At 35.1% G+C, this 67,867-nt stretch overlaps 7 protein-coding genes across 12 annotated transcripts; 4 read left to right on the plus strand and 3 right to left on the minus strand.

Annotated features, from left to right (window-relative positions):
- Positions 1-4,251: 4,251 nt before the first annotated feature.
- On the plus strand, positions 4,252-20,845 carry LOC142610486 (uncharacterized). 4 transcript variants are annotated; one of them, XM_075782296.1, is made up of 28 exons: positions 4,252-4,665; positions 4,776-4,870; positions 6,743-6,836; positions 7,166-7,270; positions 7,360-7,530; positions 8,524-8,639; positions 8,845-8,907; positions 9,022-9,102; positions 9,238-9,332; positions 9,426-9,576; positions 10,201-10,287; positions 11,475-11,594; positions 11,669-11,797; positions 11,885-11,982; positions 12,074-12,197; positions 13,139-13,246; positions 13,768-13,909; positions 14,581-14,691; positions 14,792-14,855; positions 14,989-15,064; positions 15,656-15,841; positions 15,962-16,072; positions 16,386-16,550; positions 16,656-16,814; positions 18,500-18,733; positions 19,200-19,373; positions 19,830-19,930; positions 20,065-20,845. In XM_075782296.1, the coding sequence occupies exons 1-28, from the start codon at positions 4,506-4,508 to the stop codon at positions 20,609-20,611; spliced, it is 3,867 nt and encodes a 1,288-aa protein (XP_075638411.1). In that variant the 5' UTR covers positions 4,252-4,505; the 3' UTR covers positions 20,612-20,845. The 4 variants fall into 4 exon arrangements, with proteins under 4 accessions (XP_075638411.1, XP_075638413.1, XP_075638412.1 ...); XM_075782298.1 differs by having other exon boundaries at positions 14,581-14,679; XM_075782297.1 differs by having other exon boundaries at positions 7,360-7,522; positions 8,519-8,639.
- Positions 20,846-23,544: 2,699 nt separating this feature from the next.
- LOC142610701 (syntaxin-121-like) lies at positions 23,545-27,646 on the plus strand. 2 transcript variants are annotated; one of them, XM_075782606.1, is made up of 3 exons: positions 23,623-24,325; positions 25,842-26,097; positions 27,071-27,504. In XM_075782606.1, the coding sequence occupies exons 1-3, from the start codon at positions 23,770-23,772 to the stop codon at positions 27,255-27,257; spliced, it is 999 nt and encodes a 332-aa protein (XP_075638721.1). In that variant the 5' UTR covers positions 23,623-23,769; the 3' UTR covers positions 27,258-27,504. The 2 variants fall into 2 exon arrangements, with proteins under 2 accessions (XP_075638719.1, XP_075638721.1); XM_075782604.1 differs by lacking the exon at positions 25,842-26,097 and having other exon boundaries at positions 23,545-24,325; positions 26,815-27,646.
- Positions 27,647-28,610: 964 nt separating this feature from the next.
- On the minus strand, positions 28,611-29,554 carry LOC142608772 (uncharacterized). The gene is made up of 2 exons (XM_075780453.1): positions 29,307-29,554; positions 28,611-29,157 (listed from the first exon to the last, which is right to left on the minus strand). The coding sequence occupies exons 1-2, from the start codon at positions 29,552-29,554 to the stop codon at positions 28,611-28,613; spliced, it is 795 nt and encodes a 264-aa protein (XP_075636568.1).
- Positions 29,555-34,974: 5,420 nt separating this feature from the next.
- On the plus strand, positions 34,975-35,884 carry LOC142609987 (heme-binding-like protein At3g10130, chloroplastic). Its single transcript, XM_075781708.1, has one exon. It carries the CDS (start codon positions 35,113-35,115, stop codon positions 35,725-35,727), a length of 615 nt encoding a protein of 204 aa, XP_075637823.1. The 5' UTR covers positions 34,975-35,112; the 3' UTR covers positions 35,728-35,884.
- A 6,453-nt stretch (positions 35,885-42,337) lies between these two features.
- Positions 42,338-44,852, minus strand: LOC142610659 (uncharacterized). 2 transcript variants are annotated; one of them, XM_075782537.1, is made up of 2 exons: positions 44,713-44,852; positions 42,338-42,731 (listed from the first exon to the last, which is right to left on the minus strand). In XM_075782537.1, exon 2 carries the CDS (start codon positions 42,726-42,728, stop codon positions 42,495-42,497), a length of 234 nt encoding a protein of 77 aa, XP_075638652.1. In that variant the 5' UTR covers positions 42,729-42,731; positions 44,713-44,852; the 3' UTR covers positions 42,338-42,494. The 2 variants fall into 2 exon arrangements, with proteins under 2 accessions (XP_075638652.1, XP_075638651.1); XM_075782536.1 differs by lacking the exon at positions 44,713-44,852 and adding an exon at positions 44,527-44,680.
- On the plus strand, positions 44,803-47,945 carry LOC142610658 (fructokinase-like 1, chloroplastic). Its single transcript, XM_075782535.1, has 2 exons — positions 44,803-45,651; positions 46,965-47,945. The coding sequence occupies exons 1-2, from the start codon at positions 44,824-44,826 to the stop codon at positions 47,655-47,657; spliced, it is 1,521 nt and encodes a 506-aa protein (XP_075638650.1). The 5' UTR covers positions 44,803-44,823; the 3' UTR covers positions 47,658-47,945.
- Positions 47,946-48,491: 546 nt separating this feature from the next.
- Positions 48,492-53,170, minus strand: LOC142608610 (O-fucosyltransferase 19-like). Its single transcript, XM_075780304.1, has 8 exons — positions 52,205-53,170; positions 50,847-50,919; positions 50,667-50,737; positions 50,487-50,575; positions 50,256-50,388; positions 49,936-50,168; positions 49,314-49,790; positions 48,492-49,203 (listed from the first exon to the last, which is right to left on the minus strand). The coding sequence occupies exons 1-8, from the start codon at positions 52,817-52,819 to the stop codon at positions 48,948-48,950; spliced, it is 1,947 nt and encodes a 648-aa protein (XP_075636419.1). The 5' UTR covers positions 52,820-53,170; the 3' UTR covers positions 48,492-48,947.
- Positions 53,171-67,867: the final 14,697 nt, after the last annotated feature.

A 67,867-nucleotide genomic window follows, 5' to 3' on the forward strand; every position in this document is an offset into this window, starting at 1 on the left:
GTCCCTCACATGCACGACATTGACATCTGGTCTAAATTTTTGCCCTCTGCATTGCCATAAGTAGAAATTAGAACAAATAATAACAACAATTACAAATAAAACACAGAAATATGTTTACAAAATATAAATGTGGTGTGAGGGGTACCGACCAACATCTCGGGGTGATGTCGGGCATGTGAGCTCATTGGCATGCAAATTACCGCTCACCCAGACAAACTCTCTGGCCGAATTCCTGTTAGAATTGGGGAGACATGATATTAGCCTCATCCAAGTATCTCTGACTTTGAGATAATACCTCGACGTCTGTTTGCCACACAGACTATACATGTAATTGATATCATGTTGGTCTAAATGTAATCCGTACAATTGGTTTAATCGACTGACACAGCTCACAACACGGTAGAAATTAGGTGGAAGCTAGTCGGGACACAGTCCGTAAAACCTAAGTGTTCTAAGTATTAAGGGGTTGGGTACCTTACCCTACCTTCTAAAATGAACATTAAGGGAAAAAAATACCACTTGAGGATGCCGTTCAAGGTCAATATTGTCTTCATGACAATAGGCAACGTCAACGTCGAGGGGAATGGCAAACCTAGCCCTAAAATCGGCTAAATTTGCCTCAGTTCTAAGGAGAAGGGGGAAACCCATCCTTTAAGCTAGATTGAATAAGGAAAATAAACAAAGGTAAGGAGTAAGCGAGAGAGGAACTTATTGTGGGTTCTAGGGAGTGACCTTTCGAAGGGAAGATATATGCTCGGTAGGAAGAGATTATATGCTCAAGAAGGAGGAACTTAGAAAGATAAAGAAATGAAAAGATAATATGAAGGGAAGGAAGTTCTTATTTATAGGGGAAGAGTATTTAATGAAAGAGAGTAGGAAAACCTTTTCGAATTACCCTTTGAAACTCCCACACGTGTGGGCTCGGTTCATGAACCGTCAGGTCATGATTGCCGTTGGATTTGAAAAGTTGTTCAGACAGCTTTTCCAAAGAATTTATTAACAGTGGTCTTGTCATCCATTAATGACTAAAGATTCGCTTCCCTGAGGAACGAAGCATAAACATGAAGTCAGTCCTTGATTCGTCTTTGGCTGCCGAACATGAATCAAGGGGGGCTATTGTACGACATACACCTAGAAGCCACCTTCCTTGGGCCCCAACTAAGGAAGGCCCATGAACAACATCACTCTTGGGCTCAACCCATCACGTTCGGCCCATAAACTGTAGCACACTGGTCGTGGTCTTGGTGTCTAGGGGCATCTCGGGGACCCTGTGATTGGCCGGTTCACCGATGATGTTCGGCTACACCCTGGCAGACTGGGAGCGTCCTGGGAGATTGTGTTGCAACCCAAGTTTCGGTGGCTAGCACCAGTTCCAATGTAGCCACTCCCATTCCCAAAGAAATTTATTCCTTGCCAGGAATAATCAGTCTAAATCCCACCCGCACGAGTGGAGTTAGAACATAATTATAGTTCCACCACTAGCTTCAAGCTATAAATAGGAGAACTAATATAAAAATAGGGGTTAGACAGCTGGGAATAAAAACAAGGAAAGAGAATAACCGAGCAAGCTGCAGAATGGATACAGGGAAGAAAAGAAGTGAGTGTCTGAGGGTACCTCGGTCTTTAGCTTATCCCAAAACTACCCATAGTAGGATACTCAATACTCACTGTACAAATAGATTGTGAGCCCAATACTTAAGGCCCAACTAGGGGAGGGATTTTTGGGTTGCACGTCAACTATGTGCCATCACTAGAACTCGAGTTTTAAAGGCTCAAATGTTGTCACAGAACTCAAGTCTTAGAATCTCAAGACGTTAGTTTACAAAATAATTTCAAAAACTTGACAATTAACAAAATTGTTAGAAATTTGATGGTAAAGGCCAAAAAAGTCTGGAAACAAATGAATAGTCATAATAATATACCTTAACACAACATTTGTAGAACTAGAATTTTTGTTATTATATTTGCAAACACTCATCTTCCCTTCATATTGCAATAGTTACAATACATTTGAAACCTTTGTATTGGTTTATTTCAGGAACTTCTTGTCTACACAAATTAACCTTTGACACTCCAAATAACCTCTAGAAGATTTGTTGCAGTGAACACATTAAAAAACATTATTGTAGTTTTAAGATATATAAGGTTTAAGATGTATATAATGTTTTTTTTTTAACAAAACAAAAGGATTTTTTTGTATATGGTTGGGAAGAAAGGAGCAAAATCATATAAGATTAGTAGCCACATTTATTGTTTTTTTAGAGGAAATATGGATTGTAAATTGCCACAAATCTGTTTAAGAAAAATTGCGATTCACTTTAGTCAGATTATTGGTGTTAACACAATCATGCCAACTTCAAACAACTACATCTTACCCAAGATCGGCAAAACAACTCTATCTTACCCTTTCTAATCCATATTAGGTTAACTTTGTGTCTATTTTGAAGTATTGAATGCTTACTTTCTAATGAATATAGTTCCACTTAGAATTCATTGCAACACAAAAGATATTGGCAAAAGACCATCAACTTCTCATATTTGAACAAATAGAAACTTAGGGGCTGTTTGGTTTTTTAAAAACAATCACTCATCACTCCTTACTCAATTTTCGTCACTCATCACTCATCACTTCTCACTTAAAATACCCCAACTCCCTAAAGGTAGCATTTTGACACACTGTTTCCAATTTCTCATAACTCAATTTTTTGTACTTTCTGTGGGACCCATACTTGAGCACCATGTCAAGCAATTTTGTTAGTCTACCGCCTCACACTCATTTCATTTCATTTTTTTCACTGCTTATTTCATTTTGCCACCACCACAATCACAGTGAAGTGCAACCAAAGAAGTACAAACAACAAAAACTCTCATCAATAAAAATTCCCCCAAACTCAAAAGCCATTTTTCGATCCTCAAAATATGCAGCAGCAAATCAAAACTCTATTCATACTTATTTATGATACACCACCAAATCAAAAAAAAAAAAAGTGTAGAAAAATAGCAAGACCCATCTCTCACACAATCATTTTAATCAAAACACAAACCCAACAAAGCCTAATCGACGACAAACACAAACACAAACACAAACACAATCATTTCATAGATCCCTTTTTTTTTTTCCTTTTGGATCGACGACAAAGCCGGATCGAGTCAAATTTGAAATCTTTGATCGACGACCAACGGACCTTCGACGAAGCATCGGTCTAAGACTGAGACCCATTTGTGAGTTGTTTGTCAGATGGGTCACGTTTCTTCAAAGGTCTTATCTCGTCGTCGTATTTACTGGTCTGAACTGTGGCCGTTGTGGGTTGGATGAGGTGGGGACTCGGTCAGCGTGGCTGGGCAAAGGGGATGAAGTGTAAAGAGGTATGCTTAGATTTGGGAATGGAGAAGAGTTTTTGTGGGTTGGGTTTTTGGTGTGAAGGAAAAAGCTGTTGGTGGAGATCGTGAAAAGGAGAGCCGGACTTGACAAGGCACTAACCGTGGGTCCCTCAATGTGTATGTATTTACAAAAATGCCATCATAATTCTGTTTCCATAACTTGAAAACACCTAAAATGTGTTATTTCATAACTCATCACTTAAAAATCAGAGAATTGAGTGATGAAAATAAAACTTGAAAACAAATCCAAACAAGTTTTCTCTCTATGGGTCCCACCATTTTTGAGTTATCTGTAATGGAAACACGAAAACCAAGCAGCCCCTTAGTTTTTTTTGAACAACTTCACACCAAGACCCAATCCTAACACAATTTTATTGATATAAGATATAACTAAATTTTGTAAAAAATTGACACTAGAATTTGTATATGCATGAATATGAACACTATCCATTTGTTTTGAATTAATAGATTAATTTCACCACACTACTAATATTTAAAAATCTATTAACAATTATTTTTGGTATTTATTTAAATGATTGAATATATTTTTCTATTTTTGAGATATACTATTGAATATCTAATAAAATCAAGTAAGCTCTATTCAAAAATATTGTAAGAACTTAATTATAATGCATCCATCTTGTAACCATCGTTTAAAATCGGACCAAAATAGGTCAGTTTAATTGAGAACCAGATTCTAAATTTGTCTGATAAAAAAAAGAAAAAAAAAGGTCAAACTCAATTTCAAATTTTGACTGTTCAAAATTTTAAAACAACATGCTTCATGCTTGTAAGTTGTAATCACATTAAATTATTAAAAATAAATAATAAAGAATAAAAATGCACGTTGAAAAAAACCCAAACGGGCATTCGATTTCGCTCTCAACCGACGCCACACGGGATTCTCAAAAAAAAAAAAAAAAAAAAAAAATTGACGCCACATAGAATTATAAGAAAAAAAAAAAAAATTGACGCCACAGAGAGATCTGAGAGTAGAGAGGAGAGAAATCTGAAATCGAGACCCAAAAACCAAAGAGGCAGAGAGAAAAAAAAGAAAAGAAAGTCATAAAACCCAGCGAGTGACCACAGTGCGACCATAGCAGAAAGCTCAACCGGAGAAGACAATGGATCCGGCGAACACGCCACTTGGCAAAATGCTATTGGACGAGATCACTCCGGTCGTCATGGTCCTCTCTACTCCTCTCGTCGAAGAAGCTTCCCTCAAGAACCACCTCTCTTTCGTTCAGATGCTCAGCCCTTTCTGCTCCTTCAACAACATCGACGGTAACCTCTCTCTCTCTCTCTCTCTCTCTCTCTCAGAGAAATGTGCGTGTTAGGTTTTGATAGATGTGTGCGTGGTTTGATTGGATCGTGTTTTTTGCAATTTGTTGCAGTACCTGTACGGACAGCGAGTGATCAGCCTTATCGGCTTCAAAAGTTCAAGTTGCGGTTGTTTTCAGCTGCGGATATTCGGCAGCCGAATTTGGAGGTAATTGCTTAGAAATGTACCGTTTGTTTGCTAAGAAAATGTAGGAAAATTTGTAAGAAAGTTTGATATCTTAAACCTCATCAGAATTGAGCTTAATAGAAGATCACTATATATTAATTGTTGTTGCTCTAAAGAATCATCAACAGCAATTGATTGCTTGCAAAAAGTTGATTTGAAAGTTTATGAGTGTTATTGCCATTAGAGGAAGCAGGGTATGGTTATGAAGTAGGCTCTAGTTGGGATAGTTAGTGATATGATGAGGTTAGGGGGCCATATACCTTTTGGTTGCTAAGAAAATGTAGGAAAATTTGTACGAAAAGTTCGAAATCTTGAACATCATTAGAACTGAGCTTAATAGAGCTGTTTGTCTTTATTTTGACAAAAATAAAAGATAGCTGTAGATTAGTTGTTGCTTTAAAGAATCATCCGCGGTAATTGATTGCTAGCAAAAAGTTGATTTGAAAGTTTATGAGCAGTAGTGGGCAGTAGGCATTAATTGGGAGAGTTGGTGATCTGATGAGGTTAGGGGGCCATATGGCATGGGTTTGTGGATGAATTTTAGAAGATGATGGGACGTTTTTGTGCGTTTTGTCAGATATGCTGTTGTTCGCTGTTCTAAAACTTGGTTTTGGTGCGATATGTGGGATGACAAGGCTACTCTTAAGGAGTGAGGCCTAATTGCTAGGGATAATGATACTAAGGTGGTGGATTGTCAAGAGTACTGAAATGGTTGCTTTTATTGGAATCCATTAATCATTTGCACGGTGCATGACTGGGTATTAGAACTTATGGCTCAATTATTGGATGATGTTGACATTTACGCTATGGAGATTAATTGTGGTGAGGTAGTTACTTGGAATGGATCCCTTTGCAAAATCAAGGCTTCCAAGTGGAGCTACTGTAAGGCATTGAGAGAAGGACTTGGCAGAGCATTTAGAAAGTTTGTGCTCCGCCAAGGGTGGGCTTTCTTCTTGTGGTTTGTGCCATTAGGAAAGTCTTTGACTACGGATAATCTAAGGAAGAAAGGGATAACTATGATGGATTGGTGATTTATGTGTAAAAGCAACGTAGAGAGTGTGGCTCATGTTTTTCTATGTTGTGTAGTGGCTTGGGAATTATGGTCTATGGTTTTTTGCTTGTTTGGTGTATTGTAGGTAATGCCTTATTCGGTGTGAGTTGTTATCATGCTGGAAGGGATATTTGGGCAAGAGAAGCAATGGGAGTTTTGGAAAGCTGTTCCTTTGTGTTTAATTTGGTGACTTTGGATAAAAGGAAATTCTTATTGCTTTGAGGGAAAGAGTTGCACACAATGAAGTGGAAATTATTATTTTTGAAGACCTTATATGAGTGGGCTTCAAGTCTTCAACCTCTCATACCTCTTCTATTGCAAACTTTATAGAGTCCCTAGGTACTAACAGTTTTAATTTTTATTTTATTATATTATTTTTTTACTTTTTGCTTAGGCTTGTACTTTGTATACTTCCGGTGTACTAGGGTTGTGCCCATTTTTTTTTTTTTTGCTTTGGTTTGTCCTTTGTATACTTTTTGTGTACCAGGGTTGCACCCTTCTGTGCTTTTTCTTTAATGGTTTTTTATTACTTCAAAAAAAAAGAAAAAAAGAATTCCACTTGAAAAAAAATCCTGGATCAAAACTTGTTGTATGCTAGTTGGCAGTAATGGGTTTGAACTTTTTTCATGTGCAACTATGAAATGGACTCAGGGAGATCATGGAAGTAGCATGTTCTAGTTTAGGTGGATGTTGGTCTTGCAAATATTAGTTGCCTTTGTGTGCCTTTAATTTTGCAAATGCAATATCTTTCTTGTTGGTGTTTCGCATTGTCTCTGTCTGAAATTGTGTATTCATACAATTAGGTAGCGAAAGAGCAACTGAAACATTTTATTAGCCAAGCTGGGGACAAAGATGACATGTTTTCAGACCCGCCCCAAATTAGTAATCTACTCGCCAGTAAGTAATATTTACTTTTCAGAATCCGAGGTTAGCTTCTGATTAGAAGAATTATGAGAATGAACATAATCATTTTTTAAGCTCCTGCACTGCAGTTTTACTGTGGCTGATTTCTTTTTGGCATTTGGGTCTTAGCAGCCATCTTATGCCTTGTTTATTTTTGTCGTTGTTGAAAAGTATCCGTTGCAGATTATTGTCTCTTTAATCAATAATTCAATTAGATTATTTTACTCTTACAATTAGTATTTAGAGGAACAGTCTTAATTTTCATGATTGCAGTTTTTTTGTCTTATTGTGTTAAATTTATAAACGACAACTTCCTTGTGCAGGCTCTGAATCTGAAATTCAACCCTCATGGTTTCAGTTTTTCAATAAAGAGCTTGTACGTACAGTGTCTTTTTCAGAACATGAAGCTTTTGACCATCCTGTGGCATGTAAGTATCTTAAACTTGTCAGAACTATTTGTTCCTTTTTCTCCAATCTACTTATTAGGCTCAGTGGTTTTGTTCAAATTTATCTGCAGGTCTTTTGGTTGTTTCCTCGAAGGATGAACAGCCTATTAACAGATTTGTTGACCTATTTAACACCGACAAATTGCCTTCTCTTCTTAATGATGGTGCAATGGACCCAAAAATTTTGAAGCATTATCTATTGGTGCATGATAATCAAGATGGCAGTCCAGAGAAGTATACTGGTTCTCTCCTTTCTTGTTATATTAGAAACTATTATATGTCAACGCTTGGCATTATACTGGTGTTATATACAGGCTATGATATGGAAAGCACATTATATCATATATGTCTTATGAAGAACTTAATAATTCAGTTGACAGAAATCCCAAATAAACTAGTATTTTATGTTCTGGATCATGTGATCTAAACTGAGTTGAACTTCCAAATCAAAAACATTAATTTACTTTTGCTAGTAATTTATGTTTTGATCACATATACATTATAGAGCTGATTTAGGGAATTGAATAATTCACTCTAACTAAGAAATTTATCTTAGCCTACTTTATGTGGATGGTTGCTCTAGACCTGAGACATTTATTCATCTATTTTGTTGTGGATTTGAGTAGGAATTTAAATTTCTGTGTCTTAGTCAAATTAAAACTACATAATGACTTATTTAACTCATTATTGTTGAGAGAATACCAAATTTTAGGTGGATTTGTATTATAGATTTTTATACTAGTGTAACTTGTGTCACTTGTGCTTTTCAAACTGTTGATCAAGCTACTTTTTTGTGTGTGTGTGTGTGTGTGTGTGATAAGTTTGGCCCCAAGAGGAGGGGGAAGGGAGTTTGAACTAGTGACCTCCACTTCATAAGATGTGGTCCCCAGCCAATTGTGCTATTCCTTGGGGTTTCAAACTTTTAATCATGCTGTTGTGTCAACTGCATGCCATTGGTTTTGATATTAATAATAATTACAGCTCATTTTTGGTAGGGAGTTTGAACTAGTGACCTCTGCTTCGTAAGGTCCCCAGCCAATTGTGCTACTCCTTGGGGTTTCAAACTGTTAATCATGCTATTGTGTCTGCTGCATGCCATAATGCTGTTGGTTTTGATATTAATAATAATTACAGCTCAATTTTGGTAGCATGACTTCTCTCTTTGAAGTAAGTTCTGCCACTTATCAAAAAAAAGATTCTTCTACTTATTTGCTTGAATTCTTTCTGCAGAGCAGCTAAGATTTTGACGGAAATGAAGAGTACATTTGGCTCAAATGAGTGCCAATTACTTTGCATTAATTCTTCTCATGATGGGCCGGTTGAACGTCAAGATAATCCTTGGGCTCCTTATGTAAGTTACTTCAAAGATGTAACTTTTTTTGTCTTCACCTCTTTTTTTAACAGGTGTTCATCTGTTGTTTTTCATTCTCTCTTTCTCTCTCTCTCTCTCTCTCTCTCTCTAAGTACAGACACATATTCTTTTGTTAGGTATTGTTTTTCATGATATTGTTAATTTGGTAATGTTAAGGCCATTGTCCCATTTACTTTGGTGACAGGAATCTGATGTTTCACCTAGCCAGTGTGTTGGTTGCTTTCTTAATATTGACGACTCTAATGAGGTAAATCTCTTTTCATTAAAATAATTAGTTGTTTGAAAAAGTTGTTAAAATTAGTTATTTTTGCATACATCTGAAAGATTGACTTTGGCATCTGTTTATACAAACTGGGAACAGATAAAAGATCTCATGCAAGATTTATCATCTAAACACATCATTCCTTACATGGAGCAAAAAATACGTTTTCTGAATCAACAGGTATTTTATTTCCAGCACTTCTTGAGTTCATATGTGATGGGGAATCTTGTATTGTCAAATGTTGTCAAATGTATAATTGCTCAAAAGCTTGTTCCTCATCTTATTCTACATTGTGTAAAATTCTATGCTAATTAGGTTTCTGCCACACGGAAAGGTTTTAGAAACCAAATAAAAAATTTATGGTGGAGAAAAGGGAAAGAAGATGCAGTGGATTCCCCGGATGGTCCTATGTATGCTGTACACATATTCTAATTACCTTTCTCTGCTTGCTTCTCATTTCTCTTGTTGTGTTGTTCTAATTTATTTTAAATTTACTGTTGAAGGTATACCTTTAGCTCCATTGAATCTCAGATTAGAGTTTTGGGTGACTATGCCTTCATGTTACGGGATTATGAACTTGCATTATCAAATTATCGTCTAATTTCCACAGATTACAAGCTTGATAAAGCCTGGAAACGCTATGCTGGAGTACAGGTAGTTTCAAATCTCTGATTCATTAGTGATGTATCTGTAGTTCATTTCAATGGTCATTCTGTACGTTACTCTGAATGACTCTTCGGGTGATCTCTTTCTTGTGGGGTAATATGGGTGCAGGTTTGGGCGTTCCTTTGGAAACATTGATGTTATAAACTTAAAATTATTCTGCTTGTGTATTATGACTGTATCCATGCTGCATATATGGGCTTGCATGTGAGTGATTATCTTAGTTGATAAATGTTGCACACACAAAAGATGCAAGGGTTGTCTCATTGGATTGTATTTTTCTTAATTTCTCTTTTCCTGGAAAGTGTAGTTATGATTGCTTCAGTAGCAAGATTTTTATTTTTATTTTCAAAATCTTTCGTCCCTTGTCATGTTGGGTTGTGATTATCTTAAATCTTCTAACAAAAGCCTTGTAATGTCTCCAAAGCATCATTTATAGTTTCATTACTTTCTCATTAAAATAAGGGACTTAAGTTCATTAATTGGTCCAGATTAGGGTGTCTACAGCCTGTTTGCCCGAGTTCTGTTTGTTTTCTCTTTTGATTGTGACTGTTACATTATCTTCTTTAAAAGACCCCACAATGCAACAGTCTAATTTATCTCTTGTTCTTGCAGGAGATGATGGGTCTTACATTCTTCATGTTGGATCAATCAAGAAAGGAGGCAGAGTATTGCATGGAAAATGCTTTTAATACTTATATGGTGTGTTTAGAATGTTCTTACTTTATCCTACTTGGAACTGGGGGATAACAATATCTAATTGGTTTTCTCTTATAACTGAAAGTGGTAAATTATAGAGTTAATTAAGCTTATATGGAATCACAAGAATCACTCCATAATTTTGCTATTTATTCCAAAACATCCTTTTTGTACGCTTCTTATTCCTTTTGCACCTCAAAGAATTTATTTATTTATTTTATCCAACAATGCTTTAAAGGAGATGGTTCAGAGGATGCTTTTGACCTTCTTTGTGTATTTAAATTGAAGGCGATACAAATCAACTAGGTTATAGTGACATCATTGTCATAAAGCATGGATGACTTTGGATGGAGATATATAATGCAAGTGGCCGATGAGCTTTAGCTCAAATGGCACTTTCTTCTCCCATAAAATGGGTGGAAGGAGAGTTTGTGGGTTCAAACCCCACTGTATGCGTGTGTAACTTATCAATTTTGACACACACACACACACACAATGCAAGGGTGTTTTTGGAAAGTAAGAAGAGATTGATGATCATTACAATATATTGTGAAATATTTTTATTCGTAAGCGTTTCAATGGTGAGAGCCAAAGGTAATCTGGTCAAGCAAATCTTGAAGAAATATTGAACACTCCAAAAATCTAGACGTGAGAAGAAGTCGAGACAATGGAAGTAGAGTTAAATGTATACCAGATGAGAAAATGTTTGTTACTAGAATCCACTCTACACCATTCAAAAGTGTTTTGTTTGTATTCTTTTGCTGTGGGATGTTATGTGTCATACTGTTCAACATGCTTCTTATTTCCTATGTTCCCTCCCAAGTTAGACGAGACCGTATTTAAGGGAAATGATAATTTTGTGTTCAATTAGACTCTCCCCAAAGTAGCTAATCAGTCAAGTTTGTATGTTTTGGTAACCGCCTGGTATGTACGGTAATTTAGATTGATTCTTTGTTAAGCCTGATTTTTTTGGTGGATTGGATGTTATGTTGCAATCATGGCATCACCCCTGGAGACAGTTTTTGTTTGACTACTGTATGAGAGTGATTTTGTATATACATATATTTGTGAAATTTTCTAAAAATGAGTGGCTTAATTAGCAAATCCACTGAGTAATATGCTCTTGCAATTTGTTGTCATTGTTTGGGCCTTGATGAATGTCCAATGGCATTAACTTGAAATTCATGCAGAAAATTGGGTCATTAAGTCAGCAAAATGCGACACGGTGTGGCCTCTGGTGGGTAGAGATGTTAAAGACAAGAGATCAGTATAAAGAGGCTGCTGTTGTTTACTTTCGCCTTTGTAGTGAGGTAATGCATAACTTTTTTGAAATAAAATTGAATGAGAGATTTATTTTCTCTTCCTGACAACATTCTTTTCTTAGGAACCTCTACATTCAGCTGTATTTCTTGAGCAAGCATCTTATTGCTATTTGTTGTCCAAACCTCCTATGTTACGCAAGTTTGGATTTCATCTTGTTCTGTCTGGTGATCGGTACAAAAAATGTGATCAGGTACCTATCCTTCAAAGTTATAGAAAATGTTAGTTAGCTTGCCAGATGTGGGATCCTTAAAAATGCTTTTACCTTTGTGTCCTCCAGATTAAACATGCAATTCGCACATACAGAAGTTCTGTGTCTGTTTTCAAAGGAATTATGTGGGGCCATATCAAAGACAATGTTAATTTCCGAATTGGACAGTGAGTTATATGGGCTAGGTGCATTCATAGTTTTCACGATTTGTGGTATCTGTAATGTGCAAAAGTTCATTATGAAACTTATTTGGTTTAGGTGGTATGCTATTCTTGGGATGGATGACCTGGCTGTCAAACATATGTTGGAGGTCCTGGCGTGTAGCCATCAACCCAAGACAACACAGGAGTTATTTCTGAGAGACTTTCTTCAAATTGTTCAGGTGATTTATATTCTATTAATTATCCTTTTATTTTTTTTCCCCACTCTCTTTGATTTTTAAGTTACGCACCCCATTTATGGAGGGTAAACTGGGTTTCAGCATCACTCTCAAAGGTGTGAGAAGCTTGAGATATAGCAAACAGGAAAATCTTGATAGGAAATGCCTCTATGTAGGAACTTAAAACTAGGAATAATCAATTCTTCATTGAAATCACTATTCCTTTATGCCTTGTCTGGATTATTTGGTGAGAGTGTAATAATCGTATGTTTGAAGGAATAGAAGGCTTGCCCTCGGATATTAAGATGTTGATTGGATGGCTGTCCTATGTCGTTGCTCTTTCTGATTTGCTAGAAATATTAGATTTATGTACTTGCCTTTGATTTTTAACTACTGCTGTGCACTTCCCATGTACTGTGGTGTTGCTGTATTTATTTTTCATTGAATAAAATTTTCCATTTGATGATATATATATATATATATATATATATATATATATATATATATATATATATATATATATATATATATATATATATATATATAGACTTGATTGGAAATAAGAAAAAACCTTTTACACTAAAACATCTACTACCATTTTCTACTTTGCCAAAAAAGGAAAAAATGAGAAAGAAGTCAATGGTGTTTGTACTAATGGCATGTCCAACCCCTTTTGAACAAAATTGGAGTTAAGGATGCAGGTTCAACCCATGTGAATGTGTGAATTGTATTTGCTCATCAGAAAATCTTTATAAAGAAGAAACTTTTTATTTTATTTATTTTAATAGTATTAAAGCTTAGCATTTTATGCATTTCATTAAACATACTGTCAGCTCTCTGAACATTAAATTTCTTAAAGATCATCGTATGAGCTTTGTTATATTTTAACAGTTTGCCTTTTTGTTTGTTTGTTTGTTTTTTTTTTTTTTTGGTTGTTAATATAGAAAACAGGGAAAACATTTGAGGTATTGAAACTTCAGCTGCCTCAGGTCAACATCTCTTCACTTAAGGTTGTTTTTGAAGACCATCGAACTTATGCATCACCAGCTGCTGTAAGTTGAATTATTTTTGCTTGTTATGCTGAAACGTAAATTAATTTGTTAGACCATGAGGATGATTCAATTGTAATATGCTAATATGTTGGTATATGGTTGAGTAAATGTCTAACCTTGTGGGATCAAGACCACTGGGTGCATATGTAATTACCAATAGAAAGAAGTTTGACTGATGGTCATGACTAATGATCATATGATGTTCTTCTGTATGGGTTTTTTTTTTTTATAATATATATATAGTTATAAATTAAAAATTTATTGAGAAAGTCAAACCAAGTGGTTTTTCTGTGTTTTACAAGTTATGAACACCTGTTGTGAAGTGTCCTATTGATCATTACTGAAGTAATGTCTTGAATAAAGTTTGTGCTACAGTACTTGATTCTTATAGAATGATCTTTATTAATTTTTTTTAATTGAGCTTCGTCAGAATTAATCATACAATGATTTGCTTAATATAACTGTCATTTTACAGTGGTTTAGGCTTTAGTTGATGTCATTTTTGACTTTTTACTTTCCAGGCTACTGTTAGAGAAAGTTTGTGGCAATCTTTAGAGGAGGACATTATTCCCCCATTGTCTAATGTCAGGACTAACTGGTTGGATTTACAATCAAAGCTTATCTCAAAAAAGTACAAAGAATCAAACGTTTGTGTGGCAGGAGGTATGAAGGTGACAGAATTCTTGCATTATCAAATAATGTTGTATCATATGCTTGTAGAATCATATTACTTTTTAATTACTCTTCTGCAACATTTAAGCTCAAATAACCAATTTTCTGCCCTTAGGCCATATAGATCAGGTGTAGATAGGGGCCACAAAACGTGGTATGCATACACTCCATCTCATTTTGTTTGTCAATATTTGTAAATCCAACATTTCAGGGGAACATCAATTATTGATTTCACTTCAAATAGAAAGTGTATACTTTCCTTAGCTACAACTTCTTTATTTATGTTTTCATTCTATTTGGTATTCCTGCTCAAAATAAGGGTAGTTTAGGAAAATTATATAGTTAGTATTTATTTTTAGGAAGTAGACATCTGTGATGGTATATCCCAAGCAGCAAAAAGGGGCAATCAAAATTTTACTCCTTTAGTGCATGAAGAATTTTTGTAGGAGTACATATCCTCTTTGAATATCCTTTTTGATTTGTGCCACTGTAGTACACTTCCAGTGTACTCGGTTGGTTTTTTAATAAAATTTCTTACGTTACTTATAAAAAAAAAACCAAATATTGGTCTTTATTAAAAGTTAAGTAGTCTGGAGCAAAAAGAAACAGTAAAGATGGCATTGACATATGGTTTTGATATTTTGATGCTAATCCCTTTGCAGAAGCAGTAAAGGTGGATATTGAATTTAAAAACCCACTGCAAATCCCTATTTCCATCTCTGGAGTTTCTCTGATATGTGAGCTTTCTGCAGGATCTGATGGTATGAAATCTGGTTGGTTACTATCAGTTTTATTTTACATATATTTTTTTAATGTATTTTGTTCTCTAGAATATAATCATAAAGGGTAATAATTTTGTCATTGTTGGTGCAGATGCAAGTAGCTCAACTGTGGAGCTTCAGAATGATGATGACTTCAAAAATTTGATCACCAATAGGTATGGCTTTGAATTTTTTCATGTTCTCTCCTTCCTTTTTTTCATAAAAATAAGGCTAACATATTTCAGTGGTGTTTTTCTCACACCTCATTGTGTTTGCAACTGTTAAGCTGGCTTTGCTTGATTATTGCAGGGACATGAGCTCTGACAATGTTTCATTTACCTTATCTGAGGTTGACATTTCATTAGGAGGGGCTGAGACAACTGTGGTGAGTTGTCCTTGAGAACAATTGAATAAATGCATGAAAGTATATCTTTTGTTGAGATATTTTATTTATTGTCATTTTACTACTGTAATTTGTTGCCCAGTGTTGGTCCCACCTGAGTGGGATCCTGGGAGAGAAGTTTTGGATACTTTACTAGTCAGTGTTGATTGAAGGGTCTCCTCTCAAGAATTGAAACCATGCAATTCTGCATAAAAGCTCCAAACTTTTTCCATTGTAATTTTTTTAGGCAGTGGCACTCTTGTACGGGCTTCTAGCTTATTTGAATGTTTACCTTAAATTTCACTCTGCTTGATTATAGTACTTGCCTTTTAAAACCAGTAAAGAATAATCTTGTCCTAGATAAAAGATTAAAAAAAAAAAAATTATCTTTAAAAGCTGTGGCTATTGCACTAGTTACGTATTGTGAAGTACTTGAGGTAAGGAGTGGTTCACACTCAGCCTAATGGCTGGGATTTGGAAGTAGTTTAGGGATCATACGTTTTTTTATAAGGAAAAAAAAGAACTACTGAACATATTTGAGCATGTGGTTTAGAAGTACTTGTTTGAATTAAACGTTGCGTCTTGTCTTCTCAGGTCCAACTGACAGTTACTCCCAAAGTCGAAGGAGTGCTCCAAATTACTGGTGTTAGGTGGAAATTGTCAAGTTCAGTAGTTGGTTTTCACAACTTTGAGTCCAATCATATGAAGAAAAAAAATGCGAAGGGAAGAAGGAAATCTAAGCATTCTCGTAGTGATAACCTGAAGTTTATAGTGATCAAGGTACGTACTATACCCCAACCCTCCCTTTTTCTTCTCTCTCTCGCTCTCTCTCCCCCACATTATTTGCAATCTAGACTAAGGAGATTTTTTCCTTGTTTCTCTATATTCATTGTTTTCCAGAGTCTACCCAAGCTCGAGGGTTTCATTCATTCTGTACCTGAAAAGGTATCTGCAGGAGATTTACGGCGTCTTGTTTTGGAGTTGAGTAACCAATCAGAATTTGCTGTGAAGGTATGATAATCGCAATTTAATGGTTCTCATATATTGTAGTTCTAAGTAGTTTACCTATGTATGTTTGTTGCACCATAATTTGAGTATTTCGGGAAATATTTCATGTTGGCCCTTGTTGTGGCCATTGATTTGTGCATGAGTATTCTATTGTTGTCTTATTCTGTTGCATAAGCTTATTTTGGCTGTAAGTGCATCTGTTTATTTGAACAATTGATATAGCTAAGCTTGCCTATATCTCAGGCAGGTGCTTATTTATACAGCTGGATGATTTGATGTGTGTTTACTATGCTTAAGCCATTTTATCTTTTGGCAGAATCTGAAAATGAAGGTTAGCCATCCTAGGTTTCTGAACATTGGGAACCAGAAAAATTTGAACTCAGAGTTTCCAGCTTGCCTAGAAAGGAAGACAAGTTCTGATCCAAGTTGTGTAGGTGATAGTTCCAGTAGCTTGTCTCAGAATGTGTTTCTGTTTCCTGAGGTCGGTGATGAATGTTTTCATTTTGCATTGTCTTTGGCCATTTACATTGCATTGGTAATATTTAGAGGCAACTGGTCTTATGGTTCACAATTGTCTATCATTCAGGACACTCTAATTCAAGAGGGAACACCCCTACTGTGGCCTGTTTGGCTTTGGGCTGCCATTCCTGGAGACATTAACTTGTACATAACTGTATATTATGAGATGGCAGATATATCACGCGGCATGAGATTCCGGACCCTACGCATGCATTATAATCTGCAGGTGTGTTTGTTTGAATCTGAAAGATGGAATGTGTTGGTTTGATTTTCTTTTCTTGCTTTCTAGTGTTTTTTTCAGTGGGGGTAGCCAACTTTGGAACTGATAATTAATGAGTTCCCAGCGTAGCATGATAATTACTGAGCTCCCTAGATAACTGAGTTACTGCTTTCTCTTTTGCCAAAATATTTTATTCAGGTTCTCTAGTAGAAAATTCTGAATTTTTTCCTTGTGAGGATCTTAGTGTTGTTGCATTGGTCTCTTAGATTAGCACCATCTTCATATTTACTGTGTAAAGAAATTTTGTTTAGGTGGACTGGTGCTGCCAATGTAAACTGAGTGGCGAGTCAGTTATCATTCATCACTTCATTGATCCTTTGTGAGAGACTTGTGATTGTTGGGTTCTTTTTATTTGTGGTTCATTGGATGATGCCTAAAAAGTTTATTGATTTGTTGAGTTGGGAAGGGAAGTTTGGGCAACATAGTAGCAGCGTTATATGGGATGTTGTACTGCGTCTACTATGGTCTATATGGAGAGAAAGAGGAATGAGATTTTCTATGGGTTGAGTTTATTTGATAGAGTTGAAATCTATATTTCTGAGATCATTACATGACTGGATACTAGTAAGCATGGATACGGAGAAACCTCCTACGTGGTGTCTGACATGGATACAGCTTGTACATGGTTAAACACATGTCCGATGTGCGACAATGAATTAAAAAACATCATTTTAAAATTGGATTTGATTGGGACACGGACTGGGATATTGGCAAGAAATGGACTGACAGCATAAATTTTCAATTGAGAGAGAGAAAGAGAGAGAGAGCCAATCTCACCTTTGACGACCCAGACTTAAATGTCGTCCATCTAGGAGGGATCTAACTGTGGAGGCATTCTTGGGGGGTTGGGTTGGTGGTGGTGGTGGCAGCATTGTCGCTGGCTAGGGTATGAGGGAGTTGTTGGTTGGAGTATGGGGGTGCTATGCATGACCAAGTAAAAAGTTGATCTTTTGAATGACTAAAATGTCCTAGGCTTTGAATGCAATTTTCTTGCTGGGCTTGAGTGGTGCGTTGCACATACATGACATGTAGTGGATCAGATTTGTTTGGGGCCTGATTTTCAAAACTAAATAATAAGCTCATTTATACTAAGGTGTGACACCCAACAAATATAGACATGAACCATTGCTTCATGCCTAATGAGTTAGATCAATAAAAAAGGTGGGTTGTAGGCCCATTACCATGTGGTCTAGATATACTATTTTATATCATGTTTTATGTCCACTGTATCATGTCCTTGATTTTTTTGTTTGTTTTTGTTTTAAATCTATATCACTGTATGTTGGTCCCATGTTTGGCTTCAGTGCTTCATAGACTAGATGGCCGCCTTTGGGAGTGTCACCTATTCCTTTTTTTTTGTACAACCTGTGTACTTTATTGTTATTTATTATCTATACATCTGACAAATGCTAATTTATTAAGGTTCTCATAATGGGTGCTCTTAGGGCATTTGCTAATACATCATTTTTTTAGGGAAGTGTTAATATCACTTTCATGGGAAATATAAAAAGCTGTCAAAAAAGTTAGTTACTTTTTTCTTTTTCTATAAAAAGTTTTTAAATATAGTTCCTAAATCAATGCCCTTAGGGCATCCATTAACTTTTCTTATTTATTAAATTCATCATTTACAGGTAGTACCATCCTTGGACTTGTCATTCCAAATCAGTCCCAGTCCATCAAGATTGCATGAGTTCCTTGTGCGCATGGATGTTGTCAACAAGACTAGCTCTGAGAGTTTCCAGGTTCATCAGCTATCATCTGTTGGGCGCCAGTGGGAAATTTCGCTTCTTCAGCCTGTTGATACAATATTCCCTTCACAATTTTTAATGGCTGGTCAAGCATTGTCTTGTTTCTTCATGCTTAAGGTTGGTAGAAGAGCTGCACTCATTTTCTTGTAAAATGATCTGTATGCGACTATATGATATATGTTGGGGTTGGAGTGGCAAATCATTTTGTTTTACTCTTCAAATGTCACTTACAACTCAATTTCTAATTAATCCCATAATTGATCTTGCACTAATTATAATTTAATGAACAAGGTCTGAATAACGTGATTTGAATTTTGTTATTTCTAATAACTTATGCTGTATTATGAGACATACGCTGATATTTAAGATCTCATATCATGTGATGCTTGAGCTTCCTGGGTTTTGGTCTTCATGTGTTGCCCCTTACTATCTTTTGCATATTTGCCTTTCCATGCATAAGTTTGTTGTTGATACTTTGATATGCTTACGATCTTAAATTGGTTTTAGTATATCCACTGCTCTTTGCTTTAAATAATGCTTTTTACTTTTCATTATTGCTAATTAATTATCTTTTTGGTACCAGAGTCGCAGGAAGTCATTAACTTCTGAAGATAAGATTTCTACACTTCCCCCAGTCCTTGGAAGTGACGTAGGATTGGGTCCTGAGGATAGTAATCAACCACTTTTTGATGTTTCTAGCTCACCTCTGGCTGATTTTCATCATTATGAAAGATTGCACCAGGAAATGTCACATCAGGTTTGTGACGTTCTTGCTATATAATTATTTATCTTTAATGTCAAGTGCAACATATAGTCATCTGCAGCTCACTTGCAATATTTTTAAATTTTTTTTGTTAATGATTTTCACTCTGGGTTATATCACCGTTAATGGAAGTTGACTGTTATATCTTGGTTGGCATTATATTTGTTCTGGCAACAGTGCACGTGCCATTTGTCTGCAAAGATAGTAATAAAAGATGGCAGGAAAGCAAATTATCTTTGTTCACTATTTGCTGAAGTGCTAAATGTCCCCTTTAAAACATTTGAAAAAAGAAGAAGAGACTTGCATGCTTGAAGGAGAGGGTGATTCATTTCGATCTGATGTTACACATACATACCTACTTATTGATCCAAGTTTAGAAGGTTGCACACTATTCTTTGATGGTTTGTTGCTTTACTGTTTAAATGAACTTTTTATTTTTGCATGGATCAGGGAGACCCAAATGCAGTTGACTTCATATTAATTTCTCGGCCACTGACTTCTGGGGATTCTGAAACACCTCATCTTTTTTCTCATCATGCTTGTCACTGCAGGCAAGTTCCATACCAAAATTTAGAATTTTAAATATAAATCTGAAATTGATACTAATTTTTGTTCTCTTTTCACTCTCATTTCCTCTTTCTTATGTCTTGTTTTTTATAATGACTTTTCCCCCCTTAATATATAGTACTTCAAACGCAAGCCCAATATCATGGCAAGTGGATGGGCCTCGGACACTATATCATGACTTCTCTGCCTCCTTTTGCGAAATTAATTTGAGGATGATTATTTTCAACTCATCAGATGCTGTTGCATCTGTTCATGTTAAAACCTTTGATTCTGTCAATACTGGTGGCCATCTAAGCGAAGGAACTTCATCCCCTTCTGGAAACCAATCAGGGTGGTATTGGCATGATGCTTCAGTTGAGAAAGACATTAAAGTCACATCTGATGTCCTTGGAGCTAGAGGCAGAAAGCCATTGTCACTGGAAAGTGTCACCCCGTTTGTTTGGTCAGGGACAAGCTCTACCAGCATCCAAATTCAACCTATGTCCAAAACTGAAATTCCTCTTCAGATTTGTGTATTCTCTGCCGGGATATATGATCTGTCAAACTATGTTTTGCAATGGAATCTTCTATCGTCTGAGGGTCCAGAAAGTTTGGAGGGAACAAGACAGTCATCAGGTACATGCCAAGGGTATCCATATAATCTTAGTGTGCTCCAATCATCTTAAAATATTAGCTTGTGTATTGTATTTTGGTACTGTAACTTTGGCATGTAAATCATAGTGTTTTGATGTATTTTTCACAGTAGGATTTATGAAAAAAAAGCTAGTGAAGGTAGGAACAGAAATTAAATTCTTTTTTAATTCTTGGAAGAATAAGAGCAGTGGGAAAAAAGCGAATTTATTGCCAAATGATGTACACGGACGTGGACCGCCATTTTTGAATAGAGAAATTCAAAGGTATTTTTATTTTTATTATACCCCCAACCCCAACTGAATATTTGTTAGTCGTTATCAGGGCAGTTGTATCTAATGTATATTCTATTGTTCATGTGCTTCCAAAACTAGCCGAACTTGCTTATAAGTTTCATGGGAATCAGTCTTTATTTACGCATTATCAGGTGCCCTTGGTGTGCATTAACTAACCACTAAACTTTATGCACGCAATGCGACCAAGTCTCACCATGGGAATTTATTGTAAGTTGTAACATGCTCCACAAATGGAATGGGGGCGAGGACTTGATTTTTTATGCAAACCCAACAAACCTATTTATAAATGTTTCTGTGCTATAATTTGGGGCACACCTTATAAATCAACAATTTTGGCTGAACAATTATAATTAAATTTTTTCAAGAAAAAGTACTAGTACTAGTTGGTTACACAATTGGATGCATTTTATTAAGTTTTCAACATCACCAAAAGTTCAATCGTTAAATATAACGTAGTTGAAAATTACTGTTTCTACCCCAAAAAAATTACTGTTATATTAATGGCTTAATTTATTCCCAACCTCAGCCTACGACTGGATAAGAACTCTACAGTTTTAAAACTTAAAAAAAAAATATTCCTTTTGTTTTCTGTTCACTTGCTATGGGCCTGTTTGGTATTACAGTTTAAATAATAGTTTTTAGTTTTTAAATAATATTATATGTATTTTTATACATTTTTTGGCCTACATATATTTCTAAAAAATACAAACAACGCTCCAACATTAGCATATTTGTTTGTTTGTTTCCGTCGTGTTGTTCACTAAAAAAAAAGTTTATTTATTTATTTATTTATTTTTAATTTCCAAATGCCACAAAAGAATCTTAAATATGAAAGTACAGATAGAGAGAAATCCAAATCATTGCGACCAAGTCTCATTCGCATTTAAAATTATTTAAATCAAGGTTTCCTTTTTCTCACCAAAGCTCAATCATTTTAAGAAAAGGGCCATAGAGTCATCAACCATTTTAAAGAAATTCGAATTCCAACCCATCCAAAGGGATAATACTAATGCGTCTATTTCCAGTTCCAACCACGCGTTTTCGAGCAACATTTTCTACGCGCAATCAATCAAATCTCATCCCATTACGCAGAAAACGAACCTTCCAAAATTTCAACTTTCAAATCAAACTCCACTCGGAAAACGACTCTTTCCTCTCTCTCGGCTATTTCTCAGCTCTTTCCTTCCTTTCCTGTAGAAAAAAAATCAACAAAAAACAAGCATGAAACATGAAAAATACTAGAAATACAAATGAGAAAAATCACCATCTTATTGAGGCGACAAATTATAAATTTATAATAGATAAAAACCTCACTCATACGTAAACTTATTATTAAATCAATTAAGTCACAAGAATTTTCACAAATTATTTTATATTTATTAACGTAACAAATTGTTTTTTAATTATAATAACTGAATATTAATTATAGATAAAAAAAAATAGATGTTAATAGTTTGTCCAAATGAGAACTAATAAAACCCTACTAACTTAGATATTGTGAAAAATTGTTGCATCTATTGCCTTACTTTTACTAAATACCATTTTTATTGTACATTGATTATAACTACTAGCTTCATTACACGCGCTTCACGTGTATGATGAGACTTTATTTATTTATTTATTTTTAAAGTCATAATTTTTCATTTATTCCAATTTGAAGTTTGTACATTTTTTTCATTAATATTACACATAATACAACTAGAAGTGTCATTAGTCTAATTGGTCATATTTTGTAGCAAAAAAAAACTTATGAATTTATTATATATTTAATTTTTATTTTGAAATCTAATTTATAAGTGGATAAAACAATTTGAAAATTAACAGGAGAGTGACTTTATTTTTTAGACAATGTTTTAATGAGAGTTAGAGCTGTATTTTTACTGGATTGTCCTTTAGTTTTATCTCTACTTAAACATAGGAGTGTAGGGGTATTATTTTTGAAAAAAAAAAAAAGAGGAATCCAAATAGAGGAAACCCTTTAAATAATAGCATGGATTATAGTATATTGTCATAATGGGCTTGTCACCCAATTGTCTTAACTTGTTGAAGTGATAGATTATGATTGGAGTAATAACAACAATATTTCAAACACATGTGGATAAAAAAGTGTGTGAAAATACATATAATGTTGTTTAAATATTGAAAACTGTTGTTTAAACAATAGTAACAAACGGACCCTGAATCTCACCTCAGCGCATTGATGCATGAACTCTAACACTATTTTCTTTATAAATCATCTAAGGTCCATTATCATGAAAAAAAAAAAAAAAAATTAGGCACAGTACTAATGTGCTATTTTTCAGATTTTTTCCCTTAAAATTCAACCATATACCATATGACTATACTTAATTTAAAATATACTTATTCCCTAAGGAAAAAGTCACCTGGATATTAAATAGGAATCTTAAGGAATAACGCGTACATACGATTTGTCATTCCATATATACATGAAAAAAAAAAAAAGGTACATATGAAACACTAAAATTTACACTTTCTTAATGATTCTAGATGAGATTTTCACCCTTAGAAATTAAAATTCTCCACCTCCGTTGTCAATTTCTTAAAAAAAAAGTATTTGAGAGGCAAGGTCCATGTCATCCCCATCCACGTACCCTCCCACCTCATTTGACTTCGTATAACTTCAAAACTATTCCACCAGTCTGAATCTCTTTAGTTGAACCGGCAGGTACCTAGACCCCATTTGACCATTCCCAATTTCTCTCTCTGTCTCTTTCTCTTTCTCTTTCTCTTTTCCATTCATTACATAAACCTCTTCCCAGATCATCATTTCCTCTACACTTTTTCTCACAATTCCGGGAACCCGTTTCCCAATTCTTACCCCCCAAAAAAAACGGGTGTTTGAAAACTTAGAACTTTGAATTCCCCACGATACCAAAATGAATGACTTATTTTCCGGCTCCTTCTCTCGCTTCCGCAACGAACAGCCCTCCCCCGATCACCGCCACCACGATATCGAAATGGGCCAGACCGGGCACTCCGGAGTTAACCTCGACAAGTTCTTCGAAGACGTCGAGTCCGTCAAAGACGAGCTCAAGGAGCTCGACCGCCTCAACCAAACGCTGCGCTCCTCGCACGACAATTCCCAGACTCTCCACAACGCCAAGGCCGTGAAGGACCTCCGATCCCGCATGGACGCCGACGTGTCCCTCGCTCTCAAGAAGGCCAAGCTGATCAAAGTCAAGCTCGAGGCGCTGGACCGGTCCAACGCGTCGAACCGGAGCTTGCCTGGCTGTGGACCCGGTTCTTCTTCGGACCGGACCAGGACCTCCGTGGTGAACGGGCTGAGGAAGAAGCTGAAGGATTCGATGGAGAGTTTCAATAATCTCCGGCAGCAGATCTCGTCGGAGTATCGGGAGACCGTACAGCGCCGGTACTTCACCGTCACCGGCGAAAATCCCGACGACAAAACCGTTGACCTTCTTATTTCCACAGGTCAGCTTTTTTTCAGACACTTTTCGAATTTTCGAATATAGTATTGAAATATTAAATTTTTTTATTTTTGAGAAACTTGTTTTTTATTTTTTGTTGTTGATGTTGTTGAATATGATATTTAGATATTTAGTGATATTTTGACTTAGGATAAATTTGTGTTTTTATATAAAAAATAAATAAATTAACTTTAAGAATAAATAGTTAAATACTCAAAAAACATGAATTTAATTTTAATTTTAATTCTAATATATTTTTATAGTTCACATGTGAGTTCTATTAATTATGAAAATGATAAATTTAATTATTTAACTATTATTTAAATATTTTTATGAAAACTTTCAGACAACTTGATAGGATTACTTTCATTTATCTTGGATGATTAAACTTATGAAAATGGTGAATTTAATTATTACCCATTATTTACATATCTAGGATAAATTTTTGTTTTATATGAAATAATTTTGAAGAATAAATACTCAAAATCTGAATTTAGTCTTTCAATTGTTTAACCATTATTCTAATACATGTGTGAGTTCTGATACACTCCTTGATAAATGACTTGTCAACTTAGAAATTAGGACTCTTTGTTGTGACTTACAATTAAGGACTTCTTATTATGATATTACAATAACTACTATTTATTTCGTGAATTTAATTACTTAATCACAATTCTAATGTGCATTTTTTAACAAAAATAGAAACAAATGTGGATGACAATCTTAATGTTATGTATAGATTGATTTAAGGTAATTTAGTAAAAAATGGAGAATAAAATAAAAAGAGATACCTTATAAATAAGAGCAAGGTCATGGTAGGTTTTGTAATCTATATAAAATAATTTTAAGAATAAATGCATAAAACATGAATTTAATCATGCAACTATTATTCTAATACTTCATATGTGTGGGTTTATGGGTTCTCACACATCCTCAATTTAGGACTTGACAATTCTAGACTCCTTATTCTGATACTAAGATTACTATCATTTATCTTGAGAACTTATGAAAATAGTGGGTAAAGTTTATGACTATAATTTTGATGTGCATTTTTTAACAAAAAGAGAAACAAACATTCAGTGAAAACCTTAATTTTACGTATAGATTTGAGGCACATTTATAAAAAAATGGGGAATAAAATGAAGATAGATACTTGACAAATGCAGGTGAGAACAAGCCATTCTTACAAAAATCCATCCAACGACAAGGTCAAGTAGGGTTTTGTGATCTATATAAAATAATTTTGAGTTAAAACATGAATTTTAATCATTTAACCATTATTCTAATACTCTTTCTTAGGTGTGAATTCTCACACATCTTCAATTTAGGATTTTAGAGATTTTAGGACTTAAGAGTTTAGATACTATGATAGCTCTTAATTATCTAACAATAATACTGACTTGCACTTTTGAACAAAAAGAGAAGCAAATGTAGATCAAAATCTTAATGTTACATATAGATTTGAGGCCAATTAGCATACTTTAGAAAGTAATATTAAGAGAAATACCTTATGAATACAGGTGAGAGTGAGACATTTTTGCAAAAAGCCATTCAAGAGCAAGGTCGGGGTAGGGTGTTGGATACGATACAAGAGATTCAAGAGAGACATGATGCTGTGAAAGATATAGAGAAAAATCTCAAAGAGTTACACCAGGTGTTCTTGGACATGGCTGTGTTGGTCCAAGCTCAAGGCGAGCAATTGGACAACATTGAGATCCACGTGAACAGGGCTAATTCGTATGTAAGGGGTGGGACCCAGCAGTTGCAGACTGCCAGGTCGCTCCAGATAAATAGCCGGAAATGGACATGTTATGCTATCATAATTTTGCTGGTGATTATTCTAGTGGTGATACTTTCACTCCGGCCTTGGAAATAGAACGATAATGCTTCAGTGTAGGATCACTGTGTATCTATAGCTTTGTCCTAGCTGCAATGCATTTTATTTCAACCCTTGTTATAGTTTAAGATATGGCCTTTTTTTCTTTTTTCTTTTGGTTCCAATTGATGTTATATAGTTTTGTAATTAAATTTTATGGGAGTGAATGAGGTGAGATAGACATGGTTCTTAGAGCCATTGGCATGGAGCCACCTACTAGAGCTCATGGAGGTAGACTTTGTTGGAGATACATAGATACCCCTTTTGATGTTAGAATATCTTCCTGTAATCAGTTTTCCTGATTCGATTATAGAATGGAAATTCAAATATTTCACACTATTCTCACAAACTATGTCAAATAAATTTGTATTCTATCAATTTAACTTAAAGAATAAATGCACAAAATGTAAATCTAGCCATTCAAATATAGAATGGAAATTCAGCTTTCCCGCAATCAGTTTTCCTGATTCAATTATAGAATAAAAAATCAAATATTTAACAAGATTGTCACAAACTTATGTAGGATAAACATGTAAATCAAAAAAAGAACTTATAAATTTCCGGAAAATTTGTCAAAATTGTATAACAATATTAAGAAAAATGTGTGATAAATACAGGTGAGAGTGAGACATTCCTACAAAAAGCCATTCAAGAACAAGGCCGGGGTAGAATTTTGGACACAATACAAGAAATTCAAGAGAGGCACGATGCTGTGAAGGATATGGAGAAGAATCTTAAAGAGTTACACCAGGTGTTCTTGGACATGGCCGTATTGGTCCAGGCTCAAGGTGAACAATTGGACGACATCGCGAACAACGTGGGAAGAGCTCATTCTTTTGTGGATCGTGGGACTCAGCAGTTGCAGACTGCCAGGGTGCTCCAGAAAAACACCCGGAAATGGACCTGTTATGCTATCATAATTTTGGTGGTGATTATCGTGCTTGTGGTGCTCTTTACAGTCAAGCCATGGAACAATAACAAAAGTAGCCCAACTCCAGCAAACTCTGCTCCAGCAAACCCCACTCCATCTCTTCCACCTCCTCCACCTTCAGGAGCATAGGTAGGATTGCCATGGTGCCCATGGCTTTGCCCTGGGCTGCGGGGTATTTTAGTGTATCCCTTGTTATTGAGAGGCCTCTTTTTTTTTTTTTTTGATTTGTTTATATTCTTTGAATATGTTGAATTTGATGGGAGTGAGGTGAGATAGACTTGGTTCTTTGATTTTATTTAGAGCCGTTGACATGGAACTACCTGCTACTAGAGCTAATATTTTTCATCTTATGGAAGGCAGAGCCAAATTTTGTTCATGTGTATACAATAGAATAAGATGTGGCTAGGTCTCATTGAGGTAGACTTTATTGGCGACACAGCCCTTTGATCTTGGATTCATTTCCCTCTAATTGCAGTTGTTTTTTGGGGGAATCTTGTTGCTTGGTTGCTATTTGTATTCTTTTTTGTCTCTATATACATGCATGCATTGCTATTTATTCAATATATATATATATATATATATATATATATGCACATGCATAGTGCATACTGTTTTTGTTTTTTTTTTTTATTATTATTTTTTTTTATTTATAGGAAATATCTCACACCCTATCAAATAGTGTACACAAAAGATTGATATAGGCTTCCTCGGGTGTTATCATTTTTTTTTTTTTTTTTTTTCTCTGGAGGATCTGATTTTTCAACTAGCAGCCTTGTTTGAACAGACCTGCTGACTGGCAATGGTTTGGAAATTTTGTTACCAAATCAGAAGGAAATTCCTCGCAGAAAATGACTTCTAATTCTGGGCTATGGAATTTGTGCTAACAAGTGGATTGCTACAGAAAATTCATGCTTTCAAAATTTATGAACTAGAAGTCGGTTTGGTGACTTCTGTTTGGGATGGTCTATTTTCATTGATTTGTTTTTCTTATCATGATCCAATTCTCGTGATATATGGTTGTGGGAAACCATACGCAGCGTATAGAAGTGTGTGTGTGTCAAGTATTATTTAAACCCCATTTTTTAGGAGTGATTTCAAATTAAAACTTATAATTTCAAAAATTTCAAAACACTTTCACCAGTTCAAATTGAATCATGAGCTTCTGAAACCCTATTAATATTAATTTAAACTTAGGACCTTTTGAATTTGATTTTCAAGTTTAATTGGGGGATTTAAATTGATAAAATTTTAGAAGTTTGGGTTTGATTTGAAACTAATTACGAAAGTATAAGATTTAGTTTGTAGCCATCTAAAAAATTCAATTTTAATTTGAAAAATGAAAATTTTATGATTTAATTTGAAAATGCCCTACAAATAAAGGGTTCAATATATATATATATATATATATATATATATATATATATATAATTTGATGGTTGGAGAATTGAGGATTTTTTTTTGAGGAAACAACATAAGTTGATTTTATTCAGTTAAGCCTAATAAATCGGCTTGAAGTACATCATGAAATTGTGGAGGAATATCCTCAATCCAAACTAAAAAATCTGGAATGCCAGCGGCATGTCTAGCCAAATTATGAGCTAAATTATTACATTCTCTCTTTGCATGAGAGTAAAGTAATTTTTCAAAACGTTGGGACAACTGTTTTGCATCCTTAATGAGCAAACCCAATGGTACTAGCAGCCTTTCTTCCTCCATTAACCCTCTAATAACAGTCAACGAATCACCCTCCAAGATGGCTTGTTTCACTCCCACGTCCAGTGCAAAAGAAAGAGCCCAGCCCGCTGCTTTCGCCTCAATATCATCACTGCATAATTCTTGGTGCACCGGTTTTGAGCAGGATGCAATCACTAGTCCTTGGTGGTCTCTTATCACAACGCTTATGCCTAACTTCTTAACATGTGGGAAGACAGCACCATCAAAGTTTATTTTGAAGAGCTCAGATGGTGGTGGCCTCCAACGTGTTTTGGGACGGTGAGTTTGCTGCACTGGTGTAGGTGGACATACTTGCCTAGCATGGTATTTAGTGAGCCAAGTCTTCGAGAGGTTAGGAATCTGCTGTAGTGAGTTCGCTGGTTGAGGCGAACTCGGTTCCGCTGGTTCTAGATTGTCCAAGCTGTGACTGCGAAGAGCTCGAGATGGTGGTTGTTTTTAATTAACCACAATAATAGCTCTTTGAATGTCACGAACTGAGTTGAAACCTGAAAACTCCATAGCTCCAAATCTGACCACACCGAGTCTAATTCATGGCAAGACCACAAAGCGTGCAAGGCGTCTTCTGGATGGGCATGGCATCTGACACACACTGAATCTGCTGTGATGGTTCGACAGAACAACGCCTTCTTCGTAGGCATAGCCTCATGGCAAGCACGCCATAGCATCGTTTTCACCTTAGGAGGAACTCGCATGGATCACACTACATTCCACAGTTGCTTCTCATCATTTGTAGACACCCGTTGTTCACCATTTAGTTCCTCTTCCATTTTTAAGAATCTGTAACCGGTCTTGCAATTGTATTGTTTGTTGCTTGAGTGAGGCCAGAACAGGACATCCTCTGATGCTTCATTGCTTAAGGGAATAGTATTAATCAAGTTAGCTTCCTCTGTGTTAAATAGCCCGTATAACATCTCTTCATTCCACTGCCTCCTATTTGGGTCGATAAGGATATCCACTTTAGAGTTCTCCAATTCAGCCAATGTATAGGATGACACATGTGGAGGGTGCTTTCTTGGCAACCAATGATCTTGCCAAATTCTGATTTTTTTTCCCATCACCAACTCTCCACCTAGCCCCCCTTTGAATAACATCCCTCCCTATAAGTATACTCCTCCAAGCATAAGATCCCATTCTTGAATCCTTGGCCTCCATAATCGTTGTGTTTGGAAAAAATCGAGCCTTGAAAACTTTGTAGAATAGGGAATTGTGATTATGCAAAAGACGCCACGCTTGCTTTGCTAGCAATGAATCATTGAACTTTGCTAAGTCTCTAAAGCCCATGCCACCCACTCTTTGGCCTTGGTCAAGTCATCCCATTTAACCCAATGGATCTTCCACCAATCGCCTCGTTGTCCCCAAAATTTTTTTTAATCATGGCCTCAATTTCATTACATAGGCCCATTGGAATTTTGAAACATCCTATTGTATGTGTGGGAATGGCTTGGATGACTGATTTTATCAATACCTCCCTTCCTGCTTGTGAGTGTAACTTTCCTTTCCATCCTTGAATTTTCTGCTACACTCGCTCCTTAATGTAATTGAAGCTTGCTTTTTTTTCCTTTCCCCACAAAAGATGGTAGACCCAAGTACTTTTTGTATTGCATAATTTTTGGTACACCCCATGCTTCTTTAATTTGGTCCTTTATGGCACCATTAGTTGCTTTGTTGAAGAAAAGTGTCGTCTTGCTTCTGTTTATTTTTTGACTGGAAGCAACTTCATAGACATTCAAAATATCCAACACTTTGCCACACTCCTCCATTGTTGCCCTGCAAAAAAGGAGACTATCATCTGTAAACAACAAATGTGTTAGTTTTGGGCCTCTTCTACATAGGGAGAAGCCATGGATATCCCCATTCCCTTCTGCTTTTTTGATCAGCCCATTCAACCCTTCAGTGCAAAGTAGAAATAGGAAAGGGGAAATAGGGTCGTCTTGCCTAATACCCCTTGTTGGGTGAATCATACCACAAGGTTCTCCATTCACCAAAACTGAGTATGTTACAATTTTTACACACAACATAATTAGATTTATCCATCCTTCATTGAACCCCAACCTCCTCATTATTACTTCCAAAAAAGGCCATTCCACCCTATCACATGTCTTACTCATATCAAGTTTAATAACCATGTAGCCATGACAGCCAGATTTATATCTTTTCAAACAAGTTTAACAGGAAAGGGGAAATAGGGTCGCCTTGCCTAATACCCCTTGTTGGGTAAATCATACCACAAGGTTCTCCATTCACCAAAACTGAGTATGTAATAGTTTTTACACACAACATAATCAGATTTATCCATCCTTCATTGAACCCCAACCTCCTCATTATTCCTTCCAAAAAAGGTCATTCCACCCTATCATATGTCTTACTCATATCAAGTTTAATAGTCATGTAGCCATGATAGCCAGATTTATATCTTTTCAAATAATGTAAGGTCTCAAATGCCACCATTATATTATTAGAAATATGTCTATCTTTGGTGAAGGCAGATTGGTGTTCTGTAATGATGGAAGGTAAAACTTGTTTTAAACGGTTGGCTAAAACTTTTGAGAAAATTTTATACAACACGTTACACAAGCTAATAGGGCGAAATTGGTGGGCATGTTTAGGGGAGCTAGTTTTAGGGATCAGTGTGATAAAAGTATGGTTAAGAGAAAGCGGCAATGTACCTGAGTTTAGCCACATGAGGACGGAGGAGGTAACATCATGACTAACCGTTCCCCAAAAGTGTTGATAGAATAATGGTGGCATTCCGTCTGGACCAGGGGCTTTAAGGGGAGCCATTTGTTGCAAGGCTACTTCAACTTCATGTATTTCAAATCTTTGGCTTAGTAGGTCATTCATCTCCTCAGTAATCACCCTAGGTACACACTCTCACACCTGTGAAGACTTCGTTGGACCTGTAGAAGTGAAGAGTGATTGGTAGTAACTTATAAGAATTTCTGTAATGTCTTCCAGGTCGGTCTTCTATGAACCCTCTTCATCTCTCATACCTTCTATCAAATTTTTTCGGTATCTTTTCGTAGCACAACTATGAAAATACCTCAAATTTTTATCACCTTCCCTTGCCCATAATAGTCTTGACCTCTGAGCCCACATTGTAGCCTCCTTATCACGCCACTCTTCAATTTCTTTTTTAAATATTCGAACCCTAGTATTGTCACCCCTTAGGATAGCCTCCTCTTCAGCCTTTGGTAGAAGTTTTTTTAATTTTTCCAACTCCCGTCTCACATTCCCAAACACATTCTTATCCCACCAACTCAAATCCCTACCACATTTTTCAACTCTACTTAAAATCCCATTCATAGGTTCGGATTCACACCTATTCCACACGGCTTCAACAATTTCAGAACAACCAGGATTCAACAACCACATTTCTTCAAACCGAAACACTTTCTTTCTTTTAGGAGGATCCAATCCCAAAAGTACAGCGAGGATTGGGTTGTGATTCGAGGAATCACACCGTAAATGCTGAACCCTCGTACCAAGAAATTTTAAAAACCAATTGTTGGTGGCCAAACCTCAATCTAATCACTCCCAAATTGAGTTGCCATTGTCAAAGTGTCTAGCCCATGTAAATTTTGGTTCTACATAACCCAAATCCATAAATCCGCATTCGTCTAACACTTCTCTAAACAATTGCATTTGATTATGGGGTCTTAATGCTCCTCCCACCTTCTCATCTTGTCTAATTATCTCATTAAAGTCCCCAAAACATAACCAAGGGATTTCAAATTGAGAATTGAGATACTTGAGTTTCTCCCATGCTTCTGACCTTCTTGCTGTTTCAGGTTCACCATAGAATCCGGTTAAATGCCATTCGTTTTCTGAACCCCTATCTATGATAGCATCAATATAATATTTGCATGATCCCACTACTGTCAGATTTATTGAAGACTTCCAAAACAGAGCCAAACCACCACCTCTACCTTCCTTTGGAACCACCCATCAATGATCGTGTTCTATGCTTCGTTGTACAATCTCCAGCCTTGCATCATCTGTAAGTGTCTCGGCCATAAACATTACAGAGGGATCTTTTGCTCGTGTGATTTCCACAAGCTCTCTCCCTGTACATAGGTTCCTAAGCTCACGACAGTTCCAAGCTAGGCAACTCATTGCTCTTGGCGGGGCTGAATTTTAGCCTCCGCCAATATACTAGATGCTTCGTCACCATTTTGAGAAATCTAAAGCCGCTTTAAAGATGCCTCCACTTGGTCACCTGAATTCACATGCTTGCTCTTCTTCCCTGTAATTTTTTCTGTTTGTGTTTTCTGAATTTGGGTGGCCGGCCTAGACCTGCGTGTCCAAGAAGGGAGGACACATTTTGCAAGGGTAGAAACCCTATCAGGCACGTGGTTGTTTTTTGAATTGTTTCCTTGAATTGGATTCTCACAATTAAGTCCCTCACGTGACTTTGATTCCACCTCATAAGTTTTTTCCTTTCCTGACACCTCAGCCTTGTAAGTTGTAACCTTCTTCTAATTCCACCGTTTCAACACTTCTGGACTTCTCTGCATTGTTGGCTTCTTCTGGCAAGTCATTAAGTGCAGACTTATGTGCGTGCGTGATAGGTGGGATTGCGGCATTAATGGGTTGTAAATTGCTGTGACCGTTGCACATTGATTGTGAATTAACTCTCGACCTATAACGGTTCACAGCTTGTGGTTCCCTCTCCGGCATGGTGATCGGCTCTGAATGGTGGGGCTGTGCTAGTCTGTCTTTCTCCATCGGAGTGCCATCTTTTCTGAGGCTGGTTTTCTTTATGTTCGAATAATAGCCCCACACATAAACTGTGTGTCTTTTGGATACCACAAATGGCTGTGCTAGCAGACTAGGCTTGAACTCCCTCTGCTCACTCTTAAGGGTCCCTTCACTTTCAATCCAAAGCTCGCAGTCTCGATCGTCATGTGTGAGGCAACCACACCAGTAGCAAATATTGGGTAATCTTTCATACTTAAAAGAAATCCACACTTGCTTCTCATCATTCAAGGAAACTAGGCGACCCCAACATATTGGCATTGTTATATCCATTGCGACTTTAACCCGAATAAAGTTGCCCCATTTTAAAGTTTTGGATCTGATTGACTGATAACCTCCCCTACGACTCCACATATTTTTTCTGTTGCTACAATAATCATATACTTAATTGGGAGTCCATGGACTTGCACCCGAAAGGTGGTCCTATCAAACTTGATATCCTCCAACGGTAAATCATGGTCATAATGTTGCATGACCACCAAGTGCTTATCGAAGCTCCATGGTTCACTACTGAGAATTCTGTCAACCTCTTCTTTAGTGTCAAAGGAAAATAGTATTTCATGATCTCCAATCTTTTGAATCCCAAAGCCATCTTTTGCTCGCCACAAAGGAGTGAAAGTCCTTGCTATCGAGTCAACATTGATAGCTCTCTTCGTTGTGAATTTGGCAGCAATGGAGAATTGTTTGACACTCTCTTCTGCTGTTAGAGAACAGCCCGGGCCTTCCCTTTTTGATAGAGAAAGGTGTTTCCAGGATTGTGCCAGATCATCTATAGACTTTGTTTTCCAAACTCACCTCTCAAAAATTGTTTCCCAAACCCCTTGGAAAAAACCCAATAAGCCTAGGAGTACACATGGAACTCCAAGGAACCTAACAGCTCCTTCACAAGAAGGGACAATCTATTCTACAGTGCAAGAAAGTTAGAGCTCAGACCCTGTACTCTCAAGCAGCAGAGAAACTTTTTACTATGTGCAACTTTTTAATTGCACGTTGATATTACAAATTATCTTTGTAACGTACATTAATTGAGGATTTAAGCTCAGATGTTTACAATAATAATGCCGGGCTATTGACACTATTGTTCAACATTAATTGGCCCAAAATCTGGCAACAAGACTTTCTTTCTTTTGCACTTGCATAAAGATCATAATCAGATTTGAGGATCGTTGAACGGTTTGTCTTTTCATGGTTGCTGACACTACAAATAAATTTTCTCAAAAAAAAAAAAAAAAAAAGGTACAAAATACTAATTACAAAAAGAGCTGTGACGGACAACCTAGTAAAACTACTTGCCTTATTAAGAGGTCGTGGACAAATATAGTCCACAAATGCATCCCTGAATTCCCGTCACTCATTCACCAACAATACTCCAAATTAGTCTAAACTAAAACCCCCTCTCCAAGCAACAACAATCCAGAGAAAACTCACCCCATTATTCTCTAAATCTATATAAAGATACCATTAGTATCAGTCCCTCTATAACCAATTCTTCAAGATGGGTATGGTGTTGGGAAAGATCAGTGTTGAAACCCCAAAATACAAAGTGATCCAAGCCTTAGCTGATTATGAAATCCGCATGTATGCACCTTCAGTCATAGCTGAAGTCACATATGACCCAACACAATTCAAGGGCAACAAAGATGGTGGCTTTACTGTATTGGCCAATTACATTGGTGCCTTAGGCAATCCTCAGAACACTAAGCCTGAAAAGATTGCAATGACTGCACCAGTGATAACAAAGGCCCCAGAAAGCTCAGCTGAAAAGATTGCCATGACAGCTCCAGTTGTGACCAAGGCTGGTGGGGATGAGGAGAGTAAGAGGGTGACTATGCAATTTTTGTTGCCAGAGAAGTACCAGAAGGCGGAGGAGGCGCCAAAGCCGGTGGATGAGAGAGTGGTGATAAGAGAGGAAGGGGAGAGGAAGTATGGGGTGGTGAAGTTTGGGGGAGTAGCAACTGAGGAAGTGGTGAAGGAAAAGGTGGAGAAGCTTAAGCAGAGCTTGGAGAGAGATGGGTACAAGATAATTGGGGAGTTCTTGTTGGCAAGGTATAACCCACCTTGGACTTTGCCTCCATTCAGGACCAACGAGGTTATGATCCCAATTGAGTGAGGTTTGAAGCCTAATGTTTATGTAGTAGGAGCTGTTGAGTTTTTTTCTGTTTCTTTTGTCTACTGGTTCAGTGTTCATGTTTGAGATTGTAACTCAGGTGGTGATGTAATAAGTATTGGGATTTGAATAAAATGCATCGTCAACTGTTGTATCTTAATAGCCAAGTTGTTGATCTTCTCTGCTCCCTGGGGGAATTTTTTTTTTGATAAGTAAGAGTGATATATATACGAAAGGTTACTCTATGCCTGAAAAAATACAGAGCAACCCAGGAGATACAAGAAGAAGAAAACAAAGAGAAACAAAGGCAACAAGTAAATTACTAAAAGAAAAGGGAGCAAAGAAAAGAAGGAAAGGAATCACTAGACGTGAGTCCCCACGCGCGAGACCAATCAAAGAGAGTTCCACTAAAAAAACAAGCAACTAATCACTAGAGCTATCCAAATCCTCAAAAGTCCTCCGGTTTCGCTCCTTCCAAATACACCAAAGGATGCATAGCGGGACTAAATTCCAGATTTGAGATGAATGCTTCCCCAGCCAATTCCACCAACCAAAAAGCAATTCAGGAATCGATCTAGGCATAACCCAGGCCAAACCAAAAGTTATAAAAACAAAGCTCCATAACCGGTAGGCCATTTCACAATGAAGAAGAAGGTGATCTACCGTCTCTCCACAATGACGGCACATAATGTACCAATCCACAAAATCCAATCTCCTCAATCTCAGATTATCTCCCGTTAGGATCTTATTCCAAGCTACACACCAAACAAAAAAAGAAACTCGCCTTGGGGCCTTTACTCTCCAAATAGCTTTCCAAGGAAAGATAGTTGAAGGAGAATTTCTTAATTTGTTATAGTACGACCGGATGTCAAAAGCTCCATTAGGCTTCAATTTCCATCTCATCCGATCTCCAACATCCATAGGAGGGGTTATAGCACCCAACATACGAAGAAACCGCAGCCCTTCATCCATCTCCCAATCATTAAAAAATCTACTAAACCGAACATTCCAAAATCTTCCATCCTCCGCCCCCTGCCTAAGCAAAGAAGCTTCAACAGAAGCCTCCTTCGCAATGGAAATGCCATACAACCTTGGAAAAGCCAATTGAAAAGGTTGATCCCCATGCCACCCATCCTGCCAAAACCTCACTCTATTCCCCAATCCAACCACAAACTGACAATTTTTGCTGAAATCCTCCCAACACATGCGGATGCTTCTCCACAAACCACACCCATGAGCTCCCCTACCCAGCTTTGAGGTCCATCCCCCCCATTCTTCCCTATATTTTGAAGCTACAACCCGCCTCCATAGCCGACCTTCTTCCTTTCCAAACCGCCACAACCATTTCCCCAACAAAGCCTATTAAAGGTAGTGAGTTTCCTGATCCCTAAGCCACCATTGGTTATAGGCGCACAAACTTTGTCCCAACCAACCAAATGAATCTTGCTCTCTCCCCAAAGGAAATCCCTTTGCAACTTTTCAATTTTATTAGCCACATGAGTAGGAATAGTGAATAGCGATAGAAAGTAAGTCGGAAGACTAGAAAGCGTACTCTTGAGAAGCATCAAACGACCCCCCTTAGACAAGTACAACTTCTTCCACCCAGATAATTTCCGCTTAATCTTTTCCAAAATTGTATTCCAAATTAAAGGGGAATTGTGAGGAGCCCCCAGTGGCATGCCAAGATACAACATAAGTAAAGATCCAACTCTGCAGCCCAATATATCAACCAGAGCATGCACATCACCAACCTCCCCTATAGGAACCATTTCGCTCTTATGCACATTGACCTTCAAACCCGTTACCGCCTGAAAACTAAGGAGCAACAACCGAATATGAAGAATTTGCTCCACATCTGCATCACAAAAGAGGATGGTATCATCTGCAAATAAGAGATGTGAAACACGTTCCCCACCATCCCTCCTACCTCCAAGATCAAAACCACGAATCAAGCCAGCTCCCTCCATTCTCCTTAACATCCTACTAAACACCTCCATCAAGATCAAAAACAGCATAGGAGATAGCGGATCTCCTTGTCTTAAACCCCTTGAGCTACCAAAGAAATCAGCTGGGGACCCATTAACCAAAACAGAGAACTGAATTGTGGATATACAAGAACGTATCCACTTACACCACTTCACTCCAAAACCCATCCTATTTAGCAGATACAACAAAGCCTCCCAATTCACATGATCATAGGCTTTCTCCATATTGAGCTTACAAAAGACTCTAGGAACCCTACTCTTCCCACGACTATCCACACACTCATTCGCAATGAGAACCGAGTCAAGGATTTGTCTCCCACCCACAAAGCTGTTTGATTCTCAGAAATCAACTGATCTAAAACCACTCTCAAGCGATTTGCCAGGACCTTAACCAAGATTTTATACACACTCCCCACCAAGCTAATAGGTCGAAAATCTCTAATATTGGAAGCATCATTCTTTTTAGGAATTAAAGCAATGAAGGTCGCATTAAGGGATTTTTCAAACTTGCAATGATGGAAAAACTCTTCAAAGACCGCTAGGACATCTTTCTCTACTATCATCCAGCAATGATGATAGAACGCCATAGTAAACCCATCCGGACCTGGAGCTTTGTCCCCTTCCAAACCCCTAACAACTTGAAGAATCTCCTCTCTCTCAAATTTCCTTTCAAGCCAAACCCTCTCTCTATTCTCGATACGATCAAATTCCAAACCCTCCACTAAAGGGCTCCACTCCTCAGTCTCCTTGTACAAATTTTTATAAAATTGTACAACTTGATAAGTTACCTCGGAAGCCTCTTCAAAAACCACCCAATCCACCTCCAAGGTCCTTAAGTGATTGGATCGTCTGTGGGAATTAGCCATTTTGTGAAAAAATTTGGTGTTATTATCCCCTTCTTTGATACATAACATCCTAGATTTTTGTCTCCAGGAAATTTCTTCTAAGGAAAGAAGATGCTCCATTTGGGACCTCAAACCAGCCCTATGAACTTTCTCCCCATCAGAGAGACCAAAATCTCCCTCCTTAGCATCTAATGTTATCAATTCCTCCAGTAATTGCTTCTTTTGACGCGCTACATTACCAAACTCTCGGCGATTCCATTGCACAATGTCCTCTTTGAGAGCCTTTAATTTTTTCGCAAGCACAAAGCTAGGAGTACCTACAAAGGAATATTGATTCCACCAGGTTTGAACCCTATCCACAAAACCTTCCGACTTCAACCACATATTTTATAATCTGAATGGACTTTTCCCCCTTGCCATTCCCCCTGCCTCCAAGAGAATTGGACTGTGGTCTGAAACAGTACGGGGTAAAATCCTTTGAGAAACATCTGGAAAATGATCCTCCCAATCAGGAGTGACCAAAGCTCTGTCAATCCTAGACATCATTGGTTGATCAAAACCACTGGACCAAGTAAAGCTACCTCCTTCCAAAGGCAAATCAACCAAGTTAAGATCCTCAACAAATTCAGAAAATTTCTCCATAGCCGTGGAAAAACGGGTCTTGCCCCTACGCTCGCTAGGAAAACGGACTATATTAAAGTCCCCAAAACAGCACCACGGAATCCTCCAACACTGCTGAACTCCCACTAACTCATCCCACATGAGACCCCTCTCAACATTCTCATTTGGACCATAGACGCCTGAGCAAGCCCAAATAAACTCGTCCCCCACCCCTTTCCACTTTATCGACACTGAGAATGTACCAACCATAATCTCCAGCTTATCCAAAACCCTTTTGTCCCACATAAGCAAAATACCACCAGTAGTCCGGTCCGCCTCCAACACAGCCCAGTCCACATATGGGCAACCCCACAGACTACAAACCAGCTGACGATTCATGCTCGCAATTTTTGTCTCTTGTAAACAAACAACATCACACTTCCACTCCCGCAACAAGTTCTTCACCACAAGGCGTTTCTGAGGGTCATTTAAACCTTTAACGTTCCACGAAATCATTTTTATCTTCATAAACACTAAAAAATCCCCAGCTACAAGCAACATCACAAGACCACCCTCTATCTTTTGTCATAATTCACCGAAGAAATCAGGTTTTGTAGCTTTCTGCATCCCTTATTTTTGGACTTAGCCACCTTTTTACTGCCCATTATTTTCCTGTGTAACACATTGGCTGCCTCCATCTCTGCTTCAAGCCGTAACAGAGAAATGCACAATTTCTCATGTCGCGTCATAGATAACCCAACCAATTTACTAAAACCAGGAATTCTGTGTTTCACCCACCCAGATATATCTATGTTATTCTCAATACTAAAAACCTCATCAACCTCCTCCAACTCTGCCAAGGTTGTCGGTGCACTCGGATCGAATATTTGCAGAGGAAAGGCAACTGACAAGTTTGTATCAACAGCTGCTTCCTCCACAAGCATAACCTCCCCAGGAAGGCATAGTTCAATGCTAAAAGAAGAATTAACCTCCTGACCCACTGCCCCCAAGCCCCTTGGTCCAGCTCGCACCATCTCCAGAAAGAAGTCAGGGAGAAGAGGTCCTAACGACCGTGGCACTATATTGAGAGACACTGTCCTCATTCCTTCAGAAAATATCCCACTCGACAGCGAAATGGCACCGAAGGTGTTATTCCGGTCAGAGCTCAGCCTGAAGACCATCGCCGGAGGGGATCCGGCACACCCCGCCACTCCTACCGGTGGCTCGCAGCGCCGATGAAGCGGACCCACCAGAACCCCGGTGCGACGCATCACCTGTACCGTCAAAACAGGGCTCGTCGGAGGCTCCGAAGACACCGACAGACACAAACCACCCTTATCGGCCTGAACCTGTACCTTCGGCGACCACACAAAACCTCCGGCCACCTGCGACGGCGTTACAAGGGTCGTCGGACTCGCTCATGGACACACCCCATCCTTCTCGTGCTTATCGGCTGAGTGTAAGGGCTCAACACTCTTAACGGAAGATTCCCCAGGCTCAAAGGAGATTGGGCTTTTAAGCTGTGGGCCTAAACCAGACTCACTACCAGTCAGTTGGGCCACCAACTTATTAGGGCCCAAACCCAGACCCACCTTACCCTGATGCAAATCCTTGCCAGCCCGTGAAACCCATTTATGCTTCTAATCTCTCCCCTTCTTCCTGTCCAAGGAAACCCGCCTCCTCCCCATCACGTCAACTTCCACGATAAGATTTCTCCCTGTCCAGCATGGTCTCCTTACATCACTCCTTTTCCTATTGTCATAGGCTTTTGCATTCAAATTGAAGCTTGGGAAACGTATCCTACTTTCTGCCACTGACTCCTCATTAATGCACTGCTCCCTCCTATCACCTCCTTCCACCACCATCTTATTAGGCTTGCCTACCGGAAAAACTCCCATTTTAGCTCCTGTGAGACTCCGAATCCCCTCCATCTTCTCCCCTCCTAGATGTGTCTTCTTCGCCTTGTCAATGGAGCCTACCTGCTTTGGCTGCTTTCTATCCTCTACTCTTCCATTACTGCCTGGCACAACTTCAGCAAAAGTTCTAGAGTGTTGAGTCTCCAAATATTGCCTATGCACCTGAGGAATAAAGGTTGGAAGGCCAGTTCCACCCACTGCATATTGGGAGGGAAACAACATCTTTCTTAGTTCAAGGCCAAAAGCCCTCCAACCATATCTCTCTTTGCCTTCAGAGATAATGATCGACCTCCTACACCCGCCAGCTTTTAGTTCAGTCAGGAGTAAAAACTGACCAAACGAGTCGGTGCTGCACTGGAGAGTATAAGCAGTGTCACCGTCCCTGAAAGAAAAGAACTGTTTGGAGCTTGCCCCAACAACAGTGTCTTCGATGATCTTCATCAGCCAATGTGTTGCATTTTTACCCATGAAGACTGATCTCATAGAATATTTGCCCCTCTCATAAATCTGTAACAAGAAATAACGTCCCCCTTCCTCTACAACTAATTGAAAAAACTTGGACTCAATAACGAAACTGTGAAAACCCCCCATTCTCAGACTGCTCCAGTACCTGCTTCGGTAATAGGATTCTAATTGGGGGAATTGGGCTTTGGCTCTGTAAAAAATCAAGCAAAATGCCTTTGTTTTGAAACTATTTAGATTGTGGCTTTGTTTTAGTACACGATTTTAAAAAGATCAAGTTACAAGTAGAACTTAACATTAGTAATGTCGAGTTTTATACATATTTTGTCACTTAATTTTTTTTATTAAAATTAAGTGAAAAATTAAAAATTTACATATAATGCAATTTTGTGGATATCGAATTTTATACTAAACTCGATTTTGTTAAAATCGAATTTAAAAAATAGAGAACGGACTTAAATAGTTTCAAAGCAGGGACATATTACTATTATTTTTGTAAAATAAAGGCAAAAGTCTAATATACCCCCTAGCTGCTCTTGAATGCATGCCATATTTGTTTGGCGTGGTCTACTTTATCTTGATTGTCCAATTATAACCTCCATTTTAACCCATTTTTAAATTGAGTCATACTTGATCACTGATCAGTATATAATTAGTTTCCTCAAAATTATTCAGCATTCCTTGATCAGCACTTTAAGGCTAGAAACCCATGAAAACAGAGGCAACTTATTTTGGCAAATAAACCAAAACAAAAAAACATAAGGAAAAATAAGATACTGAGAATGAAATTTAGAACAGATGTCTCTAACTAGTAACTCGAGCTTCTCTGAATATAACTAATCTATTGTTTGACTTTGTTTTGGAGTCTGTCACTGATGAATTGAATACACCCCACTCAATTAGGCAATAATTCACAATGTACCCAAATAAATATGTCACACTGGTAGTCAATTTTACCATCTTCACCCAGTGAAGAGCTTTAAAACAATAACGATAATATTTAAAATTATCAGGGGTAGTCTAAAAAACTGGCATGCATGTATGAGCCCTATGATCTGCCCTTTAACGGAATTTCTTCCACTTCCAGGAATTTCTGCCAAAGTCCATCCTCTCCGAGCAAGGAATCGATCTTCATTCAGTATTGCCAATGCATTTGCAAAAAGCAGACAGGCTTCAAGCAAAGTCCATAAACCCATTTCCTGCACAACAAAGGATTCAACATTTCACTTTCACCAAGCAACTGCAAGTCAATATCCAAGAGGAGATTCTGATGGAAGTGTTGTGTTCATACATGTAGTGGGTCAGGAGTCCTAAGATCAACATAGTACAAAAAATGAAAGAAAGAAAAAATTACCCAACAAATGACCCCCCTTCAAATAGAACAATTTAACACACCCAAGCCCGTTCACTAGAAGTCAACTGTAGTCTTACATGCATCATGGTTATTTTTGTCCAATGTCACAATGTCGACAAATAAAGCTGCTTACCTACAGTTTTACTAACAGAAGTTCAACATACTCCATTGCAAAAGGTGATAGAATCAAATATTGTAACCACAGAGTTAAATACTTCAAAATTTTGTTTATCATGATCCTCTAATCACTTAGAGATGGAACTGGCATAGTCCTTACTTATGATGGGCTCCATAAACATGTCCAGTAAGCCATAGGACACTGGCAAGTTCACCTACTGTGATTATCTAGTCAGCTGGCAATCGCAGCATATAGTGCATTTGTAGTTTGATCAACTCAAAATAATATCTACATCAACAATCAAATCAAAGGGGTGTTGCTAATTGCTACCCCATCATTCTGTCTAACTTGATCTTACTAGCTTAGTGTGTGTGTGTGTGTACTGTGTTCTCACAGATAGTACTAGATACCAGTTGTCTAGTTGGTAATCATGCTAAAGCCATCTCAATTAGCCAATTAGAGCTGCAATCAGCCAACTAGGAAGCACTCAAGATATATAATGTGTTGTGCAGAGGCATGAACTCTAGTGCTCTCCAAATACAAAGCAACACCGTAAACATATTTTGTTTGTATCTATAGAATAAACCTTAATAATAAAAAACTCCAAAGGGATAGCCTTTCTTTTCACAATCTATAATCAACAACTAAAACATATCACATCTCTACATAGGCAAAACTTTTATCAAATAGAGTTCCACATCCCAAATGCCATAATAATTTCCAACCAGGCCTCATGTGTCTCTTCAATTTTATAGCCTAACAAAACTAAAATCGCCATTTACACCATGTCAATTGACTCAATTCCATGCCCAAATATCTAGTATAAGCAAACAATGATCCTTTAACCAGCAAAATAAATATCTAGAACTATAACGATCATTAAACGATGGAAATAATTGAGGCCATCATGTTTGGTTACCTTCATAGTCTCCCAATCAAATTCACACTAGAACTGAAAGTGACACTGTGCAACCCTAGTTAGCTCCTCGGCTAACAGGAAGAACACTAACTGCATACTAACTGGCTTATGAAAACAACATTTTGACAGTCAAACAACATTGCCTATTAGACCAATTATGATCAATAAAATGAGATACTACAACCATAACAACATATTAAGATCTTAATTTTGTTTTGGTCACTATAAATAACCTCAATTTTCCTCGGTCAGAAACTGGCTAAAAAGGCTACCTTTAAAAATCCTCAGTTCAAGATGAAACTAGTGCATCCTATTACCAAATAAAAATCAGAACGCGGCAAAGGCCAAGAACCCAAATCTAAAAATCTGAGTAGAACCCAGATTTGGGCATAAACAAAAGATCCATGAAATTTTGAAACAAAGACAAGTTCATACACATATGAAAGCAACAACAAATTGAACTCCAAAATCAAACAAACAATCAGACAATCCCATACAGTTATTTCAGTTCAATTAAACCAGAACACGCTTGTACATAACTTAGTATTCTCCGGAAAAAAAAAAAAAACACAAAACAAAAAAGGGATAGATAGGAAGCCTCACCAATAATAAGAAGAAGCAAACCCACTAAGGAATTGATTCAGAGTTCAGACCCTTTTCCTTTGATTTGTTTTACACACAGAAAACAGAAAAACCCAGTTCAAAGAATTAATGACCAAAAGTCAGAACCTTTTATTAAAGTGTATCTCATCCAACGGTTTAGAATGCTTTGCTTACGTAAACAAATACCTGATTTCCGTTCGATTAAAATATCAGCTATCATTGCTCTTAACCGCCCCGTACCCGACCCGAATAAAACAAACACTCCTATATTTACGACCCGATATAATCTCGCAATCCATGGCTTCGTTTCAGCTACTTCACTCTCTACCACTCTTTCTCACAAACCTTAAACTTCAAAAAAATCACAAAAAAGCTTCATTTTTAGCTTCAGATTCAGAGCCTCAAAATATTCATACACTCACCCATATTGCTAGAGATTCACACACTTCTAACAATGGAGCTCTTGACTCGCCAAAACCCACTCGCCGAGTCAGAACAAAGAAACCCACTTCGTCCTCTTCTTCTTCTTCAACCATTACACCAAAGAAAACCAAGCGTTCGACGAAAACCCAAGTGGAAAAATCCAAACTTGAAGCTAAAGAGACCACAAACGAAGCTATAAGCGCAGACCCAGATCCAAATTCCGGCGAACTCTTCGACTACGACGATGGAATTGACTTTCCATACTTGGACCCACCTCTGGTTTGCTGTTTCGGCGGCGCACGCAAAGAGTTTGTGCCCACAGTCCGAGTCTCCGATAACCAAATGGACCCTGACGTGTACTCGGAGTGGAAGAATCTCCAGTGGGACCCACCAGAGTTCGTGAGAGCCCCAGGTGGGCCCCCATCCAACGTGGCGATCTCGCACGTGCGGCTCGGCGGGCGTGCGGCGTTTATGGGAAAAGTTGCGAAGGACGAGTTTGGGGGAGAGCTGGTGAGGATGATGAATGTGGAGAGAGTGCAGACTCGAGCTGTGAAGTTTGATAAGAGTGGCGGAGTGAAAACTGCGTGTGCATTCGTGAAGATTGTGTTTGATGAGGATGGGAAGATGAGGAGCGAGGTTGTGAAAGAGGCTGCTGAGGATTCTCTTCTTGGTGATGAATTGAACCTTGCTGTGCTCAAAGAGGTCTGTCTTTTATATTCATGCAAATATATGGTATAATGTTTTCAGAATAATGGTTAAATCATAAATGATATATATATTGTATTGTTTTGATAATTCGATAATAGGGGAAGTGGGGATTTGAACCTGATGTCTGCGTTGGAAATACCAGGAGGACTCATTTGAGCTATGAGGCTCTTGGAACAAAACTTATATATAGGTGGTTGTGCTACATTGGTATAATTGGTCTAATACTTATAGGAACTAATCATTACTCAAATATTAAATTCAATTCCAATTTTAGGAGAAATGATAGTTTATAGGAAGGACAAAACTTATATATAGGTCTTTTTGTTACATTGGTCAATGACTCAATGTACACATGATTGAATTTGATTGGAGCCCAACATGAAACCGTGTCATAAGTTTTTCCTAAATAGAAAAATATTAAATTCAATACCAATTTTATTATAAAATACTTACAAACTAATGTAACAATGATTATGATTGGTGCCATATTATAATTACTTGCTTTTTTCTCATATTTAAAAGTTGACCTATCATTTTTTTAAGGTTAATGTAGTATATAGGTGGTGTTGTGTTGGACACCACTTAATGCTTAAGTGATTGAATTCATTCTTTACTATCAGCTTAAGGTTCCACATATACCTATTGAGTTTGAATTGCAACTTGGTTCTGATTCTAATCTACATACAGAATGCTACATATTCTGAAATTTCTAGGAGCTCTCAATGCTTTGTAGACAATGTGGCAGATTTTAGAGGTACTTGGCTCATTTGATGTTAAGACTTATATTGTAGTGAGTGAATCCCCTGTGTGAATAATATCTAGCAGTCTTACATTTCTTGCAAATTTAATAGCTTTGTAACTGCAATAGTTTCTATGTCTTTAGCTTCATGAAACTGAAAGAAACAGAAATTATTGCTGGTTAGGTTTATTTAACAATTAGAGGCATATAGCCTTTTCCAATCATTGGGCAGAAAAGATTGTTTAAGATTGATTAACTCAGCTACAAAAGGAGAATTATTTTTTTAATTACTTGAATTGTAGGTAAGGGAATCATTCCATTGCTAAACTTAAAAAAAGCATCATGCTTAACCATGTTAATGATCCCACTTTATTGTTGACAAGTGAATGAACTTATATTTACTAGTGACCAATTTTATTGTTCTTACGAATGATATGTTGGTTTGTTTGGCAGTAAAATTTATTTGATTGATATGGTGGCATTACTTTGCAAGTGAAGAAAGTTATGGTCTCCAAGAATTGTGCTTGTTAACTTATTATGAAAACTCCTCTCTACTTATATGTTGCAGGCTAGACTTTTTCATTTTAATTCAGAGGTTCTGATCTCCCCTTTGATGAAATCTACCCTTTTTAGGGCAATTGCATGGTCTAAAAAGTTTGGAGGTCTTATATTCTTTGACTTGAATCTGCCCTTGCCTCTGTGGAGATCACGTGATGAGACAAGGGAGATAATCAAGAAAGCCTGGAGTGAAGCAAACATCATTGAGGTTTCAAGGCAGGAGCTGGAATTTCTTCTAGATGAAGATTATTATGAGAGGAAAAAAAATTACAGGCATGAATATTATGCTGAAGATTTTGAGCAAACCAAGAACCGGCGAAATTACTACCATTATACACGAGAAGAAATCTCTCCATTGTGGCATGATGGTCTTAAATTTTTGTTTGTGACTGATGGAACTCTTCGAATTCATTACTATACCCCTTCGTTCGATGGAGTGGTGATTGGGACAGAAGATGTGCTCATCACCCCATTTACCTGTGACAGGACTGGCTCAGGTGATGCTGTTGTGGCAGGTATTATGAGAAAGCTGACCACTTACCCTGAGATGTTTGAAAATCAAGATATTTTGGAGAGGCAGCTTCGCTTTGCAATTGCTGCAGGAATCATATCACAATGGACTATTGGTGCTGTGAGAGGTTTTCCTACTGAAAGTGCAGCACAAAATTTGAAAGAACAAGTTTATATACCTTCAATGTGGTAGAGCAGAAAAGGTTTACATACCTTAAACACTGAGCAGATCATAAAACATGATCATTTGTAGCTTCCAAGGCGTTTATTGAATGTTATCTGGAGCATTGAGAATTTTGTCTCTGATGAAGGTGAGGAAGAAGTTTTAGAGAAGATTCCATGAAATTTTTAACGGGTCCAATTTGTTGGATTCCAGGCCATACTGAATCAGTTATAATAGTGCACTTGATTATGTGCATTTTGTTGGTGAGATATGACTTAACTGTTCCTCTTGTAATGAAATCAGAATTTTTGTAGTCAACATTTCTCTCTCTCTCTCTCTCTCTCTCTCTCTCTCTATATATATATATATCCACCCTTTAGTTTAGCCTTCAAAGGCTGTTAATCTTTTAAAGGGTTTTTCACATACAGCAGGATTCATTTTAGTGATTTTGGTTATGGATTATTAGGAAATGTTTTTTTGGATAGAGAGCTGTCAATCTCAACAATGCTATATGCTCTTTTGTGGAGACAAATTGAAACTACTATTACTTTGAGGAGAGCATTTGGCAAATATTTAACCACCACTTGATCTATTAGGAACTTGCATTCTACCTGGATAGTTAAGCCACCTTAATTTTTGCCTAGATGTCTCATAAGTAATAGCTAACTGCAGTGGCTCTTATTTGAAATTAAAGGGATAAATTTCCCGGGGACAATTAGGTCAGAATCACATTTATTAAAGTCTTCATTGGCAATGCCTTGTGAAAAAATGGTCTGCAGTGGCTTCTATGATAATCCTCTGCAACTATTGAAACTTGCATGAGATTTCATCTTATTCTAATTGAATAAATGAAGAAAAAAGAAGAAAAAAAAAGAAGTGATATCTTCAGTGAACATATGGAATTCGGTTTCTGTGGTTAACTACGTTCTATAATGCCCATTTTGGCATGTAATTTTGACAAGAAAATTAAAGAAAAAAAATAATGAATCAATATAGTACTATAACTCTACATGCGACGGCGATGATGTTTCTGTACCAGTGTAGATAACCTGGTTTGCCTTAAAATGATGCACAACCTTCTCCAATCTCCACTTCCCCCTGGTAAGGTTCTCCTCTGCTGCCATTCCAAAAATGCGCATTTTTTTCAGAAAAAAAAAAAATCCTAGGAGAAACTCAAAACTTGTAGACCCTCTTGGCAGCTATTGCTTCCAGACTGGGCAACGATGCAGTTCATTTCAGAAACCCTTACAAGCAGCCTGTTAAGCAATTGTAATCTTATACTCCAATGTGTAAGTCAAATAATCTCAACAAACGGAAATGCTATCTTTGCGCTGCCGCCCTCAAATGTTTCTGATCAAGAAATTTCAGGTTATTGAGGTGCTTCTGAGACTTGTCACAGATACAACCAGGAAAAGGATTTGCATAAAAATTCTCCTCCAGCCTTGGCGACTCTCCTGCCTGTCTATGATATGGTGCTCCAAGCCTGTCGGAATGCAAACTCTTAACCTCTAAAGAAAATTTTTCTGATGATATTACTCCCTCATCCAGCTGATCAATCAGTCTAACAAAGTCCAACCTGAAACACAGACAGCTTAACATATCAGAAATCTTAAGTTTATGTCTACAGACTCTGTACAAAGAATAAAGTTTGATAAAAAATTATGCCTAATAGTAGTGTAAACAAACCTTTCAGGGTTGATCGTCTTTCGAAATCCTTCAAACCTCCTATGTCCCTGCACCGCCTTAGCCATATTTCCATCATATGTGTAAACAAAGACATCACTTTCAAGTGCCACAATATAATCCAAGGCGGCCATCTGATTCTGATATGGTCTAAAAGGCTGTAACTCTTCTTCTGTTGCAAGAGTGGAATGAGAGAAGACGTTAGGGTACTCAGAGCGAAAGGCGGCCATGCTATTGCTGCCATATATCTCTCCTGCAACTATGTAAATAGTTGTAGTGGAAGGGTAACCCATGGCCTTAAGGAAAAGGGCTGCTTCTCTAGGGGACATTGGGCATCCCCCTTGGAGACGCTTCTCCTTACTATCTATCTCTTTCTCCTTCCAATGCTTTACATTGTACCTCATAGTCCTAAGTTCCTCAGCCTCTTCTGCAGTAAGGTTGTGGCTGCATCCAGTGAAAGCAAGCATATCTTTCTCGTATCTGCAAGCAAGATTAGATTAAATATTACAAATCTAAAGGTGTATGTCACATCATTTAAAATTTTAAATAACTAATCATTTCCATTTCACTTCAAATGGAGAGGATCTTATTGCTTAAAAAAACACTTATAATATCATGATGATACCTTAGATGCAGAGCAATATACGGCTCACTATTGTTCCTTAATCTATCAACCAGAGTTCTCCCAAGATCTTCAATCTCCTTTTTGTACCGGAGAGCCTCATAATTGGCACGGCACCTGAGCTTCTGGATGTTGGAAGCAAGGCCATTATTAACTAGTCGAGAATCAGTGTGGGTGAACTTTATCACCTTTTTTTTCTTTAACAATGGCATCATCTCATTTCTGTAGTAGCTAGCCTGCACATGAAAGCATCAGAGATGTAATTCCCATGATTGGGGAAAAAAATGGAGTTGAAAAATGTATATTGCACACTATTTCCATACCTTAGACCAGGAAACAGGGGCCTTAGGAAGGGGCTGGATTGCTGCATACTTGGGTGGCAAATACTCAACTATCTCAATATCATCTTTTAAAACTTCCATGAAGTGCCTCCAGTCAAAGATATCTTTGAAGTCACTGCAAAGCATTAGAATATTTGATTAATAGGATTAAAAGATTAGAAACTAAATCTATTCATTGGACGACAATAGTAGCATAGAAAGTTAGAATAATACCTTGGATCTGTCCAAAATGACTGATGATCAAGAGAAGGAAGAACCAAAGTGGCATTCATTATCTTGGCAACAGCAACCATATCACATATCTGAAGTCAATAATTAACAAGGTTAGCTTGAAAAACACACATTATCCATGAGACTCAAAATGAATATGAATAAGCTTTTGTAAATTCTTACTCCTGTTCTCATTTGATTCAATCCACCATTGGCATGAACAAGAAGATAGCCATTTGTTTTCGAACCTGTCCCTGAGAGCATTTCAATTAATTAAAATCACAACAAAAAATTAAAACAGTTTTGTTCATAAGCATGCAATTACATATTTTGGTGTGGTGGAATGGAAGTAGATAGACATACTTATTTTATTCCTGGGTCGATTAATGCATTGATAATAGTTGTCACTGTTTGGTTTCATCCATATCTCAGGAGTCTGTAAAAAACAAACAAACAAACAAACCAAAAACAAAAATTAAAACTCATGAGCTAATCATAAAAGCTTAAACCTAAAAATAGCTAGTCCCAAACTAAAAGGCACATAATACCCAAAAAAAAAAAAGTCACATCCTTTTTCAATTTCTTTTTTTTGGATACAACAGCAAATATAGTAATAGCAATGACATTTTCCATCAAAAAAAGAAGTAATAGCAATGTCACATCCTTTTTCAATTTCCTTTTTTTGGATACAATAGCAAATATAGTAATAGCAATGACATTTTCCGTCAAAAAAAGAAGTAATAGCAATGTCACATCCTTTTTCAATTTCCCTTTTTTGGATACAACAGCAAATATAGCACTAGCAATTGCCAACAAGCAACACAACATACTATCTTATTAGCCCAAAAAAATAAAAAACACAACATACTATCTTTGAAGTAAAAAGTCAAATGCAACTGTATCATAAATGTCATCATTGAAAGTAAGGACAGGGGGTGTGAATGCAAACACAAACAGCCAATTGCCAACTAAATAATATGAAAAAGCAAGTCATTCAGCAAAAAATAAAATAACAAAAATAAATAAAATTGATACGTATGAAACAAAGCAAAGCAGCCCAAACAGTCTGGACTCCGAAATATTAGTCATAGCCACCCCTCAAGAAAATTCAAAGCACTAGCTGCCACCCGCTTTATGTTTATCAGTCAAAGCAACAACAGGACAAACTAAACCGTTCCAAACCCAATAGTATCTGAGACCCATTTTTAATTTCCCAACTCATAAATTCTATTAATAAAATATTTGAGATGGGTATATACTTAAAAAAAAAAAAAACCTAAAATAATAGTATTTTAAAAATATTAAATTACAACTTATATTCTCTAATTTTGAACTGTTTCAAATCCCAATTCAGTCTCTTGGATTTCTATTAATTTTCAATGTAGTTCTTTGGTTTTAACTAGACACTAAATTTAAAAAACGCTCAAATTAAGAAATGAAAAAAATTTACAAATGGGGTTAAAACTAATAAAACAGCCTTAAAAGCTGTACCTATATATAAGGAAATGCCACTCATTTGTATAGTACTAACCATTACCAAAAATAAAAATTAGAACCACATAACTGAAAGTTTATTTTAATTGCAGAAACTAATGTACAAGACCAATACGTAATCTAAGTTAGAACCCAGATTAAATTATTGAACAAAACAAAAAACCAAATCGTTAAAATTAACCAAACTAGAAACATTAAAACTCAAAAGGGTATCTTCAGAAACTTACAGACAATCTTTCAAGAACACGTTTTGGCATGGAGGTTTGAGTTTCAGAGAGAGCACGTTGAGCCATAGCCCAATCATCCTTAAAGCTCTGTATAATCAAAAGCCCACGATCAATCTTCTTCACGTCCACCCTCTGATTACGCAAAACCGAGACTCTAACGAAAACCGACAAAACCGCTAATACCATCAAAGCCCCGAAGATCGTACGGCCCATATTGCTCCTCCTCCCGGATCTCAGCGACTGGAACATCACGGCCGCCCAATAAAACCCATCTTCAATCTTGAGCAGCCACGTGTCCGGCACTGAGAAAAACGCTCTCCAACGTAAAAGCAAACACCTGATCAGTAAAAAGCAATGGTTGTGGTGGTGATGGTGGTGGTGGTTGTGGTGGTGAAGTAAATGGGACCCACAACTTGAAACGACACCGTCGTCAAGGTCGCTAGTATCGTTATGGTGGTCGTCGGAAAGAGATTCTGGGTCGTCGGAGAATTCGGAGGATCTGTCGACGTCGTTTAAGTCTGCGACACGTCGTCTGGTGGTGGTGGGCAAGGAAGAGAGCCGTGGGCTGGCGGTGGCGGAGTTGGATGATGGGCCAACGCACAACGACGACGACATGTCGTTCTTTTTTCTTGAAAATCGAAACCAATGAAATGAATATATACTATGTTTATTAATGGAAGAGAAAGAAAATGGAAAGTTGGGTTTTTTGTGTGTCTCTGTGTGTGTGTCTGTGTGTGTCTGAGAGAGAGAGAGAGAGAGAGAGAGAGAGAGAGAAGAGAAAGAACCGTTTGTGTTGGTTTTGGTGTTTGTGAAGAGAGGAGGTTGGTTCCGAATTGTAAGGCCTGTTGAGAGGTGTTAATTTTTTCTTGTTTGTATGTATGTATATAGACTACAGAGATAGAGAGAGAGTTCTCTCTCTCTCCTTCTCTCTCTATAAAGTGTGTCTAAAACCTTGTTTTGGAGTTGGACAATGTTTTACGTCTGAATCCTTTTTATCATTGTGGGTTGTGGCGTGAGAGTAGAAATGACATATTTGCCCTTAGAGAATTTGACCAAGTTCAATGCAAAAATAAATCATGATTTTATGTGATAATTAGGTTTATTGATACAAATTTTTTTGGGATGACTCTAGCTTCAAACCGGTTTAGAGTTATTTTATCCGCTAACTCACAACATGACGATTTGTAAAGCATTTTATGTTTATGATTTAAACAAATCATATAACTCGTTAAAAATGATAGTTTGACTTTAAACTTGTTTGAAATTATCTTTTCTAAATTAATTTATGAGTCTATCAATATGTATTTTTTAAATAAGTCATATAACTCATTAAAAAAGTTATTTGATAAATTATATATTGATAATTTCTTTAATTAACACATAATAGGTTGAAGTAAGAAAGTTTCAAGCATGTTTGGAGCAAAACTTTTATCCATTAAAAAAGTCACGTGATTAAAAATATACATAAATTCTCTCTTCAATTAATATGTAGTGGATTGGAGCAAGATAACTCAAAACTAGTTTGGAGTTGAAAATTTTTCAATTTTTTTATTATTATTTTTGGAAAAAAAAAAGATTACTTATATACTAGTTTGAAGTAAACTTTTTAACTACCACCTTAAAAATACCATTCATTATAATCATTATACTTTTTTAATAAGTTATGTGACTTTTATTTTTGAAAAAATATTACTTCCATATTAGTTTGAATTAAACTTTTCAACTACCACCTCAAAAATCCCATTCTAGTTACATAACCTTTTTCATAAGTCATGTGAGTTGTTTAAATAATAAATATGAATGATCTTATGAATTGCTAAATATTTTTAATATTGTTTTCTAAATTATTGGCATGGCCTATTATGAATTTATAATTTGTGAGTTATAAAAATAGTGTGTAGTTTAGATATAAAAGGTAGGGGAAATATTATCTTATATCTTATACTTATCCTAAATCCATTGTTTTATACAATATTTACAATTGAAATGTTGATGTATACATTTTAAAAAACGAAAATAAAATATTCAGGTTTCAAACATGAAAGTGGACGTGAGAATAAATTATTCAAGTTTAAAGTACAAGAAGTAAATGTGCAAAAGTAGACGTGAGAGTATCATTCCTAATAAAAATAGTGTTAATGAAAGATTGATGTGATAGTAAAATTGCTCCAACCACAAGTTAATGAGTTACTACTTTAATAGTTTATTATCAAAAAAAAAAAAAAAAAAAAAAGAGTTACTACTTTAATAAATTATAAAAACTTTGTATCTCTTGTAAGTATTGGTGCAAGACCAATGATGAACTATGCCTACAAGAAAATCTGGTTGGTTTGCCGTGAAGAATGGGGATTTTATACGACACATGCACATTCTTGTCTTATACAAAAAAATTACAATTATCTTTCGCCTTAATCCTAGTAAGATAATGACATAAATATAAATTATTATACAAAACTTTCTGAGAGGTAGAACTAGCTAGTTGATTAGGAGGCTAGCTTTGTCATCATATTTGTTCTATGGTTGTTCACACTTAAGAATCCATGACCATGGCATTTTTTAATTTTTTTCTCAAATATATATGACCATTTCTTCGCATTTTGATATCCACTGCTTAACTGAAAATAATGAGTGAACAATGCATATGGATTTGAATGAAGATAATTTTTCCCTCTAAAAAAAAAGAATGAAGATTGAAGGTTAATTTTTGGTATTTAGCCCATATATATATATATATATAAACGAAGATAGCTATTTATATCATATATATATATATATATATATATATATATATATATAAACGAAGATAGCTGTTTATATCATTTATATTATAACTTTCAGAATGGTAATTACCAAAGATCGCCCTTTGATCTATTTAGGTTTGATAATCTTGTAAAATTTGAGAAGGTGTACTACATGGTACATACTAATACTCATTAAGGTATTAGAGTGAGAACTTTAGAGAATGGCAAAGCAAATCATAGAACAACAAAGATAAATACATAGCCACGGTTGTCAATCAATCTATTATCACTACAGAATCAATTAATCAAATCTTGCAAGGCTCAAATTAACAACCAACAATTGGCTCATTTTAGTTTATAGGAATTGATATTTCTAAATTCCATTGTTTCCATGACATTTTAACAGCCATTGCTTTCACTTCATTAACGGTGTCGTGTTGTTCATGAGGAAGAAGCATTTATTAATCATGCTTATTATGTCATTTAATATCCAGGACAACACATTAAATGCAAGTACATTGATCTCTAACTTTTGAATTCCTTTTCACTTTAACATAATTCATAAATTATTCCATACACTTAGTGTATTACATTTCTCAAGTGAATAAATATGTTCACTTGAGACTTGGATTTTAGCTTATGGGATCAATAACTACGAAACCTTTTACTTATCGTGTCTAATCTATTATTGAATTATTAATAAGGAACTTAATTTGATCACCGTGTGCTCAACGATTGGCTATTTTTCCATGTGAAAGGGGTTGAGAAGGTAACTGTTATGTTTGCACACAAGAAAGCTACATTTTGTCGGATTGATTAGGTAATGGTTTCTTGTGCTTAAGGTAATGATATATAATAACAAGCATTGACATTTATTTGGTTAACTGTGTACAAAAAAAATTTAAAATAATAAAATAAAAGAGAGCCTCACATTGATTTAATGTGTTAACACATTAAGCTATAAGACTAAAAACAGTTAGAGTTTCCCCTTCCCCTATTCCCCAAAAAAAAAAAAAAAACAGTTAGAGCTTAATTATAATTGTTACGCAAAATGATCCATTGACTATATATATTGAAACAAAAACATGCATTGGATTGAAAGCTCTATTAAATTGATTCTCTACTGACAGTCCGTTATTTGTCCTCATAATTTTGTTTTTCCATTATTTTTTAGAAATGATATATCTACAACATTTTCATAGCAGTTTCATAAGAAATCTTAGGTGGTAAGTTTTTACTTATTCTAATTTGAATCTATCATTAAAATTTTTTTTTTAGTTCATTAGTAATAGTCAATATCAATCTATCACTTAAAATTTGTTATGAAAATATTATGGACAAAACATTTTTCTTGTTTTTTTTTCCCCTCTTTTCCTTCTTTTGTATGCAAGTGATTGATATATATTTTTATTGCTACTTGATTATGTTGTTATCTCTTGCAAAGAAAAATTTTGTTTTTTCCTTTCAATTTTCAGATGAGCTTAAGATGATTTTTAGTTATCCTTAGTTCTAGGCTTCTTGCAAAATGATTTTATTGATAATTATTTCAAGAGTATGAAATAAATTAAATATATAAGAAATGGTGGAAGTACTAAAATTGTTCAAACTAATATATCACCAATCACCCAAAAAAAAATTTCAAATAGTCATTTATTATGTTTTTATAAATACTATTAGTGAGCATCAATCATTTTCATTGGTATATTATTTGTAAGTTTGTTATAATAAATTTGTAGTACCTTTAGTATTTAAAATATAATAATAAAAATAAAAATAAGATACGGACCTGTCAGTTTTTGTAAAAATAAATTAGGGAATAATAGGAGAAAAAAAAAAAAGTCAGATTTGGAATATGAGCATTGAGAAGTGTCATGTGACGAATGTTACTCTGATGAAGTATGTCGTGTACGATGACGTACCTAAAGCATTACTAATTTAGTACTTAGTACTTTAGAATTAGGACCTGACGTGATTTTTTTTTTTTTTTTTTTTCATTTTTAGAGAGAAGAATTTAATCATTTTATTAATCTAACAAATCAGAACCTGTTACATAAAAGCATAAGCTGGTTTTGGACAATAGGAGGAACCTCCAAACTACTATTACTGTGGGTGTATTTTGATGAACTGTTGCAAAGTGTTTTGGGCTTAAAATAAGCGTTTTATAGAAGTTATTATTACGAAATAGAGTTTTGAGTTTTTAAAGAATAAACGAAACTCTCTCATTCTAAAAAAAGAAAAGAAAAAACTCCCAAAACACTTAATCATACCCTGTACACGCTTTGCATATCTAGCCAATAAGCCAATACCCAATTTGTCAGCAATAGAATTTGCTTCACAATTTTGCAACAGATAACCCATTTCTCAAATTGTGCCAATACTTATCTAAGCCTCTGTAAACCATGCTAACCACGTTTTGAGCCTCTCAATTATACAATAATCAAATTTTCTGCCTTCCCTAACACACAGCCAACAAAATTTTAATATTATATATAGATTATTCGTTTGTTTATTTTATTTAATTTTAATAACCTGAAAATTTAAGATAGTTGTCAAACTCTTTATTTATAATGATTATTGATTCGGCTTGATCAATTTTGTAATATCGTATCTATGGATGAGAAGAGGGGTGTTGTCAGTTGTTACATCCACAGGTTGTAAGAATCCTTTGATTTGGAATGTAATCTGGCACACAATTTGATAATATTAGTATAATATGACACATTACCCTAGTTTTCCTTCTTATATTATTATATTAAATGACATAATATATAAAACTAAGCATATTTACATTATACAGTACAGCATATAAACGCATTTCATTCAGCCCGATGTTTTTTTTTTTTTTTTTGTTAATTATAAATTCTTGATGAAAAATGTAAATAAAAATACTTGTGAATATATTATGGATTTGAATGAAAAACTAGAACAACACTAAAATATTTCATTTATTCTATACCAATTAAGTATCACAAGTATTATCTTAGCATTAAAAGAATTTCTTTATTTTGAATCTTATATTTTTGTGTATTTAATTTCACTTATTCTCATTTTAATTATATTTATTTTATGACTATGTTGCTTTTTAACAAACCAAACATTCGGTATAAATGATCTTAGAGCAGTCTTATAACATGTACAAAGTGCTTGGAGGTCTAGGGGGAAGAGGGTTCGAGCTGCGGGGTTAGCAGTATATTGTAATTATTTTTCAAAAAAAAAAAACTTTTAATATGCTTAAGTTTTTTTATACAAACTACTGTGTAACTTTATGCATATGCACAGGTATAATTAAAAACAATCATAATTACATAGTCTAAACTATATTTTTTTTAGCAGAAGTTCAAATTATACATGGTATTAACTTACACTTTTTTTAAATTGTACATTTCTAAAATATATAATGTTTCTCATTATATATATATATATATATATATATATATATATAAAATTTAAAATTTAATTGAATTTAAACTCTTCGGTACCCAATAATTCACTTACCACAAAAATTAAAAATTAAATGGGACACATACCTCAAAATTGATAATCAAATTAAAAGCTAATTGAATTTTCTATGAATTTTGGCTTTTAATATATATATGCTACTTTATCCTATGACGTTGACAAAAGATTAAAGTTTAGTAAAATTAAGTTAATTATATATATATATATATATATATATATATATATATATATATATATATGATATGGAGAGTATTTAATACATATTAAATACTTTTAATTATAGAAAATACATATTCTTCAAAGTACTTATGTTTAATATAATATATGGGATTTTTATTTTTTTTGCAAAAAAATTATATATAAATGTAAAAAATCTAAAAGTTGAGTGTATATGAGGTATGACAAATTAGTAAAAGTTAAATTTCGTGAATTGTGATACTTTTTTCACTTGTGTGTTGTATGGCCTAATCTTTTTTTTTTTTTTTTTTTTTTTTTTTTTTTTTTTCTGTTTGAGAAAATGTAGCATGGCCTTATCTGATAGTAAATCAATCTTATTTTTTTTTTATGGGATAAATAAATCAATCTTTGTTGTCATCTAATCATTATTATCTTCTTTTGGTATTAAGAGTTTTAGTAAGTAATTGGTTTCTTCGGTTTATAGTTTATAGTTTTTGATGTTGGAATACATAATCTTCATTTGTTCTAAGAACTGAATCTGGATTGAAATTTCATTATTGTTAATCAGCATCAGTGCCATAAACCATAATATTGTACTGATCCATTTTTGCAAGAAGTTATGAATTGGGACTGTATTGGAAATATACCAATCTGGAAGGACAACTCAAATACAAATAAGTATTTGTAACGTTCCTCGATCCTCGTATTTTCTGAAACTTACATCGATGCTGTCACTTTTGTTTTTGTCGTTGACTTAAACTCTGAGTGTTTGGCTTTTAGTTTACCACTTTTCACATTTACATTCAAAGGTACAAATTGCGTCCGACTCAGTGACATTCCACTTTTGGAAACATTCTTTACGTGTCACCACTCCCCAAGCCCCACCACACAAAAACTTACCGTTAGATTTGATGATGACATCTCTCAGCCCTGTAACCGTTAGATCAGATTATGACATTTTGTTCCCATTTGTTGCTTGGTTGTCTTAAGTCTTAACGTGATTTATACGATTTAAGATTTTTTTTTTTTTTTGACGGTGATAAGAGGATTCCCATTTTCTTAATCATGGGTTTGCGGTGTTGTACGATTTTTCTTGGATAGTGCGATACCAATCATAGGGAATGACCAATATGAAAAGTTCAACCCGTAAAGGAATCTTAGAACGAGTGTAAAGCTCGCACGTCCCATGCCTTTTCATTTTTTTAGATTTTTTGCTTAATAAGGATTGTATATTATTAAAATTAAAATACATTTAAGAAAGTTTAAAATAGTATTAACCTTCAGTTAAATTAATTTATGGATGTCCTATAACAGATGATAGTTGATGTGATTGTTACTCCACAGTCCACACCATAAAATATATACCAAATAATTTAATAATTAAATTTTGAGTAATGTATGTATTCTAATCATTTTTATGATAAGTAATCAAAATGCATATATTTTTAAAAATGTTAGAAAATAGCTAAATGGTTAGCAGTTAGCACCTCCATTAACTTATCTTTAATTATCTCATAGTTAAAATTTTATTTTATTGGATTTTTTTTAATAGTGTATAAGCTTATTTTATATGGGTGAGTCATGTGATATTGAATATATTTTTTAATTTGTAAAATTTAATTGGAAATTGTATTATGGATTCCATTCTAAGCGAAGAAGTGCATTTTTTACTCCACATGCGCTTCATTGTAATAATCTCTAATCTATATTGAGTAATGTCAGGTGTTAAAAAATTTAGGAATATAACTAAATGGGCCAAAGGGGGCTTTTACTATTTTCTCATAAACTTTCCAGCAAAATGTTTCATGTCTGAAACTAGTTAAGGAAATACCCCTATTTTGAAATTCGGTTTTCTAAAAATTGAGTTTCAAATGTATAACTCAATTTTTGGAATATTGAGTTATAGCGAATGTGGACTTAGATTTTTTTTTTTCTTTTTCTCTGGAACTTGAGTTCCATGTAAAGTACTCAAGTTCCAGAATTTTTTTTTTTAATATTTATTTTCAATTCGCTATAACTCGTTTGTCCAAAAATCAAGTTTTAAATTGAAACTCGATTTTTAAAAAATTGAGTTTCAAAACAGGGAAATTTCCTTAAATAGTTTCAGATATGTGGCATTTTGCCGAAAAGTTTTGGTGAAAGAGGTAAATGCCCATTTTCTCCTAACTAAATGTAGTCAAAACTAAACATGTATGTACATTGGGAAAATCGACTAATATTTGAAAATCCAAGCAAGTTTGAGGCCTTCCCTAATAACTCATAATTCTACCATACAACTAGATGTGTTAACCAACTTTCACATAATATGGCCAACTAACTAGTTACTTAAGTGATCTTTAAATATTCCTATTGTTATTATCTCTATTTGAAATGAATCAATTTTATGATCTAGATTAAATATTACAAATCTAAATGTGTATTGAGTACCACATCATTGAAAATTTTAAATGACGTAACACTCTATAATGGAAGATAAAATAAAATTAAATGTTTTTATCATAAGTAATAAGTCATACAAGAATAATGTAGATTTATTGATTACAATTAAGTGAAAATATTTGAAATAATACTTTTAGTAACAATGCAACCAATTCTTAAGCTAAAATGGCTCGTAGTCTGAGAACTTGTATGGCTTGAAGAATTTTACAAAGTATTTTAGATCAAGATGTACTCCCTTAGTTTCTCAAAAAAAAAAAAAAAAAAGAAAGAAAGATGTACTCCCTTAATTACAATATTTAATGAAGCTTGACTATCTTGCATATAAAATTAAGATATTATGATCTTTTTAAACTATGGGTATGTTTTATATTAAAACTTGTTCGACTTTTAATTAGAATTTGGGTAATGTTTTTTTTTTTTTTTTAATTATAACAAAAATGACAGAATAGTGTCGGTCGAAAATTTAAATTTTACCTTTAAAACAGTTTCATTTATTTTAAGAGTTTGCACAAGAAAACACATCACTTATTGTGTGACGACAAGAGTTTTCTTTTTATGACTTTTCCCCTCTTCTATACTAATCTTTTTATGCCAATAGCATTTAACTATTTTAGCAAACTGTTTGAATGGCAACATTGATTAAGCCATCTGAACCATTGATGTGATAAGTGAGCCAAAAAAAATATGTAGTTAACGGGTTGGTCTTAGATCATTTGTTAACAAACTATTTTATAAAAGTTTTGATACCACTCTTATCGGAAGTAAAAAAAAAAAAAAAAGTTGTCATAAAATCATTTGTTTTTTTTCTTTTTTCAAAAAAAATTTCATAAAAAAATTTGCTAACAAATGCTTTAAGGCATCTATTAACTTTTCCACACAAAAAGATATAAAAATTAAGACACGTGTTCGGCATATATGCATTTAGGAGAGGTGCATGCAATATAATAAAGAGATAATGTATAATGTGTAGGAGACTACAACTTTTTTTTTAAAATACAATAATTGATGTAATGCGTTATAACTTGCAAGTAATCATACCTTAATATTATAGAGAATTAGATTAATTCTTATCTAATCTAAAGAATTAACAATCATAGTACCCTACTTGAGAACCGGTATTAGTGACGTTTTTATTATTATTTAAACATTCTAACAAGGCACTTGGCCGGTATAAGTGACGATATTATATAAAGATTTTATAGTTACAATTTGCAACACATGAAATTCCGATTAGGTAGTGTTTCTGGATCAGAATTACTATTCTGAGTTTTAAAAAATATATGTAAACCAACTGTAAAGTCAACTTGAGTGAGGTTGACATGAAAATGGAGATTTCATATCAGATCCTTATGTATTTAGGACCCTAGGCCTATCAAATACGAGATCTTATTGTCGGTGTGATTTGGTATGGTTTATAGTTGATAAAAAATAATTTTTTTTTTAAAGTTTCTACTGTAAAATATGTGAAATTTTAAAAAGTTATATATATATATATATATATTTAATGGAAATGAGTGTATATGAAAAGGTTTTGTTTGTGTGTTTAAGTGTTTTTTTTTTTAATTTATAAATCCTTTACTTGGCATACTAATTAATTTTTTTTTAGTTATAAAGATATAATAAATATGAATTTTATTTGATTTATAGATAAAGAGAAAACCAACTACAATATTTAAATTTTACAATTATGAATATATATATATATATATATATATATATATATATATATATATATATATATATATATATATATATATATTGTCAAAACTGGACTCTCACAACAAAGTCGAAGTTGATTTTCTAAGAATACAAAATTAATTATAGATAATTTTTTATTATTTAAAAGTACATTGAGCTCAAATTTAAATAGATAATTAAGTTAAAATATACGAAAGAAAAACTATTTTATCTTCTATTTTATAGTACTGAATATTCATTAGTTTGAATTTTGCATAGATTAATTAAATTTATAATTTATAATTGTTTTTTATATTCCTGGATGGTGAAATTTTTTGTTTGTATTTTAATCTCAAAAGATAAGATTGTGATTTCATCTATCATAATATGAGATTGCAAGCCACTAATAAAAAATTTAGGCTTTAGTTTCAGTTAACTCAACTGGTAAAGTCTTTAAGTAGATTAAAACTATCTTTAATAATAAAAAAAAAAAACTCTTTTCTTGTTGATAGATACATGGAAATTTAATTTATGGAGTTTGATTCACAATAATTACTCTTTATCAAAAAATCAAAACACCAATTAATTTTTAGCATGGATAAGAATTTAAATCACAAATATCTTATGCAACAACAAATGTCATCACTAGTTGAGCTAACAAAACTTGTCTCTCCATTAGACATTGAGTCTTACATATATAAAAACCACTTGATGATATTATACTCTATCAAGCCAAAAAAAAAATTTAAGGAGTGTCTCTATATGGCAAGACTTGTTCGAGTTTTGTAAAATGATGAATATGGATTATTATTATTTTATTTTTAAGTCTTTTCCCCCCCCTTTTTTTTTGTTAAGACAACCAAGGGCGGTTCATCTGTTAACATGTCAAGAAGGAAGAAGGAAGAGTGGCATGGGTAAATGTACAAAGTCACACAACATAAGACAATGTCAAAGTCATTTAAATTAATAGACTAAGTTTAAAAGACAAAACAATATTTTTATCCAATTCTAATAACAAAAATGGTAAAATTGAATTACACCTGAAAGTATGAGAGTGATTTAATTTTATATCTTAAAATTTCATAATTTAGATGTTATCCTATAAAATTATATTCTACTTGCATTAGTAGACCATTCATTGATATTTTAGAGTATAGTTTGTAATTTATTTCGACAAAAAAATAAACTCAAACTAATAATAATTTTTTTCTTAACAAAAAAACAAAATAGAAGCACAAGGATTTGGTGCTTGACCACGACTCAATGATGTGACATGAGAGTGGGTCAAAATGTTTTAGGGTCCACACGCCTTTAGGAATCTTGGATCGATGCAATAACTAGACCCAAGAAGAAAAGATTGGTGCATTTTATGCGTGAAAGGAACTGAGTTGGAACTTGCCGACTTGGTTTCTCCCCTAACCATATGAAATTGAGTCTAGGACATTTTCAAACTCTTCAAAAATGAACACGCCCATGGTGGTGGTTGGACCTTTGAAACAGCACTCACTTGCGCTAGTGCTGTGTGAACAAAAGTGACGAAGGAAAATTCATTCACGTATATTATCAAGAGAAAAAAGAAAAAAAAAAGTGGGGTACACACTTATCACTTATTAGACAATAGTGCATCTCCAACAACACCAATGGCGGCTAAATGGCCCACATCACTTATTAGAGATTGTTTTTTAAAAATAAAAAACAAAAGCAATGGAGATTTAGTTTGACACTAGTTGAAACATTCTTTAGTCAAGTCATATATTATGACTAAAAAATACTTCGAAGCTGCTGGCCTGTTTGTGGTTGTTGCCCTTGGGAATTCTTTCATAGAAAAATTACAATAGTTTGTAGAAGATATGAATATCTCTTAGAAAATTTTTTATTTTAAAATAATGTTCCTATGTTATACACTTATACTGGTGTGTGCATCCAACTCATCAATCTAACCAACTCAGTCGGGCCAGTGCTACACAATCAGAAGGCAATCCAATTGAGTTGAGTTGAGGTCAAGATGGTCAGGTTTAAGTGCATATTATTTTTATTGGTAGGCTCATTACACTCTATCCATCATATTTATCTAATAACTCTACCATTTTTTTTTTCTTTTATCCTCATCCTTTGATTTTTTAGCGCTGTCAATCATTATTCACGCCACACTGTCATTTTACATATATTATATAACTTTTTTAGGCTTGTGGTTTCTATTTTGTTAGCTTAACGTATTAGATATTTGAATGAAAACTTATTAGTTTAATGCATTTGAGATTATTTAAAAAAAAAATTGATTCATATAGAATATTTCATTCTAATATTTGAGATAAGTGTCTAATGACCTACCAAAGAAGTCCAACCTGACCAACCCAAACTAATCACTGGGTAATTGGTTTGGTTTAATTCGGTTATTTATGTTATAATGGATCGTTGATTTCCCTACTCTTTAAGGTTGGTTTAGATTGAAATTTTTCCTAACATGATATGTGCACACCCCCCCCCCCCCCTATATGTTATATGGATTCTAGAATCATACATGCCACGTTAGCAAAGGTAAGTAAAAGTGTAAAATACCAAATAATTCTAAGGAGTTGGTTTAGTAGTTTCCATTAACTCATGCAATCTATGAGCAGTAGTCGCGGAGTCAAAATATTCCCCAAAGGAAGCTAAGCAAAATGTATCATTATATTCCAGTATTCTTAATTTTCTCAATATGAATGTGTATGACTTTATTTCTCTCAAAATTCTTAACCAACAACTTGGAACCATCACTAAGAGAATTTCTCTCTATAACTTGATGCGTGTGTGTGTGTGAGAGAGAGAGTAATTACATAAGAACGCATCTTAAAAGGGTTTGTTTAGTGAAATGTTCACATTCTCAAGGAGCAAAAAGATTTGTGAAGTCATTTAGAGAGTCATCACTTGAGGCCTCTCTTAAACTTTTTTTTCTTTTCTTTTTTGGTTCTTGTTTTTGTTTTTTGGAGAACAAAGTCATCCTTGAACCTAAAGCTTGACTTAGATTTATAATTTTCTCTTAAACTTTTTCTTTTCTTTTTTGGTTCTTGTTTTGTTTTTTTGGAGAACAAAGTCATCCTTAAACCTAAAGCTTGACTTAGATTTATAATTTGTTAGTTGACTTTTTTGTAAAGCCTAACTTGCCGCAGCATTACGGAAACAATTTCTGTGAGATTGAGTCATGTTCACTGTTTAGGTTGCTTTCTTAAGGGACTATTTCATGTTTGGGCTACTTTGTTTTATTTGACCATAGAATTTTAGGACATATATTGAAACATCAATACTTAGCTAAGAATCCTATCAAAAAAAGAATAAGCTAAGAAGGTTCTCTGGGAAATATAGCAACAATCTGCTGGAACATTGTTGGAAAGTGCAATTTTAAACATCAAACCGTGTGGATTTTTTATATCTTTTATTTTTTATTTCTTATGACACTTGTGTCCATTTGGTGCAACTTATTTTTGCTTTTAAATTTCAAAATCTATTGTTTAAATATAATATATTGAGTGAAATTTTTAAAAGGGTAAATTGAAAAGGTACAATTTTAAAGTTTAAGAGTACACTCCAAAACGATAGGTGTTGAATGTTGATTTGATATAACTTATTTTGTTAAAAAAAAATGGGATCAAAATATAATTGTAATTAAACCAATCTCTATCATACAATTTCAGATAGGACCCATTACAAAAGGGTTGGACTTGGATACTCATTGAATATTAAGCTTAGATGAAAAGAAAAAAGCAGCTATAGTCGATATTTGGGCCCATACATACATGATTTGCGCCTGTGAAATATAAGCATTATTGACTCATTATTTGTGTTCTATTTGCTTCAACATTAATGTTTTCAATAGAACGTTTTCTGGAAAGTAGTTCATTTTCCAAAAAGTATTTTCTAGAAAACAATTTTATTTTTCGGAGGTTTGGTAACGAAATTGAAAATGAGTTTGAGAATATTTTCTGGTGTTTGGTATGCAATTTTTTTTCTTCTTTTCTATATTACTATTTAAGGGGTTTTCTCTGTTTGGACCGGATTTTTTTATTCTAAAATATTCTTACATCCCTATGTTTAAGGAGAGACAAAACTAAAAAACAATCTGATAAAAATACAGCCTAGCTCCCACTAATATATTGTCTAAAAAATTGGGTTACTCTTCTGTTGATTTTCAAATTTCTTTATCTCCTTATAAATTAGATTCTCAAAATATAAATTATATATATAAAATAAAAAAACACAGATTTTTTTTTTTGCAATGACCACTTAACAAAAAAAAAGCCTCATCGCACGCACGAAGCACATGTGATGAGGCTAGTATAATTTAAAATATGTGTATTATGTAAACTAACTAACGTAATCAATTTCCCCTCAAATAAAAAAAAAAATGTAATCAATATAAATAAAAAACTAAGAATGGATTTGGTTTTAATTTTGACAATAAATACAATAAAAATTAGTTGTCAAATTTTCATGATGTTTACCACTCATCTTGCTTGTCCTTAAACTTAAAATTTGACTTAGATTTATAATAGTAGACTTTTTTGTAACGCCTAACTTGCCGCAGCATTACGGAAATAATCTCTGTGAGAGTGAGTCATGTTCACTGATTACTTTAGGTTGCTTTCTTAAGGGACTAATTCATGTTTAGGCTGCTTTTTTCCGTTTGACAATAGAATTTTAGGACATATATATTGAAACATCAATACTTAGGACTTAGCTAAGAATCCTCTCAAAAAAAGAAGCTAAGAAGCTTCTCTGGCATAGCAACAATCTGCTGGAACATTGTTGGAAAGTGCAATCTTAAACATCAAACCGTGTGGATTTTTTTTTTCTTTTATTTTTTTTTCTTATGACACGTGAGTATTTGGTGCAACTTATTTTTGTTTTTAAATGTCGAAATCAATTGTTTGAATGTAATATATAGAGTGAAATTTTTGAAACGGTAAATTGAAAAGGTACAATTTTAAAGTTTAAGACTACACTCTTAAGCGATTGGTGTTTGATTTGATATAAATTATTTTGTTAAAAAAAAAAAAGGATCAAAATATAATTGTAATTAAACCAATCTCTATCATACAATTTCAGATAAGAACCATTACAAAAGGGTTGGACTTGGAATTACTCAATGAATATTGAGCTTAGATGAAAAGAAAAAAGCAGCTATAGTTGTTAT

This window comes from Castanea sativa, chromosome 9 (assembly GCF_040712315.1).
Source record: "Castanea sativa cultivar Marrone di Chiusa Pesio chromosome 9, ASM4071231v1".
Classification (NCBI taxonomy): domain Eukaryota; kingdom Viridiplantae; phylum Streptophyta; class Magnoliopsida; order Fagales; family Fagaceae; genus Castanea; species Castanea sativa.

Coding starts and splice junctions, on each gene's coding strand:
- LOC142610658 (XM_075782535.1), top strand. CDS start 44,824: ATGGCTTCGTTTCAGCTACTTCACTCTCTACCACTCTTTCTCACAAAC. Junction 45,652..46,964: donor ACCTTGCTGTGCTCAAAGAG/GTCTGTCTTTTA, acceptor TATATGTTGCAG/GCTAGACTTTTTCATTTTAA.
- LOC142610486 (XM_075782296.1), top strand. CDS start 4,506: ATGGATCCGGCGAACACGCCACTTGGCAAAATGCTATTGGACGAGATC. Junction 8,640..8,844: donor ATAATCCTTGGGCTCCTTAT/GTAAGTTACTTC, acceptor CTTTGGTGACAG/GAATCTGATGTTTCACCTAG. Junction 13,910..14,580: donor AAACGTTTGTGTGGCAGGAG/GTATGAAGGTGA, acceptor ATCCCTTTGCAG/AAGCAGTAAAGGTGGATATT.
- LOC142609987 (XM_075781708.1), top strand. CDS start 35,113: ATGGGTATGGTGTTGGGAAAGATCAGTGTTGAAACCCCAAAATACAAA.
- LOC142610659 (XM_075782537.1), bottom strand. CDS start 42,728: ATGGGTTTATGGACTTTGCTTGAAGCCTGTCTGCTTTTTGCAAATGCA.
- LOC142610701 (XM_075782604.1), top strand. CDS start 23,770: ATGAATGACTTATTTTCCGGCTCCTTCTCTCGCTTCCGCAACGAACAG. Junction 24,326..26,814: donor TGACCTTCTTATTTCCACAG/GTCAGCTTTTTT, acceptor TGATAAATACAG/GTGAGAGTGAGACATTCCTA.
- LOC142608772 (XM_075780453.1), bottom strand. CDS start 29,554: ATGCGAGTTCCTCCTAAGGTGAAAACGATGCTATGGCGTGCTTGCCAT. Junction 29,158..29,306: donor TTCAAAGAGCTATTATTGTG/GTTAATTAAAAA, acceptor ATACCATGCTAG/GCAAGTATGTCCACCTACAC.
- LOC142608610 (XM_075780304.1), bottom strand. CDS start 52,819: ATGTCGTCGTCGTTGTGCGTTGGCCCATCATCCAACTCCGCCACCGCC. Junction 50,738..50,846: donor TCGACCCAGGAATAAAATAA/GTATGTCTATCT, acceptor AAATGCTCTCAG/GGACAGGTTCGAAAACAAAT. Junction 50,389..50,486: donor TCATTTTGGACAGATCCAAG/GTATTATTCTAA, acceptor AATGCTTTGCAG/TGACTTCAAAGATATCTTTG.